This window comes from Protopterus annectens, chromosome 1.part0 (assembly GCF_019279795.1).
Source record: "Protopterus annectens isolate FY-2018-M chromosome 1.part0, PAN1.0, whole genome shotgun sequence".
Lineage (NCBI taxonomy): Eukaryota > Metazoa > Chordata > Ceratodontiformes > Protopteridae > Protopterus > Protopterus annectens.
Window position 1 is genome coordinate 1,727,695,755 of NC_056725.1, and position 72,089 is coordinate 1,727,767,843.

Genomic DNA, 72,089 nt, shown 5'->3' on the forward strand with positions numbered 1-72,089 from the left:
GTCCCACAGGGCTCAGTCCTGGGTCCACTCTTGTTCGGCATCTACTTTTCTGAAGTACAAGCAAACACAGGAGGGTTATGGCTGACAAAGTTTGCAGATGACTGCAAACTGGGTGCCATAGTTGAAAACACATCTGACACAGATATCCTCCAGAAGGGCCTCACAGAAATGGATAACTGGTGCCAGAGCCATGGCCTGAAGTTAAACACCAAAAAATGCATAGTCATACCCTTCGGGAAAAACAAGGTTACCCCTAGCTACCATATAGGTGGCAATCCACTGAGCACAGAAAAAGTCATCAGGGATCTGGGGACCCAGGTTGACAGTAGCCTTTCGTTTGACACTCATGTTGCTAAAGTAGTGAGGAAAACCTTCTATATCGCCCACCTGATCATGAAGGGATTCACATCTAGATCAAGGGAGGTCATCGTCCCCCTGTACTCATCACTCATTAGACCTATGATTGAGTACAATGCCCCGGAATGTATCTGACCAGACACCTGCTGCAGCTTGAAAGGCCCCAAAAGTTCCTCACCAAAAGGATAAAGGGTCTCAAAATATGTCTTATGCTGCCCGACTGAAAGAACTCCAGCTCTATTCAGTCTCATACCGCTTGCTCAGAGGTGACCTGTGCCTGACATATAAGGCCATGTCAAACCCAGATTTGATGAATATGCTTCACCTCAAAAATCTAGATCCTCAGAACCACAAGGGCGGAGACTTAAACCTTGACACGGTTATAAATAGAACGTGCTGGAGGGACAGATTCATCACCCAGAGACTCCCTATGCTGTGGAACAAAATCCCGGTACATGTGAGGCAGAGCACCTCTCTGGCCTTGTTCAAGAGGAATCTTGACCAATGGATGGGAGATTGCAGATATACCCCAGGGATTACTTCAGTGTCACTGCTTGACAGAGGCACAGCAAAATGATAGGCATAGTTTTTATTCAAACTAAAGGGGTGGCGAAAGCCACATAACTATGGGCTAGGCTTATAAATGCCCTTGGGCAGATAGCCTAGTATGAACCTATGAACCTATGAACCTATGTCTGGCAACCCTGCCTCTAAGTAGGCGATATGAGACAGAGAATAGTTGGAGTTTTTTGAGTCTGTCCATATAGGACAAGTGTTTAAGGCCAAAAATCCTCTTTGAGAGGTATTTTTGTGACCTCTCCAGTTGTTGTAGGTGTCTAGTGAGGTACATGCCAAATGGGGCAATGTACTCGATGACTGGCCTAATGAGGGAAGAGTACAGGGAGACAACGACTTCATTCTTCCTGGATGCAAAACCCTTAGTAATGAGATGTGCCACATAGAAGGACTTTCTGACCACAGTGGCAATGTGGTGGTCAAAAGAGAGGTTGCTGTCAACCTGTGTTTCCAGATGTCTTATGACGCCTTCTATGTTCAGTGGACTACCATCGATGTGGTAATTCATGGGAACCGTGTTTTTCCCAAAGGAGATGATGACACATTTTTTGTCATTGAGCTTATGGTCATGGTTCTGATACCAGTCATTGGTCTCAGTGAGGCCTTTCTGTAGGATGTCAACATCACTTGGGGAGTTAATTATGGCTCCCAACTTGCAATCTTCTGCGAACTTTGTCAGCCAGAGTCCCTTCGTGTTGGCCTGAACTTCAGAGAAGTAGATACCAAACAGGACAGGACCCAGGACCGAACCCTGTGGAGCTCCACTCATGACTGGTCGACATTCTGACTTGGAGTCAGTTACTTTCACACTGTTGGTTCTATCTGTGAGCCAGTTTGCAACCCACCTATTGATATAGGGGTTGATGCCTAGCTTAGTGAGTTTTTCTATGATTCCTGAGTGGGGAATGGTATCAAAGGCTTTGGCCAGTTCAAGGTAGGCTGTATGACCCACCTTGCCTTCATCCACAGCTCTGGTGACTGACTTAAAGAAGTCGACCAGGTTGAGCAGGCATGATCTACCCTTCACAAAACCAAGCTGTACAGGATCCAGATTTTGGAGATTCCTTATATCCTTGTTTATTAGGTCCATGATGATGCGTTCCATAGCTTTGCATATCAGACTTGTCAGCTAATGGGGCGATAGTTCCCAGGGTCTGTATTCACTCCTCCTTTGTGGAGAGGGATGACTGTAGTAGTGCAGAATTCAGTAGGGACAAAACCTGAGGTGAGGCTGTGATTGAACAGGGCACATAGGTGAGGTGCCAGTTCACTCTGTAGTTCATGTAGAACACAGCCATGGATATTGTCAGGTCCCATACAAGCTGTATTCTTGGCCTTGGACAGTGCTGTTTTAACCTGTGCAGCAGTAATACTGGGTGCCTGGTAATCTACTGGTATTGTGATTGGTCCTTTGGTGGTGGAGAGAGAGGTAAAGTTGGCACTGAATCTGTCAGCCAATATATTGGCAATATCTGTTGGTTCAGTTTAGGAGCTGCCATTGTGCAACAGCTCCAAGCAAATCTGGGTATTACCGTGGAGATTCTTCACATAACTATAGAAGGCCTTGTGGTTGTCTTTACTATCTGCTGCAATTCTGGTTTCATATGTAGCTTTAGAGGATTTGATGAGGGATCTCAACTTTTTGTTGAGGCTGATAAGGGAGTTTTTCCAGTCTTGGGACTTCACCTTATTTCTCATCAGTTTCCTCCTTCCATTATAGAGTTTGTTTATGGCAGAGGACCACCAGACTGGCTTCCTTTTTTTTGGAGGAGAGCATCTTGGTTCTATTGGGTATGGCAAGATCCATGCATTTGTGTACGTGTTCATACAGGACATTAGTGTATGATTCGGTGGTCATGCAGCTGTTCTCCAATTGCATGGGTGCCGTGAAGTGAGCCACCTCTGTTTTAGGAGCCCAAAGTTAGCTTTGGAGAGCTTTTTCATGGTGGCTACCTTTACGGGGTGGGGGAGGGTGGGGTATGTGGATTTCTAAGGTGATTAGTTTGTGGTCGGATCTAACCAGGGAGGAGTTGACTATTGGTACAGACCAATGGTCACCCATGTTAGTAATGACCTGGTCAGGGATGTTGCTATCTCTAGTGGGGGGAAAGTATGAGCTGATCCAGGGCATTGAAATTAATGAATTCCAGGAAACGTTGGCAAGTGCATTAGTACATGAGTAGTTTTTTCCCAGTTAATGGAGGGGTAGTTGAAGTCACCCAGTATGAAAGTTAGGTTGGACCCTAATATTCTCCAGGGTGCTTAGGAATGTGGAGTGTGAGACTTGGGTCACAGTTGGGGACCTATAGCAGGCTACGACCTGAATCGCTGTCTTACCCAATGTTAGCTGCACCTGTTATGTTGGGCTGTGCATCCTTTATGAATATGGAAACACCTCCGCCTTTGGAGCTTCAGTCCAAGTTTTGGGGCCGAAAGGTATGGAATGAGTTATAGCCTGGTAGTGCAGGGGTGCTATCTGCTGCCTTGAACCAGGTCTCTGTTACAGCACAAATGTCGATGTTCTCCATTTTAAGGAGTGCTTCAAGTGAGTGCATTTTGAGATTTAGACTTCTACCATTGAGCAGTATGACCCTCAGATTGCATTTGTTTGTAACTGTTACAGTGGTAATTTGGTCTTTGGAACACTGCCTAAAAAAGGCACTATAGGGGTGGCAAGAGCCTTGGCCAGTATCCGGAAGCCCAAGGGTGACAGATGCAGGCCATCTCTGGCAAAGCATCTAGGTCTGTCAATCATGTCATCTCAGGCAGACAGATACTGGATACCCTTAGAATGACACCAGAAACTTAGCCAATTGTTGAAATCAATCATTTTCTGCTTGTACTGTGGTATCATTCTGGGTGATTGTAGGAGGCTGCTCAGGGCTAGGGTCATACCCGTCTGGGCTACATAATCCGAGAGCTCCTCCATGTCTCTTTTCATGTAGTCCAGGGAGGTACATCTCAGGTCATTCACACCCACATGTACAATGACAGAGTCATATTTGTACCTGTTGTTGAGGGACCTGAGTGCATGCATTATGTGGTGGATCCTGGCACCTGACAGGCAGCTGACTGTTACTTTTTCCTTATTCAACCTAGTGAGTGGGATATCAGTGTGCCTCACTATAGAGTCACCTATGACTAGTGTGTTGGGCATGCTGTTTTGCTTTAGAGGCTTTGGTTGAGTGGCACACCATTTAGGAGAATTATGTGTCTCATGATTAGTGTTGTGTTGCGGTGGTCGAGTGCATTTCTGCCTTGGAGGTCTCTGCTGTTTGTGTAGATTTTTACTGAGACGCTCTGCGAAGGTGGGTATGTGGTTTGTGTTTTTATGTGAAGGCAGTGCTGGTGTGTGTTCTGGAGGGTTATGTGTTCCATGTGGTGTGGTGCAAGTGTTGACCTTCTCCTCTTGACCAGCTATTCCGGTCTTGGCTGCAGAGTGCATGGCTTCCAGTTTGGATATATAAGTACATCTCTCACAAGTCTGAGTGTTGGGAGGTAAGAGGAGAGTGTTGTCAGTGTACGAGGCAGTTGCTGCATTGCCTTAGGGTGCCCAAGCTCACCAGGCTAATAGGAGAAAGCACAGGGAACTGACCTTTAGACATGCCTGGAGGGGTGGGCATTAATAATAAGTACTAGAGCTGTTTCCTTGTAGAAAATGTAGTGCTTGTAGCACTGTTGTATGCTATAATAATTGTGACAAGAAGTCTGGTAAAGTGCTAGACTAATAAGCTAGTAAAAGTGCAGGAGAGCAGAGAACTAGCAGATCTAAGGAAAAAATTGAAGAGCACCGCTCAGAAGCTTACAAAAAGTCCTGGCTACAGCAAATCTGTATCTGGACTCACTAGATCCAGGAAAGGCAGGAAACTTTTTTTTTTTTAAAGAGCATTACTGTACACCAGAATAATACAAGACCACAACATGTTTCAATCAATTGTTAGAAAACTAGTCAACTGCATGTTCTCCATGCTCAACATCAGTGACACTGATTTATGGTTATAAAAAATGAAATGTATTTATTTATTTATTGATTTATATTTGTTAACTGGGGTAGAGCACTGATCCCACTGGACCAATTTTAGTCTCAACCCAGAATGTGAATGCACATCGTGGAAAAAATAAAAATAATTTATACAATAAAAGATCATACTAAAAACAATAACATAGTTGATAAACAATAGAAAAAAATGATTTAAGAAGGTAGTCAGCAAAAAACACTGTGTAAAATATTTACATCAGTTAGAATAGCAACATGTTAGGAGTTAGAGAAGAGATGCTATAGTGAGAATGATAGGCAGTATGTGTTGCAGATTAGGGAGACTAAGTCATGTGACCTGAAGCACTGCATTTACAAGCAGCTTGTGCTGTGAAATGTTCTTTAAGTTTTGCACGAAAGGACGAGTAGTTAGAGTGGTATTTACGATTTGAGGGAAGATCCCTCTAGATCTTGGAACAAAGGGAAGAAAGGAAGTGCTTACAGCATTGCATTCAGCTTTTAGGTGCTTGCAAGAGGGGCCTAAAGTGGCTATGGGATCAAAGGTTATATGACTGAGGCTGTCTAAGTAAGCTAGAGAAAAGAGAAGGGAAGGAGTTTTGTTTCAGGAGCCAGAAAGGTTGGGGGTGAAGGGGTAGATTGGCTCGTTGCTGAACTGGTAGCCAGTTGGCTTTGGTTAGTGTAAGACAGTGGTGTTCACACTTTGCGGAAAGGGCAGTGAAGTGGCAGACAGAGTGGAAGATTGTTTGGATGGAGGTAGAGTTTCTTTTGGCGGCAGATGCTAAAACAGGTAGGCAATACTCAAGTTGGGCTAGAAGAATACCTTTTTTCAATAGCATTTCTTGCTGGACGGGAGAGGAAAAAGGAGATTTTGCTGGCCCAAAAGAGTATGAAGTTTATCTATTTCCATGTGTTTTCGAGATGGTGGTGGATGTTAAGTAAGGGATCAAGACAGACTCCTAGGTATCCGAAAATGTTAACCTGCTCAGTGACATTATTAAGGTTGCCTGGAATACGAAGTGAGTTGAGATTTTTTTGCCTTTTTTCATGAGCTGAAATTTTCTGGGAGTTACACTTGTGTTTGACAGCTGCAATTTCTGGTCATTACTTTGACTTCAATGTAATTTTTAACTGCTTCTGTGTACATGCAAATTTAAAACAGCATCTGAGCACAGAACACTCAGAGACACACAGTTTTACAAATATTCAGACAAACCAAATTCCAGAACACCCTATTATTTTCCAGAAAAAAATGGAAACATCTGTGTCCTTGCTTTTTTTTGGCATTGCTACAGGTCAGGAAGCAGCACATATATGACACATACGCTATGTAATTTTCATCAGTGGCACTGACACTGAGTAGAATAGTACCACTCCACCATGCACCTTGCGGTACTATCAGAAATAGCATAAACACCCCAACAGACAACTACCTTTCATCAATAATATTGTTATAGGTCAGAAAAGTGCCACCAATCAGGCATGACATCTATCCTCTTATATCACTGCAATATCATGGAATGGTGTCATAGAATTTAGTGTCCCACAGCTATTTGTCACCTTTACTAATGATATTTCTGCAGGTTACAATGATGCTGATACGCAACATGCTATTATCAGGGATCCTCTGTAAGAATGGTGGCAGAGCAGTACTAGGTACTATCTGTAAGATGATCACTCACATGTCACCCTTTCTGCCACTGCTGTTGATGGCAGTATTGTAGATTAAAGCAGTGCAAATTCTGTTTGTTTGCTACCATCTTGCTGAGGCAAAGTTGTCACAGGACTTCATTACCCTTAAACACCACCAAGGCAATAGCAGAAGTTTCAAACTGGTTTTCTGCTTTTCCTAAGAGGCATCAATATGAGGCAGAAAAGAGACAAAGTGCTCCATCCATGTCAGCACCAGGAAGCAGCAGGGCCCTGAAGGACAGATGTACTTCTGCTACCACATCACTAGCATTGTGACAAACCAAAATACTAGCAGATGTGGAACCATTTCTCTGTATGTACTGCAAACAGTGCTTAGTCTACTGCATTGGCTAAAATAAATCATCCAGTCCCTCCATGCACACATCTAATACATTAATCCATGGATGGGCTTCATAAAGTAATACTGAAACTTTAAATTATAACTGCTGAAAACAGCACTCTTTCTTATTTCACCGGGCAGCTGTTTCCAAAACAAATGAGTGTAACAAATGTCCTGTGATTTTAGTACAATAAATATTCCTAGTAATTTTCTAATTTTCAGAGAAAAATAAAACTCTGCATCCCTAGCACCATAATATGAAATAAAACATTAAAAATAGCTAAACTTTTATAGCAATGGAACTTCACTTGATAAAGAAGTGGACCTTGGTCCCAGTTTTTTTACAGAGTACAACATGGGTAGATTAGCTGGCTGGAAGGGAATATCCAAAAAATGCTTTTTTGAATTTTAGAGAAAATATTATTGATATAAAGTACAGAATGCAGGGTAAATAACAATCCCTGATGCTAGGTACTCTAATATGGGGCTTAGTAAAATATGTACATGCCTGCTGGAGGTTTCTGATATAGAATCAAGGAAAACCTAACCGAAGCTCTTTCAAACCTGATGTGAAGTGTTAGCATATGTACATGTCCTTGATCTATGATGTCAGGATTTTGTAGTAAAAGTCCACAAAAGCAAAGGGGCCACCTCAAACGTAGACAATTTAAGACTCGTTACCCTGACTGGGCGTTGGTGTGAAATAATGGAAACAATCAAACTGGCGTTAATTAAACAATACATGAGAGACCTCATTCTTTTAGAAATGGAATGGTGCGGGCCTACTAAGGGGATATGTGGCCTTTTCCAGCTTATGGCCTTGTCCAAAGAAGTAACAGCAGCATTTTATGAAGGGGCTTACCTTTGCCTTGCTCAGGCATTTGACATTGTTCCACATAGCAGAATAATGACAAAATGAAAAGCATTTCATTCTCACTCCATATGCAGTTTATTGTGAAACACTTGTCAGATAACGGGATACAGCAAGTCAGGGTGGAAGGTATCTGACTATCTGTGTATGGTTACCAGTATTGTCTTACAGTGCTCTGTACTCTGACCACTACTTTTCAGTCTATTCTCCTCAGAAACCAAATTTGGAAATGGGTCTGGATAATCAAATCCCATATCAGGTACTACTGTATATCCCTTCAAAAACTCAGTTGGCTCAAACTACCTCACTTCCTAACTTACCTACAACTCACCAATGCATATAAAATCATAACTAAACCAAAAGATTACCCATCCCTAGCCTCACTAATGTCCCCCTACAACCCCAGTACATACCTCAGATCAGAAAATAAATGTCTTCTAAAGGTAGAATTACCAGACCTTACAGCTGGCTGAACTCTTTACTCCATTGCTATAGGCAAAGTGTGGAATTACTTACCCACTACAATCAGAATCACTTCTAACTATACCATTTTCAAGAAGTCTCTGCAAGAATACCTCTCCAAACTATGGCTCTGTACATGCTCAAATAATTCTTCCAGCATTACATGAAACTAGAAACCTCTTCTAACAACTTTAACACTTTGAAATATCTATCTCTTCACTTAATTTAACTTTTCTCCCTCTCAGATTTATGCATCCATACCTACAAGATGAAATTTAAAGAAAAGAAAGCTTAATTCTAATTGTATTTCAACATGTATATAGTGTACCTGGATGTAAATCATTATTTTCGTATTTTGTATAATGTTGCTTACTAGTAACTTGAATCTGTTAACAGTTGTTATGTAACTTTATCTCATCAATATATATGTAATATGTGGAGCCTTTCTCCCCGGGCCTCCACTGAAAATGGGCACGTCTAGGCCCAGTGGACTATCCCAGAAAAGAAATGCAAATAAATAAATAAATAAAATAAATATGACAGAAAGTTGAGTAATACAATTACTTCAGTAAAATATGCCAAAGAATTTCTCCAGGATGGACTTCAAAAATATATACCTGACACACCTCTCAACCACTCAGATTTTCACAGAATGTCCAGATTTTTGCCTCATATTTTAGTTCTGGTTCTTATAAAATTTCTGGTTTTCTGTCAAATCATTGAGGATTGAAATTACTGAAAATGACAGATATTTGGCTTTTAGACTTCATATCATTCAGAAAAAATATATGAACACAAAACCGATTATTCTAGCAGCTTTGTAAGTTTATAACAGCAATATTTAAAATCTGTCCCTATCTTTTGGCCTTTGTCCTCCCATTATGTTTGGCTTTGGGTAGATTTCTTGTACTGAGTGGTTGAGAGGTATGATAACTGGGCTGAGCTAGTGAATAGCAATGCCTCCTCCTTTAAAGTCAAATTTAACTGGTGTAGGCACTGTTGTGCAGGACAGGTAGCTTACATCCTTCTAAGCTGGGAATTGCTGATTGAAGGCCCAGTGTCTGCTATTCTAAAAGTGTATTAGTTCTGGCTTAAGCATGGCATCATAAGTTCTGACAAAAAAGACACAAATTGCAATTGCAAAATAAATATTTGAATCCTTAATGTGATATAAGGAAATGGAAGGAAACAGCTTAAACTTTGATTATTGCATATCAACAAAAATCAGAAAATTGTATTTGTAGTCCATTAAATTATAAAAGACATATCTGGTCAGAGTCCAGGGAGAACAGGGTGCCACAATTATTCCCCCAATTAAAATGTGTGTCCTAGACAGTAGCCTTCAAACAAACAATGCAGGTTGAAAGGGTACACATCTTCCTTACTAGTGAAATAATAAGTCTGGAAAAACTGGAATCTTGGGAAATGCTTCAGACGATATCATAATATTCAGTTTCTCATGGTAGTGCTGCAGAATGACTCAGTTGATTCAAACATTTACTGATTATTGTCACTTTCTTAGCCCCTCTCTACCAGCAGAAAGCTTACTAGTGCAAACAGCAAATGTAAGGGCTGTGTAATACTATTGATAAAAGCCTTACAGCATGTAGCAAAGTTGGGTCAGATGTTTTGCATAAACACAATGTCAGCATTACATAACAAGTCAGAGATTATTTCAAGATTGTAGCCAGTAGACCTTACTTCAGAATACAGTGCTGTGTGTGAGACCAGTGAAGAAGTGACCCACATGTTCTGTCTCAGATGTGATTCAAGTTCCCTGTGTGCCATATGCAGAAGAGATGGCTGAACTACCACAATGAGACTTTGCCCCCAGGCAGTGCATAGCTAACAAGACAGGGACACAAAACCTCCTACAGCCAGGAGTCATGAGACAGGGCTACTTCTAGCATCTGTCTATAAATCTCTGAACCCCAAAGAAATGAAGGAGTGAAGAACCAGTAGGAAGCACCTGTTATAGCATTGTAAACCAGATGTTTGTCCAAAGGTCTGGATGGTATATGTTCAAGACAGTAAAATTAGAAGCTTGCCAAAATGTGCAGCAAAAATTTAAACTGGTGTAGGCATTAGAAGATGACTAAACAGGAAAATAAGTCAAATAATTAGTGTACGACTGAGTAACAGAACAATGTTATGGGCTACAGTAATGGTTATCACCATGACATCAGCAAAGCAGGAAGGGGGGTTCTAGTACAAAGGCAGAATGTGTTGAATCTGATTATATCATTAATGACGACACCACCTTCTTGGAGTAAAAATCAGTAAGATTTTGAGTAACAGGATACAACTTGGAGTCAAATTATCTTCTCTGGTGTTATGTGTTATAGATCAAATAGACTAGAATGGCCAAATCTCCAGCAATAAAGCTTAAACCCTTTATGTAAAGATACAAAGGCATCACTTTGATTCATAGTATGCATTCCTAGCATTTAAGGCAAGTGTGGGAAAAATAATCCAATGCAACATAGCTAAATCATGTCATTAAGCCTGATGAATAGTTTTATTAGTGTTGACACTGGACCTGAGTAAAGCAGACCACAGTATTAACAAATTTCCACACACCAAAAATCTTGAAGTTAGAACACAGCCATAAAGCAAGATAGTTTTGGAAAAGCACACCATTCATTTTTCAAACACACTTCATTCATTTTCCAATAGCTGCTTTATCCTTTTCTGGTCTGTGGAGGAGCTGGTGCCTATACTGGCACTTATTTGGTACAATGCAAAGAACTAATCCTGGACTGAATACATGCCCATTTGAGAACACATACACCTATGGACAGTTTAAAGGACCACACAACCCACACAGATACAGACTTCAGAACAAAGGCACCCCAGACAAGAACTAAACTAGAGAAACAATAGCCATGAGGAAACAATGCCAACTGTTGGAACACTGTGTCCCCCAGAAAAAACACAGGCAAAATGGCTTGCTCATATAAAGTACAACTGCAATTTAAACAAACTAGGCTAATTTAAACTGTAAGCCTACACAGCTCATTCATGAATAAATCAGGGTCTATATTAGAACACCGGACATTTAAAATGTCCAGTGTTCTAATATCAATTGTTTAACGCTGAAAATATCGGCACAGAAAACCAAATTTTTTCCTAGGGAAAGAATTTGGTTGTCTGTTTCTGTTGCTTCGGTATTTTCAGCGCTCTGGTGGAAAGTTACTGGTCGGGTTCAGGTAAGTGTGCGATTGTGTGTGGGTTAGGTTAGTTAGGGTTAGGTATGTATGCGATTGTGTGGACTTGAGGGTTAGGCGGTTAGTTGAGTTAGGGTTAGGGCGTTGGTCAGGTAAGTGTGCATTGTGGACGTGAGGGTTAGGCAGGGTAGGTGAGTTAGGGTTAGGCACGGGTGAGGTGAGTGTGCGATAGTGACGGACCTTAGGGGTAGGGTTTGGGTTAAGGTAAGTGGATAGTTAGTGGTGTGTGTGTATAGTTTAGTGTAGGGTTAAGTGTAAGAGATTAGGTGTATGTGTGTGGATTGCTGTTTGTTTTGTGTGCTTGTGTTGTGTGTAGAACAGCAAATTTTTCCTAGGAAAAAATTTGCTGTTCTGAATGTTCGATGTTTAATATTTTCGATTGGTAGTGTTCGATATTAGAACACTCGACATTTTGAATGTTCATTGTTCTAATATAGACCTAATAAATCAGCAGCCCCCATTAATTCATTGTACAGTACTAAAGATGCTGCAAACAAAAGGTATTCATCAGAATGACGGGGCTGAGGAAAAAGACAGTCTCCTGACCTACTGTACCATGAGTGTGCCTACATAATGTGAAATCTAGTGTACAAGACCCAGCCAAGCTGTCTTAGCCTGAACTTAGGTCTGGCAATTAACAGAGAGGATTAAGTTTATGAGACATTAATAAACCACTTTCTGTGGACCAAGGTTCGAACTCCTCATACTTTATTTTTGTACTAAGTTTGACAAAGTTCCACAGGAATCAGTAATGTGGCAAGTCACATACACTAAAATCAATAAATCAGAAGAAATTCTCAAGCTACAAGTCAGATGAATGCTTGCTCACTTAGTTATAGGAAACCAAGGTAGTTAAAATGCTCTGAGATGACTTGACTACCTGGAAATATCAAACCAACAAACTTCAAGTCAAATTTTAACTTTAGAAGAAAACTAAGAAAATTATAAATTGTCTGGTAAGCTTAGTCCTCCCAAATAAAAGAAAAAATAACAAATAAGCAACCAACAAGTAGTCAACAAAAACTCAAGCTACTGACATTACTTTGCCATAAAAGTAGACCATGTCCAATAGTGTACAGGGATAAAGTCCTGAAAATAACCCACACAACCAGAGTTTGATTAGCAGCCTGGGCATCTGTTGGAACTGGTGGTGTGTTGTCGTAATCATACGAAGATCACACTTTATTCATAGTTATAGAGCTTGTAACCTCACACACACACACACACACACATACAGACACACACACACACACACACACACACACACACACACACACACACACACACACACACTCACACACACACACACACACACACACACACACACACACACACACACACACACACACACACACACACACACACATGCAGACACACTACTAGATTATGGGATTATTGAGCCTGGAGCTGAAATTGTATCCTAATCCTTATCCCGAACACTCAGATTGCCCTGTCCATCACTCACAGCACAAAAACAGACTTAAATAATAAAATAAATCCAAGCAAAGTCCCGAATATTACTTAATGCATAACCTTTATTAACCTAAACTACATTAATGGGAAGCATATCACACCCCTGATATTCTTATACTCACAGAAACTTGGCCAAAACAGTCTTTTTAAAATGAAGACATTCTACCACAAGGGCACAATATGCTACGCTTTGACAGCAAAACAAAAAGAACTGGAGGTGTAGCCATCAAGTACCAAAGTATATTACAAATCCACCCAATTCCACACAAGCTGCCCCCCCACCAGTGTTGAACTTTTAATTGTCCTACTTCAAATTAACACATAGAAGGCAATATGTATCATATCTCTATGCATTCCAACCCCCCAAATAATCCACAGACTCTTGAGGATATTCTATTTTGGCTCATTTTCCATGAAACTATCATACATGGTGACCTAAATATCATTTGGGTACACCCATTACATACATCTCCAGTACACTCACTGAAACACTTTAACTATTCATATATATATATATATATATATATATATATATATATATATATATATATATATATATATATATATAAACCTACCAACCAGATTTAACAAAGGCTATACAACTACAAACCAGATTCTTGAATCTAACCCAGACAAAATCTAAGAGGCAGGTACTTTCCCTGATACCCTAACTGATTACCACCCCACATATGCCATTAGACAGTAGAGTGTTGTCCCTGCTTCTCCTCACTACAGTTTAGCTCATAATTAAAAAAAAACTTTAATCCTGAAATGTTTGTATTTACCTTACAGAATTGCAACTGGCACTATACACTTATACAAAGCAGATGAAACATTTAATAATATTGTCCTAACCATTCTGAATGCACATGCCCCATTTAGAAGGATAGGAGTAAAGTTACATCCAACTCCTTCGATTACTAGGCCAACAAAGCATCTAATGAAAAAAAGAGAGAGATAGCATGGAAACAGTGGCAGACCAACAAAAGTCCCTCGTAACTATCAAAACTACAGAAACTTAAACAATAAAGTAAAAACCCTAGCAAACAAGGACAAAATAAATACAGTTTCAGTGTACAAAATAAATACAGTCTCAGTGCACAAAATAAGCAATCAAACAACCCTAAATATTTCCAGCCATCTATTAACAAGCTTTAAGACCAGGAAAACCTTTCCAGTCAAACCTAATGGCACAGGAGAGTTACACAAACGTAGCAACCACCTTTATGCCCACTTCATTAATGCAGCTTTATCACTAGTCAAATAATTAAAAACTTATTTACCAACATGACAACTTAAACCTACAAATTAACATTCACCTTAAACCAGTCTCAAAAACAGCAACTATTAAAATAGTGCTGCAGTGACTAAATCCAAGTACACTACCAACGCAGAATATTCCCAGAGATTAGATCAAGCTATCACCAAAGGCATTATCTTAGCTAGACTCCAGACTCATTAATAGATCCGTACATTAATCCTACATCCCTTACATATTGAAACAGATTTGTGTCCTGTCCCTACACAATACAGACACCTCAACTGAATTAAGTAATTGCAGACCTATAATCATTTTCCATCTACTATCAAAAACTCTGGGGCATTGTCCACTCTCAGTTACTCAAGTACTTCCTTGAAAATAACTGACTAGTCCATATTCAGCACAGTTTCTGACCAAACCATAGTATAACTTTCATAATACTATTAACTACATTGTAACAATAGCCAGCTAGTTTGGGCAGCCTTTCTGGACCTTTCAAAAACATTTGACACAGTCTCCCACCCCCAACTGCTCCACACCCTCAAAACCTCCAGCTGTCCAATGAAATCTTGCTGTGGTACAAAAGCTGCTTTTGGTGACTGAAGATAATACATCAAATGGCAAACTACATTTTCAGCCTTTCTCCCTGCGAATATAGGAGGTCCTCAGGGATCTCCACTTGGCCCTTTATTATTCATTGCACACTGCATTAGGCCCCTCTGCCATTATTCAGCACACTGATGATTCTACATTCATTTGCTCAGCCACTTCCAGAAATGAGCTTCAGTCACTCAAGCTTCATGCTCTTCTATCAAGCATTAGCTGTAACAATCGAACCTAATATGCAGGGCTTTAAAGCCTAAAGCTCTTCCTGCCCAAAACCTCATCTCTTGATCAGCGTAATTTTTCTCTACCATCTTCAAAGAGTTTAACACTACACATAGTCTCAAATGTCAGTTTACAAGGAGTCACCATCTACAATAATCTTCAGTTTGACATACATATCAGTAACACCATTAAAAGAACACATCAAAAACTCTCTACAAAGCCAAATATTACCTGACCGTACCTTTCAACTTTTTAGCTCACAAAATATGAACAAAGCTATAAATAATAAGGGGACAAAGGCCCAAAATTAGGGACAGGTTTTAAATATTATTCTTATAAACTGAGAAAGTTACTTGAAAAGCAGCTTTTGCATTATCATTAATTTTCCAAATGATGTAAACTCTAAAACTCCAATGTTTGTCATTATTTAAAGGCTTCAATCTTCAATGGTTTGCCAGTAAACCATATATTTTATAAGGAAGAGACAAAAATATGAGGCAAAAATCTGGACATTTTGCAAATGTTTGGACAGTTGAGAGATAGTAGCTGATGAACTTGCTATACAATCCGCTGCTATTACCTGCGGCTTCCTAGTGGACTTTATGCAGCTCCAATTGTCACCAGTCTACACCCCACAGAGCTACATACTGTGATGCAATGCTAGTACAAAACCAGTCTACACTCCACAGAGCTACATACTGTGATGCAATGCTAGTACAAAACCAGTCTACACTCCACAGAGCTACATACTGTGATGCAATGCTAGTACAAAACCAGTCTACACTCCACAGAGCTACATACTGTGATGCAATGCTAGTACAAAACCAGTCTACACTCCACAGAGCTACATACTGTGATGCAATGCTAGTACAAAACCAGTCAACACTCCACAGAGCTACATACTGTGATGCAATGCTAGTACAAAACCAGTCTACACTCCACAGAGCTACATACTGTGATGCAATGCTAGTACAAAACCAGTCAACACTCCACAGAGCTACATACTGTGATGCAATGCTAGTACAAAACCAGTCTACACTCCACAGAGCTACATACTGTGATGCAATGCTAGTACAAAACCAGTCTACACTCCACAGAGCTACATACTGTGATGCAGTGCTAGTACAAAACCAGTCTACACTCCACAGAGCTACATACTGTGATGCAATGCTAGTACAAAACCAGTCTACACTCCACAGAGCTACATACTGTGATGCAATGCTAGTACAAAACCAGTCAACACTCCACAGAGCTACATACTGTGATGCAATGCTAGTACAAAACCAGTCTACACTCCACAGAGCTACATACTGTGATGCAGTGCTAGTACAAAACCAGTCTACACTCCACAGAGCTACATACTGTGATGCAATGCTAGTACAAAACCAGTCTACACTCCACAGAGCTACATACTGTGATGCAGTGCTAGTACAAAACCAGTCTACACTCCACAGAGCTACATACTGTGATGCAATGCTAGTACAAAACCAGTCTACACTCCACAGAGCTACATACTGTGATGCAGTGCTAGTACAAAACCAGTCTACACTCCACAGAGCTACATACTGTGATGCAATGCTAGTACAAAACCAGTCTACACTCCACAGAGCTACATACTGTGATGCAGTGCTAGTACAAAACCAGTCTACACTCCACAGAGCTACATACTGTGATGCAATGCTAGTACAAAACCAGTCTACACTCCACAGAGCTACATACTGTGATGCAGTGCTAGTACAAAACCAGTCTACACTCCACAGAGCTACATACTGTGATGCAGTGCTAGTACAAAACCAGTCTACACTCCACAGAGCTACATACTGTGATGCAGTGCTAGTACAAAACCAGTCTACACTCCACAGAGCTACATACTGTGATGCAATGCTAGTACAAAACCAGTCTACACTCCACAGAGCTACATACTGTGATGCAGTGCTAGTACAAAACCAGTCTACACTCCACAGAGCTACATACTGTGATGCAATGCTAGTACAAAACCAGTCTACACTCCACAGAGCTACATACTGTGATGCAATGCTAGTACAAAACCAGTCTACACTCCACAGAGCTACATACTGTGATGCAATGCTAGTACAAAACCAGTCTACACTCCACAGAGCTACATACTGTGATGCAATGCTAGTACAAAACCAGTCTACACTCCACAGAGCTACATACTGTGATGCAATGCTAGTACAAAACCAGTCTACACTCCACAGAGCTACATACTGTGATGCAATGCTAGTACAAAACCAGTCTACACTCCACAGAGCTACATACTGTGATGCAATGCTAGTACAAAACCAGTCTACACCCCACAGAGCTACATACTGTGATGCAGTGCTAGTACAAAACCAGTCTACACTCCACAGAGCTACATACTGTGATGCAATGCTAGTACAAAACCAGTCTACACTCCACAGAGCTACATACTGTGATGCAGTGCTAGTACAAAACCAGTCTACACTCCACAGAGCTACATACTGTGATGCAATGCTAGTACAAAACCAGTCTACACTCCACAGAGCTACATACTGTGATGCAGTGCTAGTACAAAACCAGTCTACACTCCACAGAGCTACATACTGTGATGCAATGCTAGTACAAAACCAGTCTACACTCCACAGAGCTACATACTGTGATGCAGTGCTAGTACAAAACCAGTCTACACTCCACAGAGCTACATACTGTGATGCAATGCTAGTACAAAACCAGTCTACACTCCACAGAGCTACATACTGTGATGCAGTGCTAGTACAAAACCAGTCTACACTCCACAGAGCTACATACTGTGATGCAGTGCTAGTACAAAACCAGTCTACACTCCACAGAGCTACATACTGTGATGCAATGCTAGTACAAAACCAGTCTACACTCCACAGAGCTACATACTGTGATGCAATGCTAGTACAAAACCAGTCTACACTCCACAGAGCTACATACTGTGATGCAATGCTAGTACAAAACCAGTCTACACTCCACAGAGCTACATACTGTGATGCAGTGCTAGTACAAAACCAGTCTACACTCCACAGAGCTACATACTGTGATGCAATGCTAGTACAAAACCAGTCTACACTCCACAGAGCTACATACTGTGATGCAATGCTAGTACAAAACCAGTCTACACCCCACAGAGCTACATACTGTGATGCAGTGCTAGTACAAAACCAGTCTACACTCCACAGAGCTACATACTGTGATGCAATGCTAGTACAAAACCAGTCTACACTCCACAGAGCTACATACTGTGATGCAATGCTAGTACAAAACCAGTCTACACTCCACAGAGCTACATACTGTGATGCAATGCTAGTACAAAACCAGTCTACACTCCACAGAGCTACATACTGTGATGCAATGCTAGTACAAAACCAGTCTACACTCCACAGAGCTACATACTGTGATGCAATGCTAGTACAAAACCAGTCTACACTCCACAGAGCTACATACTGTGATGCAGTGCTAGTACAAAACCAGTCTACACTCCACAGAGCTACATACTGTGATGCAATGCTAGTACAAAACCAGTCTACACTCCACAGAGCTACATACTGTGATGCAGTGCTAGTACAAAACCAGTCTACACTCCACAGAGCTACATACTGTGATGCAATGCTAGTACAAAACCAGTCTACACTCCACAGAGCTACATACTGTGATGCAATGCTAGTACAAAACCAGTCTACACTCCACAGAGCTACATACTGTGATGCAATGCTAGTACAAAACCAGTCTACACTCCACAGAGCTACATACTGTGATGCAGTGCTAGTACAAAACCAGTCTACACTCCACAGAGCTACATACTGTGATGCAATGCTAGTACAAAACCAGTCTACACTCCACAGAGCTACATACTGTGATGCAGTGCTAGTACAAAACCAGTCTACACTCCACAGAGCTACATACTGTGATGCAATGCTAGTACAAAACCAGTCTACACTCCACAGAGCTACATACTGTGATGCAGTGCTAGTACAAAACCAGTCTACACTCCACAGAGCTACATACTGTGATGCAATGCTAGTACAAAACCAGTCTACACTCCACAGAGCTACATACTGTGATGCAATGCTAGTACAAAACCAGTCTACACCCCACAGAGCTACATACTGTGATGCAGTGCTAGTACAAAACCAGTCTACACTCCACAGAGCTACATACTGTGATGCAATGCTAGTACAAAACCAGTCTACACTCCACAGAGCTACATACTGTGATGCAATGCTAGTACAAAACCAGTCTACACTCCACAGAGCTACATACTGTGATGCAATGCTAGTACAAAACCAGTCTACACTCCACAGAGCTACATACTGTGATGCAGTGCTAGTACAAAACCAGTCTACACTCCACAGAGCTACATACTGTGATGCAATGCTAGTACAAAACCAGTCTACACTCCACAGAGCTACATACTGTGATGCAATGCTAGTACAAAACCAGTCTACACTCCACAGAGCTACATACTGTGATGCAATGCTAGTACAAAACCAGTCTACACTCCACAGAGCTACATACTGTGATGCAATGCTAGTACAAAACCAGTCTACACTCCACAGAGCTACATACTGTGATGCAATGCTAGTACAAAACCAGTCTACACTCCACAGAGCTACATACTGTGATGCAATGCTAGTACAAAACCAGTCTACACTCCACAGAGCTACATACTGTGATGCAATGCTAGTACAAAACCAGTCTACACTCCACAGAGCTACATACTGTGATGCAGTGCTAGTACAAAACCAGTCAACACTCCACAGAGCTACATACTGTGATGCAATGCTAGTACAAAACCAGTCAACACTCCACAGAGCTACATACTGTGATGCAATGCTAGTACAAAACCAGTCTACACTCCACAGAGCTACATACTGTGATGCAATGCTAGTACAAAACCAGTCTACACCCCACAGAGCTACATACTGTGATGCAGTGCTAGTACAAAACCAGTCTACACTCCACAGAGCTACATACTGTGATGCAGTGCTAGTACAAAACCAGTCTACACCCCACAGAGCTACATACTGTGATGCAATGCTAGTACAAAACCAGTCTACACTCCACAGAGCTACATACTGTGATGCAGTGCTAGTACAAAACCAGTCAACACCCCACAGAGCTACATACTGTGATGCAATGCTAGTACAAAACCAGTCTACACTCCACAGAGCTACATACTGTGATGCAATGCTAGTACAAAACCAGTCTACACTCCACAGAGCTACATACTGTGATGCAATGCTAGTACAAAACCAGTCTACACCCCACAGAGCTACATACTGTGATGCAGTGCTAGTACAAAACCAGTCTACACTCCACAGAGCTACATACTGTGATGCAATGCTAGTACAAAACCAGTCTACACCCCACAGAGCTACATACTGTGATGCAATGCTAGTACAAAACCAGTCTACACCCCACAGAGCTACATACTGTGATGCAGTGCTAGTACAAAACCAGTCTACACTCCACAGAGCTACATACTGTGATGCAATGCTAGTACAAAACCAGTCTACACTCCACAGAGCTACATACTGTGATGCAATGCTAGTACAAAACCAGTCTACACTCCACAGAGCTACATACTGTGATGCAATGCTAGTACAAAACCAGTCTACACCCCACAGAGCTACATACTGTGATGCAGTGCTAGTACAAAACCAGTCTACACTCCACAGAGCTACATACTGTGATGCAATGCTAGTACAAAACCAGTCTACACCCCACAGAGCTACATACTGTGATGCAGTGCTAGTACAAAACCAGTCAACACCCCACAGAGCTACATACTGTGATGCAATGCTAGTACAAAACCAGTCTACACTCCACAGAGCTACATACCGTGATGCAATGCTAGTACAAAACCAGTCTACACTCCACAGAGCTACATACTGTGATGCAATGCTAGTACAAAATACCAACATTTGCTGCTGCCCTCACCTGTACGGCACTCCTTTGCATTGCAGTTAAAAACCTGAATTGGATGGAGTTTCCCAATTACTTTAAATATGCCCAATTAAAATTCAACAATTTTATTCTTTACCAGCACTCAAAAATGCTCCGCCTTAACAGCACTGCACAATTTGTTCTCCCCAACCACAGAGTTATACTCCGAAGACAAAGTCCTTGCCTGTCAACACAAGTTTTATAATTTATTTATTTATTTATTTACTGGGAAATTCCAACTGGACACAGGTCCTTTTTCAGTGGAGGCCTGGGGAGAAAAGCTCCACATAACAATAAATGAGCAGCAGAGTACATGAAGAACAACTGAGTATACATACAATAGCAAATAATACATACTGCAGCAAACATTAACTATACATACAATATGAAACATAGTAATGAACAGATATACTAATATTTAGATAAAGGCTAGGAATAAAGGTAGCCTGTATATACAGATAGTACTAAGCTCAAACAGATACTGTTCTAAACTCATATACCTAAATCTTATATACAAATATTGCACTAAATGCAATCAGATATAAAGCAGAAGTTCCACATGAAGGTGGTACAATCTAGGAGGGCTAATGGGATGGAAGGGGAAGATAGAGGAGTAAGAGAGGAGATTGAGTGAATAGTATACGTGGTAGTAAGAGGAAGCTAGGTGTAAATCAGTTGGATATGTATTTGGTAGTTGAGATGAAGTGAGGTAGTTAAGCATGTTATAACAGGTCTGAGAGATTGAGTGAGGAAGGAAGGGGAGGGTAAAGGGTGAGCCAGAAGCTGCAGAGGAAGGAATACAATGATCAGACGGTGTGAGGCATGGTGGCTAGTGGAGGGGAGAGGAAGGGCAGGTAAAAGGAGGGTTACTAGTCGGGACTGGTGCATGGGCATAACCAGAGACTTTTTAAGTGAGTTTTTAGTGCAGTCTTGAAGTGATTGCAAGATGGTAGTGTGGTTATTGAGGGGGGTGATTGTTCCATAATTTGGATATGAAGCAGGAGAATAGTGCTTCTCCCGCTGAGTTCTTGGGTTTGGTCACTAGAAATAGATTTTTGCTGCTGGAGCATAGAGGTCTAGTGCAGCAGTATGGCTGGAGAAGGTTTTGAAGGAATGGAACTTTAAGAGGATGGTTTACTAACTTGTGGGCAAAGGAGAGTTGATTCAGATGAAGAAGTTCAGAGAGTTCAATCCAGTCAAGTTCTCTAAGTGAGATACACTGGTGGCTGCGATAAGATACACCAGTGGCAAACTTAGCAATTTTATTGTAGCAAGCCTTGAGCTTGTTTAGGTCTGTTTGTCTAAGGTAGGTTAAGTATAGGACAGGTGTAGAGTAAAGTGGAGATTAGGTGGGAATTGGAATTGGCAGCAGAAATTCTGGCTGTCTTAGTGAGGAATTGTTTGTTTCTGTACAACGCACCTATTTTTTTGTGAACCTTTTTATGGTAAGAGAAATGTGAGTGTCAAATCTGAGATTATCAATCTCAACACCAAGCATTTTGGTGTGTTCTGTTTGGGAGATGACAGTATTGTCTTTGGCTAGAATATTAAAGCAGGGGATAATTGGGTTAGATTTAGTGGGTTGGAAGATAAGGAGTTTAGTCTTGCTCGGGTTGAGTAATAACTGGGCATTAGATAGCCAGTTTTCTACAGATGAAAAGGCTTCTTGTGTGATCTTGTGAAGTTCAGGTATATCTGGGGCTGAGCAGATGAGGGTGGAGTCATCTGCATACTGTATAAGAGAAGCATGCTTTGTGGCTTTGAATAGATCATTGGTGAAGAGTGAGAATAGTAGGGGACCAAGGATGGAGTCTTGGGGAACACCAAGTGTTACAGGAAGTCAAGGAGATAGGTCATGCCAAACAACTGATTGTTGGCGACCAGTTAGATAGCTGTGAAACCAATCAGTAGTTGATTGGGAAAAGGATAGGTTAGTGAGAACAGAGATTAGTAGTTTGTGTGAGACCATATCAAAAGCCTTGGATGAATCCAGAAATATAGCAGAGGAGAACAGGCCATTATTTTTATGATGAAGGATAGCATTGGTGAAAGAGAGCAAGGTGGTAGTAGTGATGTGGTATGGCCTGAAGCCATGCTGATTGCTGGAGAGGAGGTTATTAGCTAAGAGGTAGTCTAAGACTTGAGAATGGGTGCATTTCTCAAGTATCTTGGAAAGTGGAGAAAGGATGGTTATGGGGCGGTAATTGGAAAGTTCAGTGGAGGAGCCACCTTTATGGAGGGGAATGATGTGGGATATTTTCCACAGTGTGGGGACATAGCTTTTTGAGAAGGACTGATTAATTAAGATAGAGACTGGATAAGCTAGGGCTTCTGCTGCTATTTTTAGGTATTCAGAGGGGAGATTGTCATCTGCAAGTTTTGTAGGCTTAAGTTTCAATAGAAGTTTTTTATATAGGAGGTAGGTACTGATGAAAAAGAAAAGACCGTGAACAGAGTATTTGGGTTTGATGTAGGGAGGGAGGGTAAAGGGTTGTGTTGTTTAGTCAAAGACAGAATGGTTTTAGTAAAGTGTTCACTGAATGAGTCAGCAATACTGCTGGAGGAAGGGGGAGTGGTAGGCGGGGGGTGCCTACTTTACCTAGGTGGAGAATGGAGTTTATTGTGGACCAGAACTGCTTAGGGTTGTGATGGGAGAAGTTTAAGACAGACTGATAATATTGGATTTTCTCTTCTTTTATTTGCTTTTTGACCTTGTTGCATAACTCTAGGAATGACTTTCTAGAGGAGGGTGTTTTTGTTAAGCGCCAGTGTCCCAGGCCTTATCTCTGATTTTCATTAGTGCCCTGGTGCCTTTTTGTAGCCAAGTGGAGTACTGTGTTTTGATTCTGGCATTTCTTAAGGGGGCATGTGTGTTTAGGATGTTTAGGAAGGTGCTATTGAAGAAGTGGATGGCTTTATCCATATTGAGGTACTTTAGTGGTGTCCAATCACATTTTTGAAGGGATGAGATGAAGGAGAGAGGGTTAAAGTTTACCCTATTTCAGATTTGCCCATAGATAATGGGTTTAGCACAATTTAAGTGGTGTCTCAGAAGGAGAGTTGAAGTGTGGTCACTAAGGCTGTCTGGTAGACAGCCAACTAAGTATGAGTGAGGGTCTTTATTGACTAATATCAAGTCGAGAGTAGTATGTTTGTTAATGAACCAAAAAAAGCTTTTCTTCATGTTAAACTGTAGCAACTGCTTACTGCTTTTGTAGCAATTGCCACATATTTACTAGGCTGTTGATCTGTGAAGATAGTACCTTGAGGACTTATTATTAGATGATTTGAAGGAGAGATATAGATATGGATGTGGACTGCAAAAATAGGAGAGAAGGGGGAGTAAAGTTTGAGCTAAACTTGTCTGGCAGTAGACTGGCTATGTCCTTTGTCTGAGTATGTGATACCATTATGTGTTAGCTCCGTGCAGTGCTGAGAATTGTTTCTGATGTTTCTAACATAGTCAAAGAAGACTTTGTGGTTATCCCTCACCTGGTTGGGTATTTTTACTTCATATATTGCTTTGGTTGATTTGATGAGGGTCTGGAGTTCCCTGTTTTAGGTTTAGCAAGAACTTTTTAGGCATCATGAGAGTTAAACTTATTTCTGTATGCAGTGATTTTTGTTTCTGCTATTATAGCACCTGTTTTTATGTGGGTTCCTGCATGGGGTTTCTTTTTAAATTTGGCATTGTATTTACTTTGATGGGGGACAGCTATTTACACGTATATAGAATTCTGTGTTAAAAGATTCTGCATAAGTAGTGAGGTCACTTAGTTGGAAGGGAAGTTTGAATTTAGCCAGATTATCACTCAGTTTAGTAGATTAGATTTAGGATAATCTCTACATACTGCAGTAATGGATGAAGCTTCAATCTTATGGTTTCTATTACTGATTTGTGGTCAGATTTAACCAGGAAGGAAGTTACAAATGGTGGGAAGCAGCTATCCCATATTGGTAAGGATGAAGTCCAGGATTTTATCACTCCTGGTTATAGGTTCATAGATTCATAGGTGTGTACTAGGCTAATGGCCCTGGGGCCTTTACAAGCCTAGCTATAGGATTACCCTGGCATTGTGCCACCCAACATTAGTCCCCAGTGCCTTTGTTGAGTAGAGCCACTGAAGTTATCCCCAGGGTGAATTTTCTGTTTCCCATCCACTCATCAAGATTTCTCTTGAAGAGGGTCAGCGAGTTGCTCTGCTTGACATGTATGGGAAGTCTGTTCCATAGCATGGAATAATGGGCATTCTCTGGGTTATGAACCTGTCCCTCCAGCTTGTTCTGTTAATTGTGGTAATGAGGTTAAGGTCTCTGGAGCGTGTGGTGCGGAGGGATTGGGATTTCTTTAGATGTAGCATTTCTAACAGAGCTGGGTTAGACATGGCTTTGTAAGTCAAGCAGAGATTGCCTCTAAGTAGGCGATATAAGGCAGAGAATATTTGGAGTATTTGAGTCTGTCCATATAGGACAAGTCTTTAATGCCTAAGATCCTCTTTGTGAGGTACTTTTGCGGCCTCTCCAGTTGTTGCAGGTGTCTAGTGAGGTACATGCCAAATGGGGCATTGTACTAGATGAATGGCCTAATGAGGGAAGAGTAGAGGGAGACAATGACCTCTTTCTTCCTGGATGCAAAACCCTTAGTAATGGGCTGTGCCACATAGAAGGACTTTCTGACCACACTGGCAATGTGGTGGTCAAAAGAGAGGTTGCTGTCAACCTGTGTTCCCAGATCTCTTATAACGCTGTCTGTGTTCAGTGGACTACCACTGATGTGGTAATTCATGGGAACTGTAATTCATGGAAATTATAGTGCAAACTAACTGGCCCAGAGAGTTTGCCTTGATGAATTCAGGAAATTTTTGGGCATGCATGTTTGAGAATGTGTAAGTCTTCCAGCTGATGGAAAGTTAGTTGAATCACTTAGGAGAACTGTGTTTAGCTTAATGCTTAGGGACCCCATACTATTTAGGAAGGAGGTATGAGCTAAGAGGGATACAGAAAGGGTCCTACAGTTAGCTATGATATGATGAGGATCTTTTGTAAGTTGGATGTGAAGGAATTCTACATTATCTTGTGTAATGAGTGTGGTTGTAAAATGTTTTTTTGAAAATATGGAGACACTACTGCCTTTAGAGTTTAGCACAGAATTAACTTGCTGCTATCCCACCTACATAGGAATGGAGATAGTAGTCACTTAGTTCTTAAAGTGTGTAGCTTTTTTTTTCCTAAAGCAAGCCTCAAGCAGTCAAGGATTTAGCAAATATATGAAATCCTTGGGGGGATAGGTACAGGCTATCCTTGGCAAAGCAGTTAAGACTGTCTGCCATCTTCTTTCAGGCTGAAATATACTGTACCCCCTTTGAACATCACCAGAAGTTAAACCAATGGTTTAAGTGAATCTTTTGTTTGTATTGTGGCATCATTCTTGGTGTTGGTAGAATGCTGTCCAAGGTTAGGTTTGTACCTGCCTCATTCACATATTCTGAGAGCTCCATCATGTCTCTCTTCAGGGTGATACATCTCAAGTCATTTACACCTATGTGCACTATGACTGTACATCTGACTATAACCCTCTCCATGCACATCCTAGTAAGTGATACAGTGATATGTCTCACTACTGAGTCAGCTATAACTAGGATAGTGGATTTTGTGGAGGTTTGCCTAATAGGCTTTTGATCTGAGACATTGTCTCTTGAATGTACGTTTCATTTATTTATTTATTTATCCTTTATTGACCAAGTTAGACCCTATTTTCAAGGGAGGATCAAGGTGGTATTTGTACTACTAGAGGAAATTTGGCCAGGGTTTCAGGGAACTTCCCATACTCTTTGCTGTTATGAGCAGGACCAATTTTGGAGGAGCATTTCATGTTTGTATTATAGGTATGGAGGCAGCCTGGAGAAACAGGGAGGCAGGTGGGGATAGAAGGAAATGATGGAGTGGTGGAAAAAATGAAGGTGAAAGCAAATACTGAGATCGAAGAATGTGTGCAGGATTATGAGGAAATGTTTCAAAGAAACATGTTTGATGAAGATGAGTCAGAAAATAATGGACATATAATTATAACCCTCTAGTTGGGAGGGTTGCAGGACAATTTATACTGAAAGAAATGGAGGTGAAGAGTGAGCTAGAAAATAAAGGAGATGTTTCCTGGGGGACGTTATGGAGAAGTTACAAGACAAGGATGCAGAGACAATCCTGAATAATAGTAGTGAGCTGAAAAAGAAAGCATATGCAAAGAAAGTAAAAGAAGGCAAAAGTGGAGCAGCAGAAAAGAAGGCCGAAGAAAATGAAAAATGCAAGTAAGTAAGTAAGTAAGGATTCAAAGTCAAGAAAACAAAGAAATGGACAGGTATGAAATGCGAGACAATTTAATAGCTCTTTTGTGTGTAAAAGCACATGAGGTAACGGCATTTATTCTTATTAAGAAAGATATGTTTTATGACATTATATTTGAGACTGTTTTTCAATGGAATTTTTTCTTGTAGAATATCACAAAGAATTACTGTAACCACGGAATCTTTCTGTGATAAAAGCATTTAACAGGGAAACAAAAAGAAGATTCCTGTACAATTCTGAAGAGAGGCAGAAAGGGAGACTTTGAAAGGACATTTGAAAACTTTATGTAAAGAAGTACTGGACACTGCAAAAGTTTATGACAAAAGGGCTTTATGGACAGGTGGCTGGGATTGTAATATTGTCTTAAAAATAGAAATAGATAAAATTATACATATACCAAGCATGATAAATGTGGAGGGGAGTAGGGGTGTTGTAAAATACTGGGGACAACCAAAACATGTTTGTGTTTGTGTGTGGAAAAGGACACTTCATAAGTAACTGACAAAAGAAATGTAGTATTTGTGGGGAAATGGGACATGATGCAAAACGTGTGAATTGAAATTGTATATATATGTACCAAAACTGGACATTTATGGGTAGATTGCAAAAATGAAATAAGAGTAAGGAAAATGAAAAAGAAAGACAAGAAAATTAACAAAGAGAAGAAATTTTAGAAGTAGTAGAAATAGAAGAAACAATTATAGGAGAAAAAAGAACACAGCAGAAGGTTCTGAAGTAAATAATGAAGAAGAAGACATAAACTGGGAGGTAGTAAAAGGGAAAAAAGAATGTTGTTGGTGAAAGGGTAAAATACAGAAAAAGAAAATTTAAAGGGATAAGTACAAAAGGAAAAAGAAAAGAAATGGATGGAAAAGAATGTATGCAGCTAAAGATTGGGGTATGGTGTAATGGGTAAGGTGTCTGACTCAGATACACAAGGTACAGTGTTTGATTCTCACCTTTGGGAAGGACAATTGTTAGGCTTAAAATGTCCTATTAAGAAAGCTGCCCTAGTAATCATCATCTTCTTTCGGCTGTTCCCATTAGGGGTCGCCACAGAGGATCAACTGTTTCCATTTCTTCCTGTCCTCTGCATCTTGCTCTGTCACACCAACCACCTGCATGTCCTCTCTCACCACATCCATAAACCTTATCTTAGGCCTTTCGCTTTTCCTGTTACATGGTAGCTTCAGCCTTAGCATCTTTTTCCCAATATACTCTGCATCCCGCCTGCACATGTCCAAACCAACGTAATCTTGCCTCTCTGGCTTTGTCTCCAAACCTTCCAACCTGGGCTGACCATCTAATATACTTATTCCTAATCTTGTTCACCCTCGTCACACCCAGTGCAAATCTTAACATCTTTAACTCTGCCACATCCAGCTCAAACTCCTGCCTTTTTGTCAATGCCACTGTCTCCAACCCATATAACATAGCTGGTCTCACTACCCTCTTGTAGACCTTCCCTTTTACTCTTACTGGTACTCGTTTGTCACAAATCACTCCTGTCACTCTTCTCCACCCACTCCATCCTGCCTGTACTCTCTTCTTCACCTCTCTTCCATACTCACCATTACTCTGAACTGTTGACCCCAGGTATTTAAACTCATCCACTTTCACCACCTCTACTCCTTGCATCCTCACCATTCCTCTATCCTCCCTCTCATTCACACACATATATTCTGTCGTAGTCCTGCTGACCTTCATTCCTCTTCTCTCTAGAGCATATCTCCATCCCTCCAGGGTCTCCTCCACCTGTTCCCTATTCTCACTACAGATCACAATGTCATCTGCAAACATCATAGTCCACGGGGACTTCTGTCTGATCTCGTCTGTCAACCTGTCCATCACCATTGCAAATAAGAAAGGGCTCAGAGCTGATCCTTGATGTAACCCCACCTCCACCTTAAATGCATCTGTCACTCCCACCGCAGACCTCACCGCTGTCACACTAACCTCGTACATATCATGTACCACTCTTACATACTTCTCTGACACTCCTGACTTCCTCATACAATACCACAACTCCTCTCTAGGCACCCTGTCATATGCTTTCTCTAAGTCTATAAAAACACAATGCAACTCCTTCTAACATTCTCTGTACTTCTTCATCAACACTCTCAGAGCAAACATCGCATCTGTAGTGCTCTTTCCCAGCACGAAACCATACTGCTGATCACTAATTATCACGTCCCTTCTTAACCTAGCTTCCACTACTCTTTCCCATAACTTTATGCTGTGACTGATCAATTTAATGCCTCTGTAGTTACTACAGCTCTGCACATCACCTTTATTCTTAAAAAACATGAATCTAAGGGAAATGAAAATTTTAGAGTGTTTTCTGTAAACATGAATAGTATTAAGAATATAATAATAAGAATAGAATTTTGTTTTGGTGCAATACATGATATGTAGATGTAAATATATTAGAAGACACAAGATTTTTAACAAATGAAGAAAGATTACAAACAGAGAAACTATGGGAAGGAAAGATAATCTGGAATTTGGGAAATGGGAGATGTTCTGGAATAACTGTGTTCTGTAGAAATACAGTAAAGGCATTACATATAACTTAAGCAAAAATTGGGAAGATTAACCTTTGTAGATTTAAAATACAAAGAACAAGTATACAACATTATAACATTATATACTTATACTAATTGTAAAGAAACTGAAAGCTTATTTCATCAGATATAAGACTGTGTAGTGATAAATATGAATATTATAATAACAGGAGACTTTTAATTGTGATTTAAGAGGCAAGGGTAGAAGGAAAGGAAGTGATATAAGAAAAATGTTATAAGTTATAAGATGTGGTAAGGTAAAACTATGGCACAAAATGCATGGACTGACAAAAGGGGCATGTATAGAACTAAAATTGATTCTTTTATAGTATCAGAATGTTTAGTTATAGGAGAAGGGGGGGTAGTTAAAACAGGATTTCTGATCTTGCAATATGGCTTGAGATAAAGGAAAACAAGGAATATATAAAAATAGGCAAAGGAATAAAAAATAAATGAGAAAACATGGGATGAAGACAGAAACAGATTAGTAATACAGTTATGGAAAGATCATACAACTATGAGAACATTTTATAAAAACTGGTCTGAATGGTGGATGATATTTAAGAAAAATAGAATGTTTTCTTTTACAGTGGCAATATGATGTGAGAAAAGTAGAGAAAGAAAAATATAAAAGAACACATAATGATGCATTGGAATATTTAGAACTTAATGATAGAAAGCACTTTGACAAAGAAAAAGAATTATATGAAAGAAATCAAGAAAAAATCCAAGAACTGTTATCTAAGCAAATATATTTTAACAAGGAATAGGAGAAGAAGTATTGAATTACTTGAAAGATTAGTACAGGAAGATGGTAGTGTAATGAGAGAAATAAAAAATGTAAAAGGAAAATATAAAGAACTCATGAAAAGATTATGAATAGTGTAGTACAATATGTACAAAAAATGTTTAAAGAAAAAAGAATGTCATAAAAAACATGGAAACTAAAAAACTTAACAGAAAAAGAGAATAAAGAGTTGGAAAAGGAGATTTCTTTAAATGAGCAAGATAAATTATTAGGACAAGTAAATACAGACTCAGCTGCAGGCCCAGGTGGAATAGGATATGAAATATATACAAATTTAAGGGACTGTCAAAAAAATTAAAATTTTTGAATGAATGGTTATATGAAAGTTTTGTATCTAAAGATTTATGTTGTGGAATACTTAAATTTATATGGAAGAAGGAAGATAGAAGACAAAAACTGAAGACCAATAGTATTGAATAATAATGATTATAAGATCTTTATGAAAATAATACAAAATGGATTTGAAACTAAAATGGAAAATATTATGGAGGATAGCATATATAGTATAAAGGGGAATGGTTGCCAAGAATTATTAATGATGGAGAAATTCTGGATGAAATTATAAACAGAAAAGAAAAAGTAAAAATCATGATAGGAGATCTTAATATGGCATTTGACACAATTGTACATGAAATTTTATGGGTAATAATGAAATAATACAATACAAGTTTGAAACTCAGAAAATTATGTATGCCAGGGTATAGTAATAATAAAATAAAAATACTTGTAAATGGTTGGTTAAGCCAAGACGTGCATATGAAGAGTGGTGTAAGTCAAGGATGTCCAATGAGCTGTATACTCTTTGCATTAGTTAAGAATGTGATAATATGGTTAAGAATTCCAGTTTTGTTAACATATGCAGATGACATTACAATAATTGCAAAAAACAAAATTTGGATAAAAGAAGTAATAATTTGCACAAATGAGTGTCTAGAGATGATAGGGATGGCTTTAAATAAAGAGAAAAGTAAAGATTTATGTGATGTAGTAAAGATCGGTGGAATATATTTTTCAATGAATGGAATTTCTATATTAGGTATACAATTTGGGAATAAAGATGTAAGTAGAATTCAATGGGAAAAAAGCAATAGAAGAAATAAAACAAACTTGTCTTTTCTGAAGAACATATAAATTATCATTCAGAATAAACGGCTTATATGATAAATTCAGTATTGATGGAAAAATAGCATATTTAGCAAGTGTATTTGTGTTGCCAACAGTACATAAAAATGAATTATTGTAGATATTTTTTTTATTTATATAGGATTCTAGATTGAACTCAATAAAAAGAAGGGTTTTGTTTGTAAATAAAGAATAAGGAGGTTTAGGGTTAATCAACCCATTGATATATGTGGCTTCATTATATTTGTACAAAGTGTTAAAGTGGATAAATGAAAAAGATGAGAGATAAGTAGTAAAACTGTATAAATATAAGTGTAATAAATTGTCGCCTCACAGTTAGACGTTGCCCATTCGATTCTCAGTTAGAGCGTCTTCTGTGTGGCGACATGCGTGAATGGGCGTTCCTTCATTGAAGGTTGTGCGTTAGGCCCGGCAAGCCAGCACGTAAAACTCTACTGCCAATCATTAGCGGACTGGAGTTCCGCTGTGGCGACCCCTAACCGGGAAAAGCCAAAAGACACAGACACAAACAAAGTAAAAAAGAGTAAAAGAGAAAAAACGTATAAAGGACAAAATAAAATGTTATGAAGAAAAAATATTTTTGTGGAAAATAAAAATTGATGATATAGACAAAGATAGAAAAGTATGGTATAAGAATGTAATGATAAAACATTACTGTCCCCCGGATTCTCAAAAGCATGCACGGAGTGCAAGATCGGTGCAGGAGCACAAGCAGGCAATATGTCTGCCGTGCGATCCAGGAACAGCCTGCAGGGGCATGCACGAGCGCTCCTGCACTAATCTTGCACGGACTAAGCCCTGGTATGCAAATCACCCCATTTGCAGGTGAAATCCATGCAAATGAGATGAATTTGCAATACAGGAAGCTCACAACAGCCCATGCAAGACTAGTGCAATCTGCAGAAATGTACTCAGTTAGTAACCGAGTACATTTCTGCAAAATCCATAATGGGGCTATGACAGCTCCAAATAAAGGCTGCATATCATGTAGTAAGTATGCCAATGGCCAAGTATAAGGCCATTGGCATTGCAAACAGCGAACAAAATTAAAAAAATCAACTTTTATTTTTATGTAGCTGATCTTGGCTGTTTAAGCGTAGGGCAGCTTTGCACAAACTGGATCGGGGGAATAATAAAATAAACAAAATAAGCATTCTAACTAAAATCAGTATTCTGCCATGCAAGTCAATGGCAGGCAGAAGACAACCTGGCCAGTGAGCAGTGGCTGCTAAGGTGGGAGGCTCAGTGTGAGACATGTAACTATGCATTAGCAGGCAATCCTATGCAAGTGAGGGGAAGGATAGTGAATCCCAGTTCTCCCCAGCATGTGAGTCAGGTCCCAACAGTGTAAGAGTAGGAATAGCTTGGTGCAAGCCTAGGAGGTAGGTGACATCATGGGGGGGTCAGGCATACTGTAAGTAGATTGGAACCCTGTGGCTCGGGTTTGCTCCTAGCTTAGCACAGCTAAGCTAGGGGGTGTGTCTAAACCTGGCTAATACTCTTTACAAAGCCTAAGCGGGTGTATGCACCGCCCACTGGGTTATACAGGAAGAAAAATTAAGTTAAACCAGGAAACAGCAGCACTGTGCACATTTGAGCACTCTGCATGGCGAGCACACAGGCTTAAACAGGGAGGCAATGGGAAGGGAAACCAACAGTAGGAAGGTAATCAAGGAGAACTAGCGTAGCTGGCAGGTGAAATGTATCAGATTCAGCCAATTACACAGGCAGCAGACCATTCCAGCCCAGAACACTACTATAAACTAAGCAAACACCTTCCCCTCTGCTTTTTCCCACACTCTACACCACCGGTGTATACACGTGGGGAAATTTTAACAAACAAACCTACAAAATGAGAAGGGCTGCAGCAGGCAACATAGAGCAACATGTGCAAGAGGCTGAGGGTGGTGAGGATGTGAATGCTGTCGAACAACCCACAGTGAGGAGACGGAGAAGAGTGTACAGACCCAGGGTAACCTACCAGGGGCTACATAAGCCGGAGATAGTGGAGCGCTATAGGGTGGACAGAGACCTCCTACTGCAAATTGTTGAGCTGTGCCGGCCACACCTGACACACCAAACTGACCGAGGGGAACCCATCCCAGTGGACATCAAGGTATGTGTAGGCCTAGGTATACTAACCACAGGTACCTCCCAAAGCACAACTGAGGATATCATGGGGATCTCACAGGCATCAGCATCCAGAGTATTCCACCAGTTCCTGGATGTCATGTCAGCACATGCCAGTGAGCACGTATATTTCCTCAACATCTGTGAGGTGTTGATCAGCAATATGCATCTCTTCCACCAAATAGCAGAATACCCTGTGTAGTGGGTGCTACAGACTGCACACACATATGCATCAAAGTACTACCCGGTGAGCAGGGTAGGGCCTACATCATCGCAGGGGCATCCCCTCCATCAACTGCCAGGTCGTATGTGATGCCCAGGTCATTATAATGAATGTGTGTGCTGGCTGCCCTGGAAGCTATGATGATTCCCACATATGGCATCTGAAACAGCTGTACCAGAGATATGCCAATGTGGACATCCCCTCCAGTCACCTAGTGGGGCATGCAGGGTACACACTGGAGCCATGGCTGATGACACCCATCAGAAATGCACACATACCTGAACAACAGCGCCATAATGAGGCACACACACAGGCCAGACATATAATAGAGCATGTGTTTGGGATGCTCAGGTCACAGTTCCAGTGTCTGGACACATCCAGTGGAGCCTTGCAGTATTCACCAGCTACATGTACCCAATTTGTTATGGTATGTGCCAAGGCCTGCACAGGCACAGAGTGACCCGGAGGAGGAACAACCTGAGCATGCTCCAGTAGGCAGATGGAGGCATGCCCAGTATGCCATGGCTGCAGCAAAGAGGCATCGCATAGCACATGCACTGATACAGTAGGGACCCAGGGAATGACACCTCTCTCTGACTCGCACATACAGTAAAAGGGATATCAAACATGACACTACCTGTGCTCAGCCATGTTTAGGGAGTGTACTATGTGCATCCGACCTAGTCAGCCCTCCAGCACCATCAGCAAGCTTGGCACACCCTCAAGGTAAGTCAATCAACCTACCAATTGCCAAATGGAGTACAATGTGTCATTACCTGTAGCTATGGTATGGATGTCAGCATGCAAGGGAATTGGGTGGCTGAATATTATGGCAGCAGACACCCATAGTGGCACCATGACATCTGTAACACATACTGGAGTCACCATAGTAACCAGTACTACACAGGGTGACAAAACCCACTGCAAGAAATGTGCTGAGCAACATGTGTGTCCATATGACACATACATGCCAGTCAAGACGGTTCACATACCCAACAACAGTCTCAGCCAGCAGGACAGGTGTAGACAAACCCAAACAGAGCCTGTGCCATGGCCTCTGAATGATGGCTCTGGTTAACTTCCTCCCCAGGCCTACACAGACAGGCCACAGCAGGGCAGGCAGTGGGATCTTAGTTCTGAAGGGTAGAAAGTCAGACAATAATATGTAGGGCAACCAAAGCCACGATCTGTAGTACACTGGTATGTCTCTATCAGCATGATAGTTAACAATACAGAATGAAATGGAGTACCTGACATACCAGTACAGTCATAGCAAATGTGTACAAGTGTCACATGTGCCCCCCCACATCCTACATAGTAATGTAATAACAGTCAGGTGTGACCCCCCAACCCTGTGTAGAAACATAGAAATAGTCAGGTGTGCCCCCCATCCTACATAGCAATGTAATAACAGTCAGGTGTGGCCCCCAATACTGTGAAGAAATTTAGTAATAGTCAGGAGTGCCCCCTATCCTACATAGTAATGTAATAACAGTCAGGTGTGCCCCCCACATCCTACATAGCAATGTAATAACAGTCAGGTGTGCCCCCCCAACCCTATGTAGAAATGTAGAAGTAGTCAGGTGTGCCCCTCCATCCTACATAGCAATGTAATAACAGTCAGGTGTGCCCCCCAATCCTGTGTAGAAATGTAGTAATAGTCAGGTGTGCCCCCACATCCTACATAGTAATGTAATAACAGTCAGGTGTGCCCTCCCCCCACTCCTGTGGAGAAATGTAGAAACAGTCAGGTGTGCCCCCCTGCTATGCAGAAATGTAGTAACAGTCAAAGCCAAATGATCGATGGATACCCTGCAGAGATAGCATGCTACCTTTCAGTGTACAACACAAAGGTCAGCACTGCAGCACAAACTACCTGGACACGATCCACACATTCAATACAGATGGCCACACTTGGCATGCTCACACACACACAGAAATGAAGGCAATGTCAGTCAACAACACACTGAATAGTCATACTGGCCATGCTCACACACTTAAACACATGAAGGCCATGTTTGCAAACACCAGTGGACCAGACATATCTGGCAGTTGCAGTTATTAGTGCAGTCACTTGTCAGTATGCACCACTCATGCCTTGCACACACAGCTGATAGAAATACAGACATATATGTCAGGACAGCACACTATAATAAGCCAAAGGTGGACATACATAGATGTGTGGAAGAGGGTGACTGTGACAAGGAGCCATCCAGGCCTGTCCCACCCAGCACACAGCCAAAGGGCCCCAAACACATGAAGTGCAGATGTCACTCACTGCAGATACTAGCCACCAGTATCTGCCAGCATTACAGACTATGTGGTGCACATGCCAGCTTTGCAACATGACTGTACAAGGAAGTTGTCATCTAGCAGCTGTATACACATACCTGTGAAATATGACCCCATGTGTGCCCGCATGTGGCATGTCAACCCCTAGATGAATGGGTTATGGCCCATGCACACACAGTGACCTCCCAATAGCCCTACTATGACAAGCCTGCTGAAGTCATCCAATGTGAAATACATCTTTGGGAGAGTTGTAGCCCAGTAATCTCCATGGTGTGTCCCATAACTGTGTACTGCTGTAGTATGACAAACTAGTTAGGTAGGAGTTCTAACCCCAGACTTGGCAACTGTGTGTGTGTTGGCCTAACTCTGTTTGTGTGCATGTCTGTCTCTGACTGTGTAGAGAACAATGTTTTTAGAGTACTCACACTCCCTACAATTCATATACTTAACTTTGGCAAGGCTGCTGATGTCACCCACCTAGAAATACACCTCTGGGAAGGTTGTAGCCCAGTAACCTCCGTGGCGTGTCCTGTAACTGCGTACTGCTGTAGTGTGATAAAGTAGGTAGGTAGGTGTTTTAATGCCAGACATGGAAAGTGTGTGTGTCTGTCTGTTTGACCCTGTCTGTGTAGAGAGCAATGCTTCTTAGGGTACTCCCACTCCTTACAATTCCATATACTCAATTTTGGCAAGGCTGCTAATGTCACCTACCTAGAAATACACCTCTGGAAAGGTTGTAGCCCAGTAATCTCCGTAGTGTGTGCCATAACTGCATACTGCTGTAATGTGATTTAGAACTGTGGTAGAGTTCCATCCCCACTCATGGCAGTTCTAGATGTTTTGTGTGTGTTTTAGTGTCTGTGTATGGAACAATGCATTATAGGCTAGTCACACTCAGTACATTTCAAATTGGCAATCCTGCTGATGTCATTCATTGTGAGATACACCTTTGGGGAAGGAGTTCTCCAGTAATCCCCGTGGGGCATCCTATATCAGCTCCATGCTGTAGTGTGATATAGACCTCTGTCAGGGGTTCTATACTCACCCAAGTCGGTTGTGGATGTTTTGTGTATGTGCCACTGTCTGTGTAGGGAGCAATGCATTTTAGGCTAGTTACATGCAGTACATTTCAAATGGCCTACTTTGGCAATCCTGTTGATGTCATTCATTGTGAAATACACCTTTGGGGAAGGAGTTCTCCAGTAATCCCTGTGGTGCATACTATAACTACATAGTGCTGTAGTGTAATAAACTGGTTAGGTAGGGGTTCTACTCCCAGACATGATAGGTGTGTGTGCATGTGCGTGTATGTGTGTGTGTTTGTAACTTGTATCCTGTGTGGAGGTGGTTGTGAGTGTGTGACACCTGTGGCCAATGTGGAATGGGTTTTGCATATTTCTTATATGGTGACCCTACTATATATCACAATGTCCACCATACAGGGATAACAGATGTGAAATAGCTGAGAGGCTGGGGTGCAAAGCCATACACATAATGTGACATCAAGGCCAGGCAATCACAGTTAACAACCCCAGTATTACCCAGAGCACACTCTCAACCCATGTCTCATACACACACACATGCCTAGGCAACAGCCAATATGTGGGTAGTACACTGCATATTGGCCACTGATAGTAACTATGGGGTGATAGCTGTGGGCTACAGAGGGCATGGCACCCTGTCCATCTGTCCAATATGCACGTACATGCAGACAGTGCACCTTCCCCATGTTCCCCAATGGACACCTGCAACACCTATGGTGTCATGACATGTGACCCACAAAGGACATACCATGCCTGACAACATGCCCTGTATTGACAGATGCCACTGACACCAGGGAATGCCATGCTATCAAGTGTAGGTGTAGGGTAAACCTGCTGCCCATTACCAGTTCCCACCACAGGTTGGCAAGACTGGCACATCTGATGATAATTTGTGTTCACAACATGAGCCAGACACTCCAGGTACAGTTCCACATGTCACTGTACATGCATGTGGGAGGTGTGCACATCCCAACCAGCGTTCATGTCATGGACTAAGGAACACATACATGGCAAGCGATGCATAGCTTTAGCCACACACAATAGTTACCCAGGTGACTGGATGGGGGATACAATACCCATATGTGTGGGAAATGCAGACACTACAGCCCTGAGCCACAATGCAGACCATTGTCATGTGGCCTGATGCCAAGGTATACCCATCGCCTAGCCTTGTACAGGCGTTTGGCATAGTCGACCACCACACACCCATGCAGACATTCACCCATGCATGTCAGTACTGGCACCCTGTGTGTTTGTGTGTGTGTTGTATGGTGCGTATGTTCACATCCACACTCCCTACAACCCCCAATGGCATACTGAAGCATGCTGTCTGATGTCAGACACCTCTCCATACCCTTTGTCCATACAACCTCTGAATGACCCGTGTGGTGCATGTGATACCTGCACAGTGATGTGTTGTGGCAATCCCACTACTGATGAGTTGTAATCCTGGCTCTGCCAAGTGTGTCAATGTGTGTATCCCTGTGAGAGTGTGGCTGTTTTGATAGTGGCACCTGTTCACATGGACAGGCATGTGTATGTCACCTACCGTAGAGCTACTGTATCCCTGTTGCAGATGTCACTCACCATCACATATATGTTCTGAGGGCTGCACAACAGGTAACCCATGTGGTGCATCCAATAACTACATAGAACTGTGATAGCACAACATAGTCATCAGGGGTTTGATACCCTGTGCTGGTAGGTGTGTGACACATACATGCTTAGGTTTTACTCTCTCACCCCTCCCTGACTTGTCTTTGACTCTGTCTGCCTCTCCCACTCCCTCTCTAGTAGATGTGTAGACCTACACCTGCTTTGCTTAGGCGCAGCATGTATATTTTAAGTGATGCTCTTGATCAGATGATGGCCTCTGCACGAATTGCAGCCCTCCCCTAGCTGATTGCATATGGAACAGCTGTGGTAACATTCCCATAGCCAATTGCATGGAAACACACTCTAATATCTAGGAACATCATGTTGGTGTTGGCCTTTTTTATTCACTGTGAGCAGGAACTAGATCTGTTGTTTGGCAAACAGCATCTCAGATGGATTGGGGATTTACCTCTAACAACATACACTGTGGAAACAGGGCAACACACAGGAAGGGGATGTGCCTGACCTGGCTACAGACTGTAAGTGCTGCTATACTGCATTTGAAGTAATGTTGATTTAACAATGTGTGTGTGGATATGGCGGCCCTACATGTCTCAGTATCTGCCATGTCAGTTCTATGTTTATGAGGAATCCCCATCTGCAGGGTCATCTGCAGACTGGACAGTGTGTTGTGCCTTTGGCTTCATGTGTTACCCACAGAGCATCTATCTGTAGACTGCAGAAGGTAGTGTGAGGATTGCAGTCTGTAGATGGTAAAACCCATGTCAGTTACTGACTACATATCTCTCATAGGACATATGTTGCAACAAACCCTGTTACAATAGTAAATGTATGAGGTTATGACAGCAACATGTAAATATTGGCCCTGTGTATGTGCTTCCAGCCACAACTCTGTCAACCTTGGTACATATGTCTTGCATGAAGAGGTGCATATGTGCTGTACACCATAATTAGTGTCATCATATCTGATAAGAAGCCAAGGAAATATCAGACTGCTACGCATGTTATATACAGTAGGGGATATATTTAATGATATAACCTGGACATATTGTGGTTGTTTGTACAGTACTGAGGTCTGTGTTCTTATGGTGAATGTCGACAGTGTGTTTATTCTTAATATGTACCTTGGCCTGTGTACAGACTGTGGTAGTTGTCAACGTCCTACATCCTGTCCTATCTGATGTTACATGCTGCTCCACTGTATGTTACCGTATTGGCTTACATGTTTGTAGGGCCATACACACATATGTCCCATACCACAGTCAGCCATCAGACCAAACTGTATAGCGGCCCAATATATGTAAGGTTTGTGTGTGAGTGGCACATATGAGGATGGTGTTGAGCAGATAGTCCATATACTGTAATATTATGCTAGCTTGCCATATGTGGCTGTGTTCTCATTGGTTGTGGTTATGCACTTTCACATAGGTGTAGCTTACCCTGTGCTGTGACATGCCTGTACAGCCTGCTATATATGCAGGTACATGTGCATTCCCCCATAGGAGATGTAGGCCAGTGTCGAGCCAGTATGCCTGTAGCCTGCACAGAGCATAGTTACATGCCTAGCAGCTTAGTGTACTTACCCAGTGAGATGTCATGTGCAGATACTTGCCAGATGTACTGCTGCCAGGCTTTCCTTAACAGTCATGTATGTCAGACAGAGCAGTGAGATGCTGTACAGCTGTATGTCAATATCTAGTGGGTAGTACGTAGCCATGGCACCCCTGTACCAGCGGTTATTACGTGTCAGGCCAGACAGGGGTGTGTGAATGCATAACTTATGATGGCATATGTATACCAGTTGTTATGTGTTATACCCATCTACATGGCTGTTAACATCCATATTATCAGGCATGGTGCACATGTTTTGCACTAAGGGGTTCTGTGTATACCTCTGGACTGTACAGAGTGTGTCGGAATGTCCACACATATTGGCCAATATCTCTGCTGCAGTCAACAGGGGCAGTACGTGCTGGCAGCAGTACTTTACTATGATGGCCTTAGGATGTCTGTCAGTAGCCAATGACACACATGTGGAAACCAGATGTGACCTCCCATACACACCATGTCTGTGAAGACAATCCCAATTACAGTAGCACTAGTATATAGAACTGTAATAGGACACAAATAAAGGCTTTCCATCCCTGCAAACCTGTGTGTGGTGTTTTTTTCCTATGACCTCTCTGTGGATATATGTTGCAAGCAATGATTGTCATTTGCATGGGTGGTCCATACAGTATCCAGTTGTTCAGGTGTGAACTGTAGGCATAGTGGCTATTCCATATTTTGTGCACCTTCTACATATGTATCTTACTGTACATACCTCTGCATGTGTATGTGTAGTCACATGTATATCTATATATATGTAATTATTTATATATATATCTGTATCTGCAGATATGTGTCTGTGTATCTGTATCCTGGGGATGTTGATAGCTTTCACATTTTAGAATTCTTATGGGAGCCAGACTGTACTGCATGATATGTTACCAATACCGGCCTGACATCATACAGGTGGGATATAGTACTGTTGACATCTTGTACCCATGTCATGTTATCCCTTGTTATGGGATCTGCAAAACTCTGCAGTGTATTGCAGGCCAGTCGTGTTTGTCTGGGGGGGTATGCTTACTCGTACATGATGTATATTGTTTGGGGCCTCTCAACCCCATTAACGGTGCATGTGGATATATCTGTTTTTGTTAATCTACCATTGCTATCTACAGATGTATGGCCACATGTACCTATATAGATATATATATCAGCTTACATATGTATGACTATGTCTGTATATACCTACATAGCTATATATCTGCGTACATATATGTACCTTGCTGTGTATATGTAGACATATAGGTGCATATATATGTGTCAATGTAGGCATTTGCATGTATATATTATATATATATATGTATATATGTATATATATGTATATATATATATATATATATGTATATATGTATACAGATATATATGTAAATATTTCTAAAGATATATATATATATATATATATATATATATATATATATATATATAGTGGTCACGGTGGTGCAGCGGTTAGCATTGCCGCCTCTCTGGTTCGATCCTTGGCTGGAGTGCCTTCTGTGCAGAGTCCTCATGTCCTCCCTGTGGTCGCGTGGGTTTCCTCCGGGTGCTCCGGTTTCCTCCCACATCCCAAAGACATGCTGTAGGTGGATTGGACACTCTAAACTGTCTCTAGGTGTGAGTGTGTGCATGTGTGTGCCTTCTGTGGAAAGTTGGGTGACGGGCTGGCAACTCGACACCGTAAAACTCCACTGCCAATCATGAGCAGACAGGTGATCTGCTGTGGCAACCCCTAACCGGGAAAAAGCTGAAAGAAGAAGAAGATACATATATCTATATATAAATATATATATATACATAGATAGATATATTGTATCTGTTTAGATATTAATATATTTACACACACACATACATCTAGATGTTGGTATACATTCTCTGTACTGTTGCATGACTGGGCTGGATGATACGTTTCTGAAAACATCAGATTTATGTATATCTGTCATGGCTTAGTGGTAAATCACTTTATGTATGGTGTGCAGGGTCCTGGGTATGAGCCTTTCAGAGACTGTTTATTTTGTTGCTGGGCAAAACATGGGCCATTTGATACAGAGTGATTAAGGCACTTTAAAGAAGTTGTAAGCGGGTGTGCACATGTTTGCTCAAAGGTAAGCACTGCTAACTTCCAGTCACACTTTCTTCTACTCAGTTAGCTTCCATATCACATAGTCTGTGTAGGCAGTGCTTACCCCCATGCAGACGCACTTACACATGCTTACTAGTGCTTACATATGCTTACTACTGCTTATTTTTGCTTATACCTCCTTACTAGTGCCTTATTCATTATGACACTGTTACATCACATGTGCGTTTTCTGCAGTACTCTAGTTCATACATATGTGTTATTTAATGGGTTTTGCAACAAAACTATTGGTTATAATGTGCTTTGCCATGTACAATAGACTGTGCTGCAGTGGGACTCGAACCAGGAACACCTGCTCGTTAGGCAAATGCTCTGCCCAATTCACACTACTGCTTACATCCACGAGGCAGTCCAATTAGAACTGCTCCATCCAACACCGGCACACCTTGGCCCATAATTTCATACCCATCATCCCCTCCTGCTCCTCCTCCACAGCAATCATCCTTTCTCTGGGTGCAGGTCAGGTCTAAACACACCACTACGCACTGCCCACTCTCCACTTCTCGGTAGCCATCACGTATGTTGTCTCGACCCATGGATCATCAGGCTTTCCCATCCTTGTAGTCCGAGAACATACATGCCCTTCCATTGCAAATCTGTGTAATGCCAGGAACCCAAATATGCCATAAATATTTGGGTTGTCCCGCAAAGACGTTCTTGTCTTTGTTTCTAGATTAGACTTAGTGGGTCGACAATGTTTCTCCCACTGGTAGTATCCTGCCTGTAGTTTGGGAAGCAGTGGTTTGTTTATTTTTCTGTGTGTTTGTTTGTATGTTTCACTTGTTTGGCTGTGAAGTGGGATATCGGTACATGTACCACATATGTTTAATTGAGATCCCTCACCCCCATTGGCAGTGCCTGTGGTCATATATGTCATTCTTATGTGCTGTATCATATCTATAGATATATATCTGTGCATACACACACACACACACACACACACACACACACACACACACACACACACATATATATATATGTATATATATATATATATATATATATATATATATATATATATATATATATATATATATATATATATATATATATATATATATATATATATATATATATATATATATATATATATATATATATATATATATATATATATATATATATATATATATATATATATAATATATATATATATATATATACACACACACCCACACACATACATATTTAGCTACATGTCCTGTAATGTTGAATGGTATTGCTGGATGCTATGTTTGTGGAAACATCAAGGTTATATATATCTGCGGTGGCTTAGTGGTAAATCACATTGGCAACAGTGTGCAAGCTCCTGGGTTTGAGCTTTGCAGGGGCTTTTTTAATTTGTTGCTGGCCAGAACGAGGCCCGTTGGATACGGAGTGGTTGAAGCACTTTTACGCAGTTGTCAGTGGGTTTGTGCAACGGTGAGCACTGCTAACTTCCAGTGACATCCGCTTACACTTGGTTAGCCTCACTATTGCTTACTCTGTGTAAGCACTGCTTACCGTTGTGCAAACAGACTTGCACCTGCTTACTAGTGCTTATTTATGCTTACTACTGCTATATTTTAGACAGTAATAGTCTACTGGTTCTTGGGGAGGTGGTGAATTTGGAAAGTGTATAGAGTTATCATTCATTACACAGCTTACTACTCCAGTTCAACATATATGTTATTTATTAGGTTTTGCAACTAATTATATTGATCATAACAGTGATTTTACATGGAAATAGAATGTATTATAGTGGGACTCGAACCGGGATTGACTGCTCGTGAGGTGAACGCTCTGCCTACTACAATATTGCTGTACTGCTACATTTGCACATATCCTGCTTTTTATCCTCCTTTTGCTATTTAAGCTACATTAACCATAGCTAAGCGATGGGCAACCCTGTGCTCCTAAGGTTACACCTCGTCCGTTTCATTAACAATACATATCTTTTTTATTTTTTTTTATTCACTATTGCCCTTATACATGTAGGGGGATGTTGCTGGGGGTCTGCGTACATCTATGGGCAGTCTCCCTCATTGTTTACTACCTTTCTGTAGTACTTCTTTGCAGGGGCATGTATATTCTGAAAGCTCTGCTGTCAGACACGTCCCCTGCACTTGTACACACTACATGTAAGCCTAGGAGCTTGGCCAGAGCGCCTTCATTACTATGCATGGCGTGCTGCTGTACTGCTCCTAAATGGGCACTTCCATGCAGGACTAAGCTAGTCCTGCATGGAAGGTTAGTGAATCCGGGGGTATGTAAAACCATGAGAAAATCTAACAGATGAAAAAAAAAAAATAAAGCTATAAAAATGAGAAGCAAATGGTGTAATCAGAAAGTAGAATGTCAAGATTTTGCCATGGAGCATGGTAATAGATAAATTGCCAGTAAATGGAAATATGTCATATAAGAAGAAAATTGTTAGAATATGTTTACATTGTCATGAAGAAGAAACTACACTATGTGTTTTTGAAATGTAAAAGAGTAAAAAATTATGGGGAAAACTATGTAAAGAAGATTTTTTGAAGATATAGAAGAAGTGGGTAAAATAAACACGGATATGATTAAATATGGATATTATCAGAATATATGTTGTGTCTGTGATAGTGGTGCTGCGGTAGCGTTGTCGCCTCACAGCAAGACGTTGTTGCGTTCAGTTCTCAGCTAGAGCGTCTTCTGTGTGGAGGCATGCATGAATGGGCGTGCCTTCATTGAAGGTTGTGCGTCACGGCTGGTAACTCGGCACGTAAAAATCCACTACCAAACATTAGTGGACCGGAGTTCTGCTGTGGCGACCCCTAACCGGGATAAGCCGAAAGACCCAACATCAGAATATATGTTCATAGGTTCATAGGTAAATAGGTAGGTACTAGGCTATCGGCCCAAGGGCCTACGTAAGCCTAGCCAACAGGGTTCCCTGCCTTACGCCACCCAAGAAAGTTATTTTCCTGTGCCACTGTCGAGCAGAGACACAGAAGTGATCCCTGGGTGTGTAAGGAATATGTTAGAAGAATAGATAGAAAGTTATTTTATGTTATATGGAATGAAAGAGTAAATAAAATGATGTTTAATTGTAAATGTATTTTAGCAATAATATTAAGCAAAATCAAATGGTTACGAAAAAGGAGTGGGGGGTCTAACAAGGATGAAAATTAGTATAATTATGTCAACAGATATATATATATATATATATATATATATATATATATATATATATATATATATATATATATATCTTTGTACACTTGTAAATATTTATAAATATGTAAATATTTTGTAAATTAGTTATTTTTGTATATAAATGAAGGACCCCTACTCTTTTTGATAGCTTTTGTGGGATCTTTTCCATTCAACTGAGCTGCTGTGAGATCTTTTCCATTCACCTAAGCTACCACCAACTCAAGTATAAGGAACCCTGGCTTAACATTTCATCTGAAAGATCACATATACATGAATACATTGTCCTGCAATGTTACACTTCAGTGTCAGCAATGGTGGGTGTTGGCTGTGTTGTGTGTTGTTGAGGGCACTTGTTTCTTCTGTTACATTTAGGAGGCCTTTGTGGCTTAGGTAGGTTACTTTTAAGAGCCTCAGCATTATGTTGGTCTGTGTGTTTGGTCTGACCTGTGTGTGATTAGTTTGGTGTGGTATTGTGTGATATTGATAGCCTGCTTGCTATTTGCAGTGGCTATGTGTCAGAGCTTTCCCTCTAGTAACCATGCATAATTACTTCTCTCACATACTGTGTTAGGCTGTTTAAGTAGGTGGTTACAGGTTATGCCACATGCTGAGTGTTAAGTGCTTCATTTCTGCAGTTCTTAACAAAAAAAGTTCTTCTTTCATTGTTTTCATTTTAAACTGTAGCAACTGCTTGCAATCAGCTGCCACACTTTATACTACACCCACAGAGTGCAAAGTGCATCCGTTCTGACTATGGATGCAATACTGGCATTCATTTCTGAATGCAGAGAATGCACTGCACTGAAGCCTGATTAGGATGGGCCAGTCGCACCCCTTAACACTTTGATCCTGGGGTGGCTGCTCCCATTGCCTCACCCTAGCTTTGGTACTGCTCATAATTCACATGGAGGAGATACACTCTACTCCCATAATGTGATCAAAGTTAGGAACTTGACTTCTCTTTTTCTCAGGCAAATTGGGAATTCTTCTACTTTAAAAAAGCACCTGAGCACTCACTTTCTCAAAATGTGGTTATGCCACTGTTCTGCCATACATGGCTAATCTTTTCTACACCATCCTCTGCACCCATGAAACCCTCTTCTACAGGGCTCTCTTTCAGCACAACCTATAACTTACTTTTGTATATATTGCACATATTGTGAATATTCTGTGTAGTCTATGAATTATATTAATACTAATTGATCTTTTGTCACCTCCATTGTTTTGAATTATATGTACTGTTTATGGCCTTACATATCCAAGTTTTGTATTCTGTAGAAACTGACATTGTTTGCATTGTTGTGTGCTGTAAATTACTTTTGGAGTGCCTATTACTGTGTGCTTTAAAAAAATGTTTTCTTGAATGTCTGTTACTATTTGGTTGAAATTCGTTTTAGAGCTTTTCTCCTGGGACCTGTACTGAAAAGGAGTCTTGCAAGGTCTAGCTGGAATTTTTTGTAAACAAATGCAAATAAAATAAATTAATTATAATAGACCTGTTTTAGTGTACCAATAGCATGGGATTTCAAAATAAACTGAGAGTAGATATGACAGGGCCTAGTTCAGACAGGTAGGTCAAGAGCGGCAGTTATATTAGCGGGGGTGTTTATCCAGCCCTATGCGTGCGCGCGCGCACACACACACACACACACACACACACACACACACGCACGCACTGTCCTCAAATTCGCCAATGCAGCAGTTAATGTTTTATTTTGCTGCTGCTTCATTACCGTGTACATCTTTGTTTTTAGGACAAGTGGGTAGCATTGAAGCTGGGGTCAGAGCCTGGGCTCTGTTGGTGATTTCTTGGTTTCACAAACCCAAGGAGTTATTTGCAATGATTGACTGGGATTTGATATGGTTTGTGTGGAATGGCATGCTTTCTTGGGGCTGTTCTTTAATTTTCTTTTGAATGGTATTATATTGGTCTGATTGTTTTCCTTCCAAATCCTGCCCTTTGCACACATTTGAATGTTTTATCTTAATGGCTTATTTTTATTTTTCACCTACTGGTTAAAAGATATGCCCACTGGACAAATAATCTCTTTTCAAGGGGTGATGGTTAAGAGGCTTGCTAAGCGTTAAACAACAGGCAAATGAAGGTAGATGGAATCAGAGATGTACGAGTTTCTGAAATGCAAACCAAATTCAGAATAATTATTTAACTGGCATTTAATAATCGTTTTTTTTTTTTTTTTTTTGTCTAATGAACACCTGGCTACAGCTTTCTCAATGGCGCGTGCGCGCGTTGAGAGCTCGTCTAGTTTATCGACTCCCATCAATTCTTCTTCGTTATCTTGTACGCCTTCATTTTGAGGATTAACATTTCAAACCATGCTGTACCCATCGCCGGTACTAAATCATTCGGAGCTGACAGATGCTCCTTTAAATGATTGGAACTTTTTGAGCTGCAAATTGCACTTGCCTGTTGTTTTCTATATTTTTTGTTTGTTTGAAGTACGTGCGAAGAACGATAGTTAATTACCTAGTTGATTAACACAACAGCGTGCTTACGCCTACCATTCACTAAAATACTTTATTAATACAACGTCCCCATAAAACACTCAGAATGGTTTAGAAGGTACACGGCAAAGGAAGGGTACTTCGGCGATTCCGCGAAAGCGGTTGCATGTATCACACAATATTGAAGACAGAGGGCGCTCCTGTCAAGCGGGTTGGATGTGGGTAGGTTGTTAGGCAACCTCGGTAGCTTACTGCTGTGACTTGGTTGTACAACTAGGTGGGTACTTTCAGGTGTGCCAGTGTTCTCAAATGAAAACCATAATAAGCGTGCATTTATATTGGTCTGTGAAATGAAAAGCTCATTCAGAACAGCATTCATAAACGATAACAGAGAGAGAAACTAGGGGGCAATTTTGATTTTGTGTGACAAGGAAAATTATGTTTTTCTTTCTTGTTACATATTTCTTTGTTCATATTTTTCACCGAGTGTGTGCCTACGTCCCAAGCGCACATACATGCCCCCACATATTTTTTTCAGTCGTACTCTTTCCGTTAACTGTGATAGACTAAAGCTAGCCTTTCCTTCTAGGAATCGTTTGCAATGAAGATAGAGGACGCACATTTCAAATGGAATTTAATTTATTGCACTTGCACATTATCATATTCTAAAACTGAAGTGATTAAGAGAAGACCCGAATTGTACACCGTCTCAGTCTCTCTCTCTCAGCGTGTGTGTGTGTGTGTGTGTGTGTGTGTGTGTAATAGATGGGCTTATGTACTTGCATTTTATATATGTGCTCACTTAAATTCAGAATTTTGAGAACGTATGTATATCATGTTACCCACATATCCTTTTAAGAACGTATATCTAAACATAATGTATGCATATACCTTGCCATGCGTTACTTATAATTTAGTTAAAACTATTGATGGACTATTGTCTTTCCGAAGGGAATCGGAAAGCGTGGTATTCAGAAAGTGCAAATCATGACCATATTTTGATTTACAGCAGTAGTTCTCCTTGGTTGTACTCCAAAACAGACTTGACCGAAGAAGAGTTTCATTACTAAATGATTTAGTTAATGGTATTTTGTCATTTACTGTGTTTTCAAATCAAAGATAAATATAGGGGCGCATCCGACTTGTGCGTTTTTAATAGAACAAGACGATCACAATGAAAAAAGTGATTCAGTTTTGACATAGAATGAGGCCAAGGTGCAAAGTGACAAAGCTTAGAGAAGTAATTACAGTTGCTTGACAACTGGGAAGTTATAACTTGTGCAAGTGTCGCTCGGAGCTAGCCTTAGGCAAGAAGACACAGTAAAGCAAGGTTAGTGTCTGAGACGGCAGGAGCAGTCGATGGGAGTGGATGAGGAGCTCATCACTCCGCCAGCAAGTGCTGTATGAAACAGTGAGCTGACAGCAGAGGCTGCAAAGCACTAGATGAGCTGCTTCTCCACTCCAGCTCCCAGCGCGCGCACATCCCTCGCGGCTGAGAGCTGTGGACGGTGAACGCCTCAACATGGAAGGAAGGCTTGCATTTACAGTACCAAGCAGGCGCTAGATAGATACAGGGACAAGGACAGGCGTGGTGCTCACATTGCTCTGATTTCCCTCGGGAGTAGTCAAGACACAGAAAGAGCCACAACTGAGCCAGTCCCAGCAGAGACAAGTGTTAGAAAATCGAATCAAGCTACCAGGTATACGCGCTGTGACTGTTGCGTACAAGGTTTTGGGTGAACCGATCTCTAATTTGGAAAGAAATAGTTCAAGTAACAGTTTGTGGATAAGTCTTTCAGCTGGGAGCACAGTTATATTAATGAACTTCAAAGGCTATAACAAACGGCATGGGGCATTCCTGTAATGCACTGCACACAGGCGACGGGGACTTGTTAACCCTAGCACACTCTTTGAAAAGGCAATGAATCACTAGGGGTGCAAACTAAAATGAAACAATGAAGTTTATCATGTTTTGGTCAAAAATAAGTTTTGGGTACCTGCATTGTTCTCTTTAAAAGCAATTAACGACAGTCTACATGCGGGATGCAACTAAATGGGGACTCTGTGGTCGATTTGGATTCAACAAGATAACCAACAGCTGTGCAAGCATCTCAAACACTAACACACCTTTCATTCACTGGCGTTCAGTGGCACCTAGAGCTGTCCGAGGCTTTACCTACTAATCCCTGCCAGTGAGCACAACTCCCCTTGGTCACTTAAGATATCTGCATACCATGAGTTCAAATATAGTCTACGAGTGGCTAAGAGCCCTACAGCTCTGCCAGTACGCAGAATCGTTCATGGATAATGGTTATGATGACTTGGAAGTTTGTAAACAGATTGGAGACCCTGACCTTGACGCGATTGGGGTGCTGGTCCCCAAGCACAGACAGAAGTTACATGCAGCTGTCCAAAGACTGCGGGAAGAGGAGAAGGAGGCAGCTGCTGGACTCTACTTCACCCTGGAGCCACAGGTCGTTCCTGCCCCAGAGATCTACACCAGCCACTTGAAGGATCAATACGAATCCAAGTCTAATGGAACAAAATCATGGAAACAACCTCATGGAGAAATAAGGGACAAAACGTCTGGATTTCAGGGATCTTCAGAAAACCAGAATGTTAAGGTCCGGAAAAACTTAGTAACGTACCCCAAGCTGAAGTTAAAAATCATGATCAGAGACAAACTTATCCGAGATGGAATTAATCTGAGCAAGCCTCCATACTCTAATAAGGTAAGTCAGTAAGTCGTGTCTTTCCAATAGTAGTTTATTATCATTATATACTCCATCGGAGGCTGCCAGTTCTTAAATTGCAAACAGAGACCCGCAAGTTTAGCACTAAACAAAGTTAATGCTATCCCATCTAGGTTGGAAATGAAAGTGTAGTCATTTTGTTTGTGAAGTGGGAAGGATTTTTTGTCCTTAAATTGAACCTCAAGCAGATATGGTGTGCTACAGGTGGTGGTTCTCTGAGTGCTAGTAATGGCTTATTTCTGCCCACTTTTTATATTCTAGTACTTACATGCCTATTACTAAAGCGCTTTTCTGCAGACTTGAACGTGTTTAGTAATTTTGTGGCTGTTGGTATAGCTTTACGCACAGGACATTCTGTCATTATACCTGTTGCTCAGCTTCTTTGCTTACTGTATATAGATACAGGGCTGTAGTTTTGATTGCTCTCTGGAAGAGACATTGTTCCTACATGCCGGAGTGACAGGCGGCTGTCAGTGGTGCAAGTGACGTAATGGCTGCACTATTCTTGGAATGTAGCTTCCACCAGAACATGCAATCTCACACCTAAAGCTTCATTTCGGCCCTTGGCTCTAGGCAGGTTACCCAATGCCAGCAGTAGCTCAGGGGATCTTCGCAGTGTGAAACGATCAGATGTTGTGCACTTTTAACCGAGAGAGTTAATGTAACAAAGTAATTAGTGGTATTTTGCAAGGCTTAATATTTCCAGATGAACAGAACTTGACAACTGTTAACAGGAGTGAAGAGAGCTACAGTAGAAATTTGCAGTGCATTTGTGAAATGCCACTTTCCATTATTTAAAATCAATACCATTTCGTATTCCGCGGTGCTTTAGTTTATTCGAGCACATGCAGTCAGACAGATATAGCCAGAAATTCGCATTTTGTACTCAATTCTCGTACTGTTGCGCAAACTCGCAAACATAGCCCTCATCTGCCACTGGTTTTGCAAAACGTCATCAATTTTTGCCTCGTACTTTTGCCTTGTGTCTCATAACATTTTTGGTTTTCCGGTAAACGTTACATTTGTAGTCCGTCAGTAATACCAGACATTAGATTTCTTCCTGTTCAGAAAATGCGTGCTGGTGCAAAATCTGCGGATTTATTGACTTTCTAATTGATTAGAGTAACGTTTAAAAATTCGTTCAGCTTTATAAGTGAAAATAATATTTAAAATTGTCCCTGATTTTTGGTGCTTTTGTCCCCCCTTGTTTTTGTCTTTGCTCCTGATTCTTAAGAAGAGAAGTTGGGAGTTATATGCCCTGTCCACCTAACGTACAAATGTACACATCTTTCCAAATATTCATAGGTAAGTACTAGGCAATCAATCTGCAAACCATTATAAGCCTAGTCAATAAATCATATTTGAACATTCCCTCTAGCTTCATGGAGGGCAACGGCGAGAATTTGAGGCTGCCTATCCAATTATTGAGATTTACTTGGAAGGTAGCAAGGGTACTTCCCTGCTTGAAATGTAGTGTAAGTTTGTTCCACAAGTGGGGATATACTGAGATACCAGTCTTTCACACCATGTGTTATTGGTCTGTTAGAAGATGGCTTAGTTCATTTGACCTGATATTTGGAAACCATTTATTCTGTGAAGGAGTAGGGAATTAAGGAGAGTCAGATCTTTCATGGCCAAAATGGCTAGACACAGATCTCCACATAGGAGTCTATAATAGACTTGAGGACAGAGAGAGGGCTGCAAGTCTGCCTTGGTAACTACGATTTTTGAGGCCACTGATCTTTTTAGTTATGAGTCTCTGGGGTCTCTCAGGTTGAGCGATACGTCTAGAGAAATACATGCAGAAAGAGGCATTATATTTCATAATGGGACTGATGAGATGTGAATAAAGGGAATTAAGACCTGTTTGCATCTGGAGAATCCTATGGACTTGAGATCTCCCACGTATATGGAGCACATAAATTGCTTCAGACAGTTGTAGATGTTGTGGGTTCTAGGGATCTTAAGGTCTCTGAAAGATGCTTAGAACAGTGGATAATGCATGACTAAAGTATTGCTGGAGAACAGTGCTTAAGTGCAAGGGATTCTCTAGTACCTTACATGAGTGTCAGCATGCCCATCTGCAAAACTAGTGAGGTATATGTGACTGCAACATATCTGCAACATGCATATGTACCTTAAACATGCAAGTTTCAGGTTTCTACTGCAAGAAATAATTACAATGCTGAAGTCATAAAATAGATACTGACAGTGGAAAAGGTAGAAGAAGGTGTTCATTTTGAGAACTGCTAACATTTCTGGACTGTTATTTAAACAAAATTATGTTATAACTACAAAGTTCATTTTAAAGGTGGAATATTTGGACTGTTGCCTCTAATATAAACATGCAATGAATGTTTGCAGAGCACATGCTGTAATCATTAGAGAGAACATTTAACTCTCAAGCCATGTTATAGCTTCATACCTATAATATGTCACGTTATTAAAAAATACAGCATTAAAAGTAGTACTGTATTTCGTTATAGGTGCAGAAAAACTTGATCCAACAAAATTCCCTGGCTGCAGAAAGTGAATCATCACTTGGGGGTCTAAGTATGAAATGTCTTTATGTTGTGTTAGAAAAGAAACAGAGTGAGTGCTGGCACATCAGACAGTATGGCAGGCAGCTGAACACACACACACACACACACACACACACACACACACACACACACACACACACAAATACACACATGCAGTCTGATTTTATGCTTGTATCCCATGGCCTTGTAAATCATGACACAGATTTTTCAATGAAACAACAAAGCATTTTCAAATATTTTGGTAGTACTCTATATGCATTTTTTATTACTTCATTTATAAGAGCAACAAAATGTCAGCAAAGCCAAAAATCTATGAAATACATTGATAGGAACAGAGAAATCATCAACTCTCTAAAATCACAAACAGGTGATTAGAAAACAGAGGACGAGATGTATGTTCGTGCAAATGCACGTGTGTGTATTTTGGTATTTGTGTCTGTGTGTATGTGTATGTGTGTATATGTGTGCATGTGTCTGTGTGTGAGAGAGAGAGAGAGAGAGAGAGGAGATGTTTAACAGACTCAGCAATATTATATTGGGGATAATTAGCTGAAAAGAAGTGTTGCAGACTTTAGGTCAGTTATTAGGACTTTTCCCCATAAAAGAGTTATTCATGGACTAGTTCACTTAAAATTAATAGTAAAAGCAAGAGTACAGCAAGTGCTTTCTGAATTGGGGGGGGGGGGTGAAGTAAAATAAAAGAGAGAGAGAGAGAGAGATGAAAAGCTTATTTTCATGGGTTGGTATTATCCCTAAAATATCAATACTTTCTCCGTCTATATTAGTCCATGTCACAAAAAATATACAGTCAAGAAGATGACTTTTGTTTATTTGTTTCTTTATCTTGTCATAGTATCATTGGCTTTACTGAAATGCTGACTTGTACCCATAACATTTTCAATTCCATGATTTCTTAACTATTTTTCGGTAAAATAGTGCCTTAGGTAAAGTGCGAGCAGCATCCGTCTCTGTACAGTGAGCTCACTTTTTCGGTAAAATAGTGCCTTAGGTAATGTGCTAACAGCATCCGTCTCTGTACACTGAGCTCACAAGCTGTTGTAGGTGTAGCCATCAGTAATGTCGCCAAAGTTTTCAGATTCATTTCATCTGCCCCCTTCTGTCATGTCTGCATATACTGGGCCTTGCAGTCATAAGTCATTGCCTTAAAGGAAACACATAAGACAATCTGGAAGATAAATTGTAAGACCATTGTTTAGTGTTTTAAGCATCCTGTAGATAAAATGCCTTAGGCACTGAAGGCCAGTGGTAAGGCTTTTTCATAAATGATTTACAAGCACACTTCCTGGGAAAATGCAGTATCCTACACATGATAATGATATTTACAAGCCATTCTGAGCAGACTGTTTATTCCCCATCTCAGATAAGGTTTCATGCAGCTTGACAAAATATTTAGATATGAACCATTGTTTTTCAACGCTAGAAGAAAATAAAGCTGGCACTGTGTGCAGGAATGTGTGGCAGAAATGCACACATATTCTAAGTTCATGGTGCTGAAGAATCTAGGGCTTATGTGCCATCACTAGTGAAATACTTAGGGTCCCTGCATGACAACAGGTAAGTCTTAGGCTCCTATTCATTTGGCATTTGAAAATCATTGATCAGAAGACATGGAAGAAATTGCCTTAGGTAGTACATTACACACAGTCCAGCTGCATTGATACCCCATATGCATTCCTTCATAGAAGGTGTTATGTTAAACAGCAGCAGCATAGTACATTATAAAACATTCAGATGGTCTACTTATAATCTGTGCACTGTATAGTGCACGTTAATCCAGTGTTTACTGGTATATTGGCTACTTTTGGATGCTGCACTGTGTGGTGATCTGTAGCTGAACTAGGATGTTTTACAGAGATAACATTTACTTAACACAGTGACATTATATTTACCCAAACCTATTTCTTATTCTGCATTAGTTCTAAAGGCATCCTTAATGCCTGATATGCATGCAGTTGGATCTGACACACTCCGGTTGTCCAGCCCTCAAATGCATGGACTGTGTATCTTTCTAGCTTTGGCAGTTGCATTCTTCTTTGCAAATCTCTCAGATTAGGAGCAGAGCTTTTCCTGTTGTCTGTGGCTACCAAAATGTTCATGGTTATTTGAACAGTATTAAAATTGTTCATCATGGCAGTCAGCATTGCAGATAATTTCAGTGAATACTCTTGGTGCACTGATAATCTTATGTAATAAACTATTGTTTAGCAGTCATGTATGCCAATTGTCCACCGAACGTCTGTTACAAAAAGGCTGTTTTTCATTGCACTACAAAGCAGATAATGTGATATAGAATTTCTCAGTTCTGAGTACTCATTCAGGTTAACAGTTTTTTTCTCAATGCTTACTCTACCTTGCAGTACTGTCTACAGGTCCTTCTTAGCATACAATATGTCATATAGATGGCTGAGTTACATCCCATCCAAGTACAATGTAGAAGTTGTAATCTGTCTTATATGGAATATACAACCTACCACAGAAGTCTTAACAATTTGGCCCCAGAAGCCTGATTCCTACTGTAGTTACCAGGATAATATGGGGGGGGGGGGTATTTATTTATTTACTTACTTACATTATTTATTTAGGTTGCAGGACTGCTGTCAAAACATATTTACATGTTACTAGGTAAAATAACCTATTTGAGTACATTTTACTGCATACTTTGTATTTACTGTGAATGACTGCGCAAATACCCATATGTGTATTTCTTAAAAGCCATGCTTAAGTTTATGTGGTTAATGCCAGGTTCTCACTAAACATTACTTTTTTGCTTTAGAATTTGTATCTGGTTATCATTATTTCTACAAAGAGTAAATAAATATTTAGATGGCTAGATGGATGGATAGATAAATAAACAGAGAGACAAACTGATAGATGAATAGATACATGTATGTGTTCACACATCCATACCTGCATACAGAGATTAAACTGCCCCAATAACATTAAATAGCATTTTTTGCTACTGTAGAAAGCATATTAAGATTATCATAGATGTATCCAAACTGCATTAGTTGCATTCAATTAAAGAGAAAAAATGGGAATAATATGGTGGGCATGGATGAAGTTTTTCTTGTATTTGGTAAGAGGTTCTATGTACAGTCAGAGATGAGCAGTTTAACAACAAAGGACCGAGGATGCTGTTTTCCTCCTTTGAAAGCATACAGTTCTCTCTTAGTGCACTCCAGTTTCAAAATATGGCATGTGATACAGTGTCTTATGGGTATAATTAATTTCACTGTTTATAAGGAAGTCAGTAATTACTTAATAAAGCCCTTCTTTAAATTGATGTTATAATTTTATATATAGTGGTGAAAAGTTGGCTTCTTAGCACAAAATGACTTTGATACTGGAGAAGACACACACAGCTGATCACTCAGAATACCTTTTAGGCCTTAGTGTGAGTACAGGCAGTAGGCCTTCTAGGCCTTAGTGTGAGTACAGGCAGTAGGCCTTCTAGGTCTTAGTGCGAGTACAGGCAGTAGGCCTTCTAGGCCTTAGTGTGAGTACAGGCAGTAGGCCTTCTAGGCCTTAGTGTGAGTACAGGCAGTAGGCCTTCTAGGTCTTAGTGCGAGTACAGGCAGTAGGTTGATTTATGTCTAAGACTAATCAGCAGGTACATTAAAACAATGTTAAGCAGAGGCTATCCCTGAAACTGCAAGGCAGAACGTTACAAAAAACCTGGAACAACCTAAGGTCAGAAGGGAGACAGATAAAAATCACTGATGTCCCTAAACAGACATGGAAGTTTACTTGGTACTTCAATAACTCTGAAAATGTTGGCTCTGTTTTCTTTTTAGCTGAACCCCTGTGATGGTCTGGTGCCTGGCAGTGTGGACTTCTTTTGTTCCGGAGCATCTTAATTGCAATAGGAAATAAACAAAATGATTAAAACCCTCATCGAGGACAAGACGCAGAGAATCAACTAGTTTACAGTTGCTGAAGGAAGGAACATTAACATTCCATGGATGTGCAGTCTGAATGTCAAATTGGTTACACCTGCTGAGGTTTAAACTATGCATGATTGTTTCTGATTCTGCTGCCAGGATGAGTTGGACTGAACTGTGGGGTGTTGAGGACAGCGGCCTTTTTCATTTTTCTTTTTTTTCAGCAATAAAAAGTAATGGCTGCCAACAACGTAATACTTTCTGTCATGTGATGAGTAACAGAACAATGACTACGTTTAGGCTGGGGGTGCTCTTATTCTATGAAAGGTACCATCATTCCAAAGACATCCAAATGTTACCTGTTTTTAAACATTAATCCCTTTCTTTAATGTCTGTTACTCTGATTATTGAAATGTGTTTGCTTGTTCAGAAATAAATGGAAAAATACATCGACTTGTTTGTGACTAGACGGTTTTAGCTGAATCTAAATTTGCTTTGTAACATTATGTCTTATAACGTGAATAATTTACAATATATTCTTCTTCAAAAAGTTGTACATGAATGGCTGCATAAATACAGGAAGGATGCCTATACACTACCTTGTTTTCCCTGAGGCATTGTTTTCACATACTACGGCAATAGCAAACCATTAAGGGACTGCAAAGCCTGTCAGAGTAATCATTTAACTGATGCAGCATGTCAGACAGGTAAATTTGCACTCTTGGTTTGCTGGTATTGGCTGATGGTTCTAAAATAATCTCATCTGAGTGAAAGCAGGCAGCAGAAAGCTTGACAGGCCTTCTTTTTACAAACAGTAATGAAATACACACTCAATAATAAGCCTTCACTTACTGCAGATAAAAGATAAATACAAATCTTGATTTCTAGTGGCATTTTCTACAGTTATCCAGTGTTAATTTTCTCTATATTGACAAAAACAAGGATTTCATGCTGCTAATAGGTAGATATTTGTTTTTTTTACAGCTGTAGTTGCTTCATATTGGATCTTTGATTTACTGACATAGTTGTGAGTGTAAAGTGGGATAAAACAAATCAGGAAGACATGGTGGAACATATATAGATTTGTGGCACCTGTGTCTGTGACACAGGGTTCAGGAAACCAGAGTCAAGGAGCTGTACCCTTCAGTTAGTTTGTACAGACAGCAAAAATCAAGGTAATAAAATGAAGGTCTTCAGCAGTCTGCTATTTCCATGGTTATCTGTGTTATATCACCTCCATTAATGACACATTTGTGTACCACAATAACATGTATCCAGCCACTGTTGTTGTGTGAGGAAGACAATGCAGTGCCCCTCTCCCCACAGTCAGAAAAGGGCTGGTGTAAGCTACAACCCAGGATCACTGAATGTCAGTGTTACTTCTGAGTGCACCAGTTTCATTACTAAACAAGAGCAGGCTGGGTATGTAAGCAAGGCCTTGGCATGGAATCCATAAGGAGGAAACATGGAAATTAAACAGGAGGGGGTAAGGGTAAAAAAGTCCAAGTGAACTTTATTGTCAATCAGATATACACAGCAGTGCAAGCTGAATGAAATTACATTGCTTTGGTCCTGTGTAAGACATAACAATGAACACATAGTTTGAAAGACAGTAAAACTAATGCACTTACAGTAATAATTAAAATATTAACAACACAATAAATTACCACAATTGTATAGGAAAACAGTAGACAATATTATACTAGTAGGTATTGCAAGACTATGACTTCACATTGTGATTGCTTAGAATATTGCACTTCATCAGTCGCAGTATGATGTATTCTGATGTTCATATTGCACAAGAATTGGCATGGTGACTCACTCTTAACTATTGCACATTCAGGAAGTAATAGCATAAGAAATAAGGCTAACTGTACCAGTTATTGAAGCAATTTGCCAGAGTGATTACTATAGCTGATATTTCATAGCAATTGGCAGATTGATCTAATTATTCACTGTCATGCCTGGCATTCAAGTTTAGTAGGCTTATGGATAGAGGAAATACACTCCTGTTCAGTCTAGATGTTTTGCAGTGTAAGCTGTGATACTACCATCCCGAGGAAAGGCGGAAGTACATGCCATGGGCAGGGTGGGTGGGATCGTTGATTATCTTCCTAGCCCTTTCCACACACCAAGTCTTGTGCAGATCATCCATGGAAGGGAGTGAGGAACCAATGACTTTTTATGCTGTCCTTACTACCCTCAGGAGAGCCTTGCAGTCAGATGCTTTGCAGTTAGCATACCAAACTATGATGCTATTTGAGAGGATGCTCTCGATAGTCCCCCTGTAGAAGGCTTTGAGGATGAACTGAGAAAGGTTTGCCTTCCTCAGTTTCAGTAGGAAGTGCAGATGTTGTTGTGCCTTCTTCACTGTGTGGTTAATATGAGTTGACCAGGATAGGTCATCTGAGATGTGCACCCCCAGGAACTTGGTGTTTTTGACTCTTTCCACTGTCACCCCCTTAATTTCCAGTGGTTGATGTATCTCCTGAGTCCTCCTGAAGCAACTATTAATTTTTTGGTCTTGCTTACGTTTAAGGCCAGATTGTTGCTGTCGCAGCAGCCTATCAGATGCCCCACTTCATCCCTGTAGGCTGTTTCCTCACCATTAAAACTGGCCATCACTGATGCTGGTTTGGTTAATAAACAATCTGAATATAACTAATAGCTTTCCTGCAAAGATCCTTGTAACTCTCACACTTATAGGTCAGGTGGGACTTTACAATGCATTATTCTTAGCCCATTGCTGCTGTTATGAGTCAAACACAACCAAAACCAATTAGAAAAATACACGTCAACACTGTACTACTTTTCTAATGGAAATTTGCAGCAGAACATTTGCTTAAACCTTTGATTCTACATGCACTCATTCTTCAGGAGCTGACAACAGTGATATTTTTATACAGTAACTTTGTAATATGGCCCTTCTGGATGCCATATTATCACAATTATTTGCAGGGAAGTATATTTCAAAAGATAGCATATAGCTAGAGTATAATACATAAAAATAGAACAGGCTTAAATAGATTTTCAAGCAGATGCAAACAAGGCCCAACCATTCTCCACTTTTCTTGTTTGTTGCTAAAGCTATTTCACTCAGCCAGCAACTGCATAACTCTTATTTTTGTCCCTCCCTAAAAATGTTTTTCATTTGTCCAGCGAATGTTTCAGTTCTGTCATTGTTTTGAATGTCCTGCTTCCACGGTGTTACTGTTTCTTGTACTTTGTCTTCTTTGAAAACAAACGAAAATTATACAGCTTCACCTAAACTTTAAATTACTTTCATCCCGTCCCAAATTTCATATTGTGCTCCATTGCTTGTGCATCCATTATTGGGAAAATGTTGACTTTTAGGACTTTATAGAATTCCTTAAGAAGTATGACCATTTCTGTGACCTGTACTTGTCCTCTTACTTTTTTTCGCCAGTCCCTTTTCTTTCTTTCTGTAGTACTAAACTGAGCAAATGAGTGTGTGTGCAGACACATGCATGCATATGAATACATGTGTGTGTGTGTGTGTGTGTGTGTGTGTGCATGGATCTACTTCTAAATCCTGAAATTCCACAAGACTGAATGTTATTTTCGGGAGGTGAAAATAACGAACGACTGAAATCTCGAATGGTCAATTTTTCCCAGGGCAAGTACCTTGTAAAGGTGTAGATAAAATGTAAACCATGCATCTTACTGTCTGCCTTTTCATGGAAACATAAGTAGGACCTGTTGGGGAGATAAATGTCTATCCCAGGGAATCCCTCTTTTATGGAATATACTTACTTTGGATAGAAAGCAAAGTAGCTCCCTGACCCAAGTGTAACCTGGAGGAATGGATTGTAAGTGCACCCTGACTTAGGCCCCTCAAGACCTCATTGAAAGGTTCAAAAATAGATATAAATTAGGCATATCAATGGGAATATGCAATTTATTATTTATTTATTCCAGTTTGGTAACCGGGGAGGTCCACTGGGCTGTGGGGCCCATTTTCAGTGGAGGCCCAGGGAGAAAAGCTCCGCAAAACAAAGTTTTTAACATAAACAATTTACAAAGATAGCTTAGATTACTGACATTGAATTTTGTCATCAAGAAAGAAATAAACATTCAGTACAATTGCATTCAGTTCATAAGGCAAATAAGAGAATAACAGAATAGCTAGATTTTACATTTAGTTAAGATTACGAATTTGCAATTGAGAGTGAGGTTAGTAAGGTAAGATGGTTAGCCAGGAGAGAAAGAGGAGGAGAGTTTGAGAGGAATGGGTGGAAGGGTACAGTTGCATTTCCAATTTAGGTAGAGGTAGGAATGAAGTTGAGATTTGAAGTTATTAAGGTTGTTACAGGTTCTCAGGTAGGAGGGTAGAGCATTCCATTTTTTTTCTTTGGGATATTATATACAATTTGGGATATTGTGGCTACTTTATTAATGTTCCTCTGGATCAATAGCCTAGTATCAACCTATGAACTACGAGTCTATATATGTTTGTTTATGTGTGTGTGTGTGTGTGTGTATGTGTGTAAAGAGGGAGAATTTAAGGATAAATAAAGACATGCCATACCTCTCTACTCAAAGTCTTACCACCATAAGAAGATGCCAGCGAAATTGTAATGATGATGCTTTGAGTAACAAACAGTTGGGCCCTCCAAAAACACAATGGATCAAATTCAGAAAGGGCACCCATCAGTGGCAGATCCTAATGTGGTGTTTTGTGGTTGGTGGTAACCATTTCCAGTAAAAAGACAGACCCTGTGCAGGGATTCTACATGGTCTGTATAATTATCATATTGAATTGTCTCCACAGCCATGTTCAATGCTAATGAGGCATTATGGGGAGTGGCCTATGCTAATTAGCCCCCCCCAAGAAAAGTCTGCATTAAGAGATTTATTTAGCAGAGAGAGATTCAAAAGATTGCTCAGCTGCATTAATTAACATGGCATGGCTGAAAACCTGCGTTCCCCCATTGTAGTCAAAGGTGAGACTGCCTTAAAAAGTCTGTGGAAAGGTTGGGTTGGGGTGTTTGTGAGTATGTTTCTAGGTATGTGCATGCCTCTACGAGTATGACTGGGCTCATGTGTGTGTGTGTGTGTGTGTGTGTGTGTGTGTGTGTGTGTGTGTGTGTGTGTGTGTGCGCATGCGTGTATCTGACTGGGTGGTTGCATTAAGGGGATAGAAAGGGTGTGTGTGTGTGTGTGTGTGTGTGTGTGTGTGTGTGTGTGTGTGTGTGAATGGATGAATGTGTCTATGTTATCGGGGTGTGAATGTCATGAATGGTGAGTATGTGTATATATGTGTGTTAGTGTGAGACTGACTGTGATTGTGTGTGTGTTTGTTTATGTGGGGGTGGCTGGAGTACCTCTCAGTTCTTTAAGACTAACAGGTGAAGCCAGTAATACTTTGGTGACACTAGACACCAACGACAGTTTAAAAATATTAAGGGAATTCCATAATATGAGAGGGCTGTAGACACTAGGACACTTTAACAACATGAATGGGAGTCTGTAATACTGAGGCACTAGACATGAGGGACAGTTTAACAATATTAATGGAAATCCATAATTGGAATGGTCACTAGACAACAGGGATACTTTATAAATATTAATGAAAGTCCATAATATGGGGGGACACTAGACATCAGGGACACTCTTTAATATTACCCTTAGTTACATAATTAGTAGGACCATGGCTTTTGCAGCATCAAGGATATTTTGAACAGTAAGAAGGGGGAGGTGCTACAGATAATTTTAAATATTACTCTAAGTCACTTAACAAAGTTAATAAAGCAATGAGTTTTTCAACAATGTAAAATGCAAGTCCATAATATGGGTGAGGACACTGGACATTTAAGACGCACTTTAATATTACCTTAAATTACTTACAAAAGTTAAAAGAGCAATGGCTTTTGTAGTGCGAAGGATGTTTTGAACACTAAGAGTTATGGGGGGGGGGGCACTAAGCAGCAGCACCAGGGACACTTTAAATATTGTCCTGCGTCAATTATAAAGTTAATAGATTGGGGTTTTCATTGATGTTATGTGCTTTGAATCCTGTAGCTTTGATGCAAGCAGCTCATTAACAAGTCAGAGGTTTAGTTCTCTGCGCTAAGAACTAAGTCGAGGAACATATCTTCGTCATGATGTATTTTAGAAACAATAAGAAGTACGAAACTGAAACGTCTTGCATTATTGACTGAATGTAAAGGTTCCTGACTTATGAGGGACAGGTCAGGTCTAAGAGGCAAAATGGGGCGGTCTGTAAAATCAGGGACATTTGAGAGGGATGGGGTGTGTTTGTGTGTATGTGGGGGGGGTGGCGCAATACCGCTAAATGGCTGGGCTCAAGACTTCCAGATAAAGGCAGGAGGATCACTAAATGGCATCAGGGAGAACTGTTAAATATTATTTTGAGTCATATAAAAAGTTAATAATGCAACAGGTCTGGCATCATGATGTAGTTTCTGAACAACAGGAAAGACATTTTAAAGCCTGGCATTATTGACTGACTGTAATCATCTGTAATTTACAAGGGACAGGGGAAAATGCTACACCAGGTGTTTTCTGTAATCTCATAGAGAGGTAAAAGGAATGGCAGTGCGAGTGTCTGTGCATGAGTGTGTGTGTATGTATGTGGGTATGTATGTTTCCTCAGACTCAAGTAAGGATGTGGGACTAGAAGAATGTGTGTGCTTTTTCCAAGTGGATGCTTTCACTGTAATCTCTTGTTTTCTCTTTGTTCACAGGGTATGCATCTGAAGTGGTAAAAAGGAGCAGCTCTGAACAGACGAATGCAATGCTTTCCAGAAGTTGAAATAACTGGTTAAACCTATTTTTATTTTTTGCTATAAAATTTAGATTAGATGTCCACTGAAAGAAAAACAAAGCAAATTTCAAACTATTCAACTATTCATCAAGTTTACACAGACATATACTTGCTTGATACAAACATGCAGACAGATGTCACAGCCCATTTTGTATCATGCAAGTATATACCTGAGAGTGTGCCTACTAGTCAAAAAGATAGTCACTGATACAAAATTCAGACTTCAGAATTCAGGCAGTGTATCTAGAGCTTTTTCTGTCAATGATGTGTAGACCACTTAGGAGGAAAAGCAAGCAGAACTAATAGCAGGAAGGCATTTCCAAATGGAACAGGAAGTTTTTCAGCTGGTCAATGTGAAAGTATGTTTACTGATGGCTAAAGTGTGTCCTGTCAGCCACAAATGCGAGGGGTGCCTGTGCAAATGCAATGCATGGACCACCAACAGTGATTACTGTAGCAGAGTGCTAATTAACACTAATGGTAACAATATGCAATTCAAATCAAAGACATTTTAATTAGCTGATAATGAAGCAATTTCTGACTTTGGATAACACACCTCTGAATCGTATTTCCCATGATTGTGCGATTATGGATACTGCTACTTATAGCCACAATAGTCTTCGCATGTGCATTGAAATCTTTCTGAATCCTGGAAATAGAACAGTTGTTTCTCCCACTCTAATTCAGTGACCTTTCGTTCTGTTACTGTAGGTACAACGTGTTATTTCTGAACAATTATGCAGCAAAATTACTCTTTTTTTAAAGACAGGAATATAAAGCAACTCCAGTGCAGCTAGTCTCGCTCACCTGAACACAAAGACCCTTCATTCTGATACCGTAGGTACAATGTAGTATTTCTGAAGTATTGTGCAACAAAATGCTTATTGTTTTGTAAGGACAGGAATACAAAACAAGTGCAGTGACAACTATTGTTATGTCAAAACATAATTTACTGAACAAATTGATCAATATTGTCTGTGCTGTCATGTACAGTTTACCCTTTGGAGGTACTTCCATACTTCTAAGCAATTGTGTTTAGCTTTTTTCTGTTTGTATTAATACCATGTATCTAGCTCCTTATAATATTTTTGTCTGCCTAAGCTCTGTGAGATTAAATATATGCTAGGCTGTAAAACTGTTCTTTATTATAACAGAAAGCACTATACATTTGTTCAACAGGAAAGAAGTGAGCATACATTTACTATTATTTAAGCAATAAATTGCTGCTAAAACATCTGAAGCTATGGAAGATCATAATTTCAAATACTGCCATTCAAAATATTGCAACACTCTTTAAAATAATTGTTTTACAACATTCCTCTGCTCCCCAGATGAGGGGGCTCAATCCCACACTCTCACTTGAGTCTGAAGGCCCACAGCCTCAGAAAAGCTGGGAACAGTTTTCTACTTCTTTCCTCTTCTTTAAGTCCACAAAAATAAAACCACAATACAGCATCTGCACCACACCCAGCTGTAATATACTGACGTTAGCTATAATAATACAGGTACCCAAGAGGGACAAAGCTCTCAGCTATTAATAATTTAGTTACAGGGTTGGAAATCCTTTTTTCTACCTTTGCTTACTAGATGACTCAAGCAAGTCAGTTAAGCAGTCTTTCTGGGATTCCTTGAAAAAGGAACAGTTATGACTAGTTGACTGACCCAGTTTGATGGACAAAACACTTGGTCTTCCTTATTGTGACATTTGCAACATGATGAAACATTACATGAGTACCCGTATTCACGACTGGTTATGCTTTTATTTTAGACCACTTGTCCAATACTGCAGACATACACTGAAATGAGTTTACATCTGATGGTTTGAAATAAAGTTGCATAGGGTTACATTTCTATCTTCAAGGCAGGTTAAAATAATCTTTAAAATTGGCTGTGACATCTGTCTACATGTTTGTATCAAGCAAGTACATGCCTGTGTAAAACTGATGAATAATTGAAGTTCGAAATTTGCTTTGTTTTCCCTTCTGCGTGGCTCTAATTTGATTTTTAAACCAAAAAAAAAAGTTTCACCAGTTATTTAAACTCCTGGAACATATTGCATACATCTGTACAGAGCTGCTTCTTTTTATCACTTCAGATGCATACCCTGTGAACAAAAAGAAAACAAGAGATTACAGTGAATGCGTTGGCTTGGGAGAATCACACAAATTCTTCTAGCTGGATGGAGATTTTAGATACACCTGATGGCTTGAATGAGAGAAACTGAGTTTTAAAAGCTAGAAGACGGAACTGATTGTAGACTGGCCTTTAATTAGTGTGCTATTTTTTATACAAGTCTGTGATTTCAGATCAAGACAGCACTTTTGTACAGGCCATGCATTGCTTAACCTTTCCTTTCTCTAGTTATCTGCCGCTTTTATTATGGGCCAGAGATACCTGCTGCTATCACATCTCATAGGTCAGTTCATTCCTCTGAGTCTAATAGTTAAAAATAAATAAGAATTGAGAGGAGCAGATATTCAGAAAATGTATTTGGGGCTTTTTCTTTTAATGATGTGTGCACCAGTTAGGAGGAAAAACAAGCAGACCTAATAGCAGGAAAGCTTTTTTATTTGGGACAGGAAGTATGTTTACTGATGTCTAAAGTTTGTGCTGCCAGCCATCTACTAAAATGTTATGAAACTGTAATAATTTGTATAATCCATTTAAGTAACAGTTAGTTAATGTACCACTAATTTCATATTCATTTTACATAAATAGCTGTTCATTAAACCTGCACCTAGGTGGTTGCTTTGTCATTTTTATGCACACATATAGTGATTTAACTTTGCTATTCTTGACAAGTAAATTCTGTGACATAAAGATTCAAGGTGAAATCTTAATTTTATTTAATATGCAGGCATGCTAATGGCAGTAAAACCATGCTGTGTTTCTGGCTTGTTGTCATGTGTTATGTAAAACACGAACTTAAAACCTGAAATGTTAATGGACTTCTGTTCTTAATCTACCTCATATACAGCCCTACATACATTTCCTTTTCAAAATGGTCATCTTTTCAGAAATGACATCCTTTTGAGGTTTAACCAGACTGCTTTTTATGGTCTTGACATTTTAAATTTTTTTGAATTTTCAGAAAGCTGCCAGATATGTTGTAGAAATCACTTCCTGTTTTTAATGATAACAAGTAGTGGAAACTGTAAGAAGGGAGGCAAAAGTGGCAACTTCAGTAAACGCACTGCATATAGAGGGAAGGTTGTTACATTTGCAAGTAACTTATATTTGCTTTGTTTTCAGTCAGAACATACTTGGATAGTAAAATGTTCACAGAAAACATGATCGGGTTTTGTCATTTAGCATTCAGGTTTTTTGTGTGCAATACTTTTTAATGGTTAGGAGGTGCTGGTTGTATGCAACATTATGCTTTAAGCATGCTCTGCCTCAGTGAAGTACTTAAGCGTATAGGGTCAATCAGTACAAAATGATAGGATGTATGTAAATGAATGCAATAAATCATGAACTTATCAGTTTGTTTGCTTGTTCTGTTTGGTAGTAGCAACACAGTGCTACATGAAACACAGCATTTCAAGGATTCCTGTGTATCAAGGATTTCATCTTTAAAATGGGTTATGAGCTAGCACTCCTAAAGACACACAACTGTGGGAAGAAATTGTAATTGCCCTTAAAGATGCCCATGAATTAAATGTTACATACGAGGCTACAGTACAAAACAGGGAGCAGCCCTGCCATGGGGTAACAGGACACTCATTTATGCCAACAGAATCCTGAGTTTAACTAGGAGCCCAGATGTCCGAGAGTAGGTTGGTGGGAAGAGAGAGTGACTGATAGATGACTTGCTCTTCCTAGGCCCCTGTGGCCACAATACATTACTGATGCACTGACACCTAAGAAAGTTTTGGGGGGTGATTCAAAGTTAAGGAACATTAGAATGACAACATCATTCTCCATTGCTTACTACATGTGGGCATACAGTATGTACCTGTGAACATCTGAAGCATTACACAATCACACCTAAGAAGATCAGTGGTTATACCAGGTATATTAAAATACCTGCTCTTTTAGGGCACCAGAAAGTTGAAGCTGGGTGAGATCATCTATTTGAACAGTACTTCCACTGATTTGCGGGGAAACTACAAGCCAGGGAGTTGAACTTCAATCTCTGAACATTTTGGGGATACTTAGAATCTTGAAGCTTTTCTGGGCATTAGTGCATGCCCTCACTATTTAACTGGTTGCAGTTATACATTTTGTGTAGGATTTATACAAGTAACTTAGCTCAGTGTTGGGGTCAATAACAGCTGGAGAGTTGCTCCAGTAATTAGTTTGCTGAGATATTTATTTAGCAGACTTGCTGAGCTAAAACTATATCCAGGAAGGTAATATTTAAAGAGAGAAAATGCATTAAATGGATCACTGAAGAGCATCCTTTAGACAAACTAGAGGATATAGACCTCCAGTGCATAATGACTGAGTGGCTGCCTTAGTGCATGGCTGAGCAGACATCAGCTGTTTTCTTTTACCATGGGCCATTATCTAGGTTGGTAAATGTGAACTTCCTAACTGCCTTTAAAGCATTATTGCTATATGGTCAAGTGGTGGTACACATTCAGATCTCTTTGGGCCAAGTCGTATATAATGCATATTATGTATGTACATGTATAAATGTGTGTGTGTGTGTGTGTGTCATGATTGGCTGTTATGTTACTTACCTGACACACACAGAACATTATCTAAAACATGTCGACTAATAATTATATCGCTCATATAACTCATCAAAACACAGTGTATTGGAAAAGAAAACAAATGTTCTTTTCTGATGCTATATCCAAAACCCAACCACATTCAGCTCAAATTCATCTGAATAGTGGTAGTGTTATGGAAAGTTTTTTTTTTTTATTTTAAGATGTAATGCAGGTTAGAGTTAGGGTCAGGGATAAAGTTAGTATGTAAAACATGTAAAGAAGGCTCTTCTGAGGTCGCTAGAATGAATTTTATTTACCACACTCCAAAAACAGTCCAAAAAAGGCGAATGAATTACAGAATCCAAACCATAACCATAAAAGTACTTAGCGCTTTCACCCTGAATCACTTCTGGGCATCTTCAGAGTACTAATGCATTGTAACACCTACTACCAATATAAAGATGTCATCACTGATTACACAACGCCTATAAATTAGTTAATTAATAATTAATCATAGTTTTAAAGACATATGTATATATGCATTAAGACTGTTGTTAACTTGACACAATATTTAACTTAACACAGTATTTAAATTGTAAAAAGCACATTTTAAAATCAATGGTTTCATGGTTGTCTTACTATAGTTATAAATTACAAAAAATTAATGTTACAATGAAAAACTTCATACATAATTCATAAAAAGTTCATAAAAATTCATAAAAAATACATTGGTGTTGAACTCTTGTTTAAAATAATTTATACACAAAAATGTTATGAATAACCAAAAAAAATAATTATATATTTTTTAAAAATTCATTTAAATTATGTTATATTTCCCTTATTGATATAACCACCTAGATATAAAGACACAGAAAAAAGATATATTAGTAGTAATAAAACAGTAATTAAATACAGTAGGATCTTTGTTTTAAAATACTGGAAATAGAAATGTGACCATTAATGCCAGGTGTGCAGCTTGCATTTAATCTTAGCTGCCATAGACATTCCTTGGCTTCTAACAAGTTATCATAGTCCCCTCCTTTTTCCCAACAATTGGGGATTCTATCAATAACAAAAAATATAAAACGCTTAAAATTCTCACATTTAGTACTATGTACATAAAGTGCATTTACCATCTTTTTATTCTTGATATCCCTGTTATGTTCCAAAATGCGTTCCCTTAATTTCCTAATGGTTTTTCCAAAATAATATGCTGGACAGGAAACGCATGTGGCCAGGTATACCACCCTCCTGGTATTGCAATTACAATGTCCTGGACATTTGATGGATTTACCATAGCCTTGTACCATAGTATAGGGTCCATCATTTATGAATTTACACACTTTGCAAAAAACACATCTACTCATTTTGGACATAGTGTATGCACGACCTTTGTTATTATTTTCCAGGCTTTCTTTAAGATTGGTACCCCTACTATATGTAACCTTTGGGAAATATCCTAATATTTCACTGTATTCAATCTTATTAGAAAAAACACTCGTCCAAGTATCGTTTAAAACTTGAATAATGGTGTCTGAGTGTTCGTTGAACGGTAAAATAAAGGCATCTCTTTTAGTAATATCAGTACTATTGGTTACCTTGGACATATTGTTTAGTCCAAGTTTCAAAATAGGTTTATATAAAGTATTCCTTTTCATCTTAACTTCCTTCTTTATTTGATTTATAAGACTTAATGGGTAGCTTCTATCTAAAAACATATTGCTAATAGTCTCCATTTCATAAATGAAATTCGTATCCTCACTAATAATACGTGACAGTCTGACCATCTGACCCTTAACAAGGTTCTTTTTTTGAAAGTATGGATGACAGCTGTCATAATGAAGAAAGGAATTAGAATATGTAGGTTTACGAAAAATGTTAGATTCAACTTGATGATTTTTAAGATACATATATATATCTAGATATTCACATTTTTCTTCGTGTATTTTAGTTGTGAATTTAAGAAAAGTTGACGTAGTACCTATATAGCTTATAAATTAATTTAATTCATCCTTATTGCCTCTCCAAAAGACTAATATATCATCCAGGTATCTAACATAGAATGATATTTTTGTCCAGAACCTGGATGAAAAAATACTTTCAGTTTCCCATTGTGCTAGTACCAAATTGGCATAAATGGGGGCACATCTGGCCCCCATTGCTACCCCTGTGCATTGTCTATAATATTCACCTTCCATGTAAATAAAATTATTGAATAAGACCATTTCCATCATCTCAACCAGTAACCTACTTTTGACAGTATGTAGTCCACTGTGACTGTCTAGAATAGTTTGAAACATATCCAAACCCAACTTATGTGGTATGACAGAAAATAAATTTATCACATCAATGGTAATCATAACAGTATCTTCAATGTTATTCACATTATTGTATATCCTAAGTTTGTCTAAACAATGCCAAGAGTCCTTGATGTGTGGGAATAAATTGAGAATGTCCTTACAATAATAATCAATGTATCTAGCCATGGCTTCTAATTTAGAACCCTTGGCAGAAACAATAGGCCTAAAGGGAGGATTTGAAATACTTTTATGTGTTTTTGGAATATCAAAAATTGATGGAGTTATAGGATGTTTAACCATAAGATATTCGTATTCAGATTTGTCAATAATACCTTCTATCTGATAGTCATAAAGTAGCCAGTCTATCTTTGTATATGCCCTGTTTATCTCAAATTTTGATACTTTTTCATATGTTTCATCATCTTCTAGCATGTTAGTCATTCTATTAATATAGTCTGTTTTTGTCATAACTACCACCCCTCCACCTTTGTCGGGCTTCATAACTCTATATTTGTCCTTAGTAGTTAGTTCTTTTAAACAAAATC

General features: G+C 39.9%; 1 protein-coding gene across 1 annotated transcript; it reads left to right on the forward strand.

Annotated features, from left to right (window-relative positions):
- The first annotated feature begins 49,911 nt into the window (after positions 1 to 49,911).
- SAMD5 (sterile alpha motif domain containing 5) lies at positions 49,912 to 58,231 on the forward strand. The gene is made up of 2 exons (XM_044068861.1): positions 49,912 to 51,312; positions 57,692 to 58,231. Exons 1-2 carry the CDS (start codon positions 50,815 to 50,817, stop codon positions 57,752 to 57,754), a joined length of 561 nt encoding a protein of 186 aa, XP_043924796.1. The 5' UTR covers positions 49,912 to 50,814; the 3' UTR covers positions 57,755 to 58,231.
- The last annotated feature ends 13,858 nt before the right edge of the window (positions 58,232 to 72,089 follow it).

Coding starts and splice junctions, on each gene's coding strand:
- SAMD5 (XM_044068861.1), top strand. CDS start 50,815: ATGAGTTCAAATATAGTCTACGAGTGGCTAAGAGCCCTACAGCTCTGC. Junction 51,313..57,691: donor AGCCTCCATACTCTAATAAG/GTAAGTCAGTAA, acceptor TTTTCTTTTTAG/CTGAACCCCTGTGATGGTCT.